This window comes from Staurois parvus, unplaced genomic scaffold, assembly GCF_062004578.1.
Source record: "Staurois parvus isolate SC_StPar_1 unplaced genomic scaffold, SC_StPar_1.0 ptg002158l, whole genome shotgun sequence".
In the NCBI taxonomy this organism is placed as follows: domain Eukaryota; kingdom Metazoa; phylum Chordata; class Amphibia; order Anura; family Ranidae; genus Staurois; species Staurois parvus.
In genome coordinates, this window is record NW_028319954.1 from 7642 (window position 1) to 75072 (window position 67431).

Consider the following 67431-nt stretch of genomic DNA (forward strand, 5'->3'; position numbering starts at 1 on the left):
CATTCTTTCACCAATGTTTGTAGAAGCCGTCTGCATGCCTAGGGGCTTGATTGTATACACCTGTGTCCATGGAGGGGATTGGGACACCTGAATCACATGATTGGGAGGGGATTGTAACACCTGAATCACATGATTGGGAGGGGATTGGAACACCTGAATCACATGATATGGGGGGATTGGGACACCTGAATCACATGATATGGAGGGGATTGGGACACCTGAATCACATGATATGGAGGGGATTGGAACACCTGAATCACATGATATGGAGGGGATTGGAACACCTGAATCACATGATTGGGAGGGGATTGTAACACCTGAATCACATGATAGGGAGGGGATTGGAGCACCTGAATCACATGATATGGAGGGGATTGGAACACCTGAATCACATGATTGGGAGGGGATTGGAACACCTGAATCACATGATATGGAGGGGATTGGAACACCTGAATCACATGATTGGAGGAGATTGGAGCCCATGAATCACATGATTGGAGGAGATTGGAGCCCATGAATCACATGATTGGAGGAGATTGGAACCCATGAATCACATGATATGGAGGGGGGGACAATATTTGGGGCAATGTCGTGTATACAGGATAAGAACAGATACCGAGAATGACACCAGGCATACAAAACAGAAGTGGGACTGTGCAGAGTGCGGGGGGTGGGGGGAGGTAAACATTGGGTGTAATAAGACAATCCCTGGTCCCTGACCTGTGATCTCGGTAAATATTGACCACTGTGAGATCTGATTGTCCCAGTGAAGAGGACCTGTCCTGTGTACTGATCTCCCTCTATATATGATCATCCATTGATCCGCCATCCTTCATACAAGTGAATTTGGTGATCAATACCTATTGATCATTATCAGATTGCTGCGTCTGGGACGATTATTGCGATGGGGAAAGAAGTCGCTGACATTTCTGTACAATCACTGAGCTGCGCGCTGCTGCGACTTCATGTAGTTTGGCACGCATGAAAATATGTGCATCTGCCAATGCATGGGGGGGCTATTAGAATGTATGGGGGGCTATTAGAATGTATAGGAGGCTGTTTGAATGCATAGGGGGGGCTATTAGAATGTATAAGGGATATTATTAGAATGTATGGGGGGCTATTAGAATGCATGGGGGATGGGGGTGTTATTAGAATATATGGGGGGCTATTAGAATGTATGGGGGGGGCTGTTTGAATGCATGGGGGGTATTATTAGAATGTATGGGGGGGGCTATTAGAATGCATGGGGGGTATTATTAGAATGTATGGGGGTGCTATTAGAATGTATGGGGGTGTTATTAGAATGTATGGGGGGCTATTAGAATGTATGGGGGGCTATTAGAATGCATGGGGGGCTATTAGAGTGAGGTTACATTGTATGGGGGGGGGCTGCATTTGGTGTCTCCTCCCTACGTTGTGTTGCGCGTTGCGTCCGGACAGATCGATCGGTTTGATGGGCGACTCCACAGTCACATGGTTGGTGTCCTATGGAGGGCCTCCGCCCACAGCGGCGATCAGACGTCAGCACATGCGCAGAGGGTAAAGTCCATCCCTGGGATAGCAGGAGTCCCATTATAACAGGGGCCACACGGGGTCTGTCTAGGGCCCCAGAGAGGCAGCGATGGGTTAATGTCTGTGTGCTCAGTGATGTCACAATGTGACCTTTACTCTGCAATAACAGACAGGAGGGAGCCGAGTCCAGCCAGACGCAGCGCAGACTCCAGAGCACAGCCAGGCGATGGGGCTCTTCTCCTACGTGGCCTCCTTCCTCCCCGGGGTGCCCTGGGACTTCTGGGGCGGCGTGGACTCTCTTCTACAAGGTGAGACGACTGACCAACTAACCCGCCCACAACTAGTCCTCACTACCCCACAACTAGTCCTCACTGACCCACAACTAGTCCTCACTGACCCACAACTAGTCCTCACTACCCCACAACTAGTCCTCACTGACCCACAACTAGTCCTCACTACCCCACAACTAGTCCTCACTACCCCACAACTAGTCCTCACTACCCCACAACTAGTCCTCACTACCCCGCCCACAACTAGTCCTCACTGACCCACAACTAGTCCTCACTGACCCACAACTTGTCCTCACTACCCCACAACTAGTCCTCACTACCCCACAACTAGTCCTCACTACCCCACAACTAGTCCTCACTGACCCACAACTAGTCCTCACTACCCCACAACTAGTCCTCACTACCCCACAACTAGTCCTCACTACCCCGCCCACAACTAGTCCTCACTACCCCACAACTAGTCCTCACTAACCCACAAATATTCCTCACTGACCCACAACTAGTCCTCACTACCCCACAACTAGTCCTCACTACCCCACAACTAGTCCTCACTAACCCACAAATATTCCTCACTGACCCACAACTAGTCCTCACTACCCCACAACTAGTCTTCACTGACCCACAACTTGTCCTCACCAGGGGCGGACTGACCATTTGGGAACTCAGGCATTGCCCGAGGGCCCGGGGTCAGTAGGGGGCCCCATGAGATGCCCCTGGTACCTTTCATAGGCTTTTTTGGTTGTGATTTGAGAGTGGATGAGGACACAGGGGCCCCATGATCCCCTATTGCCCGGGGGCCCCATGAGTTATCAGTCCACCCCTGGTCCTCACTAACCCACACCTAGTCCTCACTGATTCTGACCCTGTGACTGTAGTCCCGGTATACATGGCTCTGGGCCGGGGGTCTCCAAACAAAACAGTTTACTGTCCTTCAAACTTTAGGGGGCCGGACTGTGGTCAGTGGGGACAGGAAATGTCCCAGGATCAGTGGCAGTAAAGAATGCCCCATCATTGGTGTCAGTGGGAGGAATAGTGCCCCATCATTGGTGTCAGTGGGAGGAATAGTGCCCCATCATTGGTGTCAGTGGGAGGAATAGTGCCCCATCATTGGTATCAGTGGGAGGAATAGTGCCCCATCATTGGTGTCAGTGGGAGGAATAGTGCCCCATCATTGGTGTCAGTGGGAGGAATAGTGCCCCATCATTGGTGTCAGTGGGAGGAATAGTGCCCCACCATTGGTGTCAGTGGGAGGAATAGTGCCCCACCATTGGTGTCAGTGGGGGGAATAGTGCCCCATCATTGGTGTCAGTGGGAGGAATAGTGCCCCATCATTGGTGTCAGTGGGAGGAATAGTGCCCCATCATTGGTGTCAGTGGGAGGAATAGTGCCCCATCATTGGTGTCAGTGGGAGGAATAGTGCCCCATCATTGGTGTCAGTGGGAGGAATAGTGCCTCATCATTGGTGTCAGTGGGAGGAGTAGTGCCCCATCATTGGTGTCAGTGGGAGGAATAGTGCCCCATCATTGGTGTCAGTGGGAGGAATAGTGCCCCCATCATTGGTGTCAGTGGGAGGAATAGTGCCCCATCATTGGTGTCAGTGGGAGGAATAGTGCCCCCATCATTGGTGTCAGTGGGAGGAATAGTGCCCCATCATTGGTGTCAGTGGGGGGAATAGTGCCCCATCATTGGTGTCAGTGGGGGGAATAGTGCCCCATCATTGGTGTCAGTGGGAGGAATAGTGCCCCCATCATTGGTGTCAGTGGGAGGAATAGTGCCCCATCATTGGTGTCAGTGGGGGGAATAGTGCCCCCATCATTGGTGTCAGTGGGGGGAATAGTGCCCCATCATTGGTGTCAGTGGGGGGAATAGTGCCCCATCATTGGTATCAGTGGGAGGAATAGTGTCCCATCATTGGTGTCAGTGGGAGGAATAGTGCCCCCATCATTGGTGTCAGTGGGAGGAATAGTGCCCCATCATTGGTGTCAGTGGGAGGAATAGTACCCCATCATTAGTATCAGTGGAAGGAACAGTGCCCCATCATTGGTGTCAGTGGGAGGAATAGTGCCCCATCATTGGTGTCAGTGGGAGGAATAGTGCCCCCATCATTGGTGTCAGTGGGGGGAATAATAATTGGTGTCAAGGGCCGGATAAAATACAGGAAAGGGCCACATCTGGCCCCCGGACCGCAGTTTGGGGACCCCTGCTGTAGTCCTATGGCGAGGAGTAATGGGCGTGTCTTGTCTTCCAGGTGTGGTGGGGGCGTGTGCCGTCTCCGTCCTCTACAACCTCATGCGGGTTTATCTCTACATCAAATGTCTCAAGTAAGTCGCCATCAGCAACGGGAGACACCGGGAACCGGCACCCATCCCCCTCACTATCCCCCCCCCCCCGGGACCCCCTGGGACCCCCCAGGAGCGATTCATACACCCGGGGGACTTCTACCCAGCCTAGACATAGTGCTGTATCCGGGGTCCCTCTGATCCCCCCGCAGTCCCATCATCTACTTCTCTGTATTGGGGGAAGGATCGGTCCAATGGGTGGTCTGCGCCAGATAAAGGTCCCGATTATGGGGGGTTCTAGATGAGGAGGATTTCAATGGATATCTTCTAGAGGAGCCCAACTAATCATTCTACAACTCAGAACATCTGTGGGACCATCAGAGGGAGAATGTCCCTTACATTGGGGGGTCAGTGGGAAGAATGTCCCTTACATTGGGGGTCAGTGGGAAGAATGTCCCTTACATTGGTGGTCAGTGAGAAGAATGTCCCTTACATTGGGGGTCAGTGGGAAGAATGTCCCTTACATTGGTGGTCAGTGAGAAGAATGTCCCTTACATTGGGGGTCAGTGGGAAGAATGTCCCTTACATTGGGGGGTCAGTGAGAAGAATGTCCCTTACATTGGTGGTCAGTGAGAAGAATGTCCCTTACATTGGGGGTCAGTGGGAAGAATGTCCCTTACATTGGGGGTCAGTGGGAAGAATGTCCCTTACATTGGGGATCAGTGGGAAGAATGTCCCTTACATTGGGGGTCGGTGGGAAGAATGTCCCTTACATTGGTGGTCAGTGGGAAGAATGTCCCTTACATTGGTGGTCAGTGGGAAGAATGTCCCTTACATTGGGGGTCAGTGGGAAGAATGTCCCTTACATTGGGGGTCAGTGGGAAGAATGTCCCTTACATTGGTGGTCAGTGGGAAGAATGTCCCTTACATTGGGGGTCAGTGGGAAGAATGTCCCTTACATTGGGGATCAGTGGGAAGAATGTCCCTTACATTGGGGGTCAGTGGGAAGAATGCCCCTTACATTGGGGATCAGTGGGAAGAATGTCCCTTACATTGGGGGTCAGTGGGAAGAATGTCCCTTACATTGGGGGTCAGTGGGAAGAATGTCCCTTATATTGGTGATCAGTGGGCAGAATGTCCCTTACATTGGAGGTCGGTGGGAAGAATGTCCCTTACATTGGGGGTCAGTGGGAAGAATGTCCCTTACATTGGTGGTCAGTGGGAAGAATGCCCCTTACATTGGTGGTCAGTGAGAAGAATGTCCCTTACATTGGGGGTCAGTGGGAAGAATGTCCCTTACATTGGGGGTCAGTGGGAAGAATGTCCCTTACATTGGGGGTCAGTGGGAAGAATGTCCCTTACATTGGAGGTCGGTGGGAAGAATGTCCCTTACATTGGGGGGTCAGTGGGAAGAATGTCCCTTACATTGGTGGTCAGTGGGAAGAATGTCCCTTACATTGGAGGTCAGTGGGAAGAATGTCCCTTACATTGGGGGTCAGTGGGAAGAATGTCCCTTACATTGGGGGTCAGTGGGAAGAATGTCCCTTACATTGGTGATCGGTGGGAAGAATGTCCCTTACATTGGTGGTCAGTGGGAAGAATGTCCCTTACATTGGGGGTCAGTGGGAAGAATGTCCCTTACATTGGGGGTCAGTGGGAAGAATGTCCCTTACATTGGTGATCGGTGGGAAGAATGTCCCTTACATTGGTGGTCAGTGAGAAGAATGTCCCTTACATTGGGGGTCAGTGGGAAGAATGTCCCTTACATTGGTGGTCAGTGAGAAGAATGTCCCTTACATTGGGGGTCAGTGGGAAGAATGTCCCTTACATTGGGGGTCAGTGGGAAGAATGTCCCTTACATTGGGGATCAGTGGGAAGAATGTCCCTTACATTGGGGGTCGGTGGGAAGAATGTCCCTTACATTGGTGGTCAGTGGGAAGAATGTCCCTTACATTGGTGGTCAGTGGGAAGAATGTCCCTTACATTGGGGGTCAGTGGGAAGAATGTCCCTTACATTGGGGGTCAGTGGGAAGAATGTCCCTTACATTGGTGGTCAGTGGGAAGAATGTCCCTTACATTGGGGGTCAGTGGGAAGAATGTCCCTTACATTGGGGATCAGTGGGAAGAATGTCCCTTACATTGGGGGTCAGTGGGAAGAATGCCCCTTACATTGGGGATCAGTGGGAAGAATGTCCCTTACATTAGTGGTCAGTGGGAAGAATGTCCCTTACATTGGGGGTCAGTGGGAAGAATGTCCCTTACATTGGAGGTCGGTGGGAAGAATGTCCCTTACATTGGGGGGTCAGTGGGAAGAATGTCCCTTACATTGGTGGTCAGTGGGAAGAATGTCCCTTACATTGGAGGTCAGTGGGAAGAATGTCCCTTACATTGGGGGTCAGTGGGAAGAATGTCCCTTACATTGGGGGTCAGTGGGAAGAATGTCCCTTACATTGGTGATCGGTGGGAAGAATGTCCCTTACATTGGTGGTCAGTGGGAAGAATGTCCCTTACATTGGGGGTCAGTGGGAAGAATGTCCCTTACATTGGGGGTCAGTGGGAAGAATGTCCCTTACATTGGGGGTCAGTGGGAAGAATGTCCCTTACATTGGGGGTCAGTGGGAAGAATGTTTCTTACATTGGGGGTCAGTGGGAAGAATGTCCCTTACATTGGTGGTCAGTGGGAAGAATGTCCCTTACATTGGGGGTCAGTGGGAAGAATGTCCCTTACATTGGGGGTCAGTGGGAAGAATGTCCCTTACATTGGTGGTCAGTGGGAAGAATGTCCCTTATATTGGGGGGTCAGTCAGTGAGGCCCCCCCACACACACACAGAGGATGGTGCACCCCCCTCCCCTCCCCCATACGTAGAGGACGACCCCCATGGGAGCAGATATTTCATGTTGTGTATCATGTGTGAAAACAGGTGGAAACATGAGAACTGCAATCTGATTGGCTGCTGTGCTAAATAATGATTTCTCTCCCTCAGTGATCCGGACAGAGAGAAGAAAGCGCCACGCCTTGGATCTCAGTCCCGCCTCCGCGGTCTGCTCCATCTGGTGCTGCTCAGCACCATCTACGCCCTGCTGGGGCCCCGGGTGGGAGCTCTGGTGGTCCTGGAATTCTCTCTGCGTGCCGTCTCCATGATCCTGTCCATGCAGAAGGTCCATATCAGTATACAGGTCCATGTTTGTGGGTGAAGTATATACAGGAGATATATATCTACACTATATTGTCCCAAGTATTGGGCCCCGGCCTTCCCACACACATGACCTTTAATGGCCCCCCAGTCTTAGTCCGTAGGATCCAATATTGAGTTGGCCCCGCCCTTCCCACACACATGACCTTTAATGGCCCCCCAGTCTTAGTCCGTAGGATCCAATATTGAGTTGGCCCCGCCCTTCCCACGCACATGACCTTTAATTGCCCCCCAGTCTTAGTCCGTAGGGTTCAATATTGAGTTGGCCCCGCCCTTCCCACGCACATGACCTTTAATTGCCCCCCAGTCTTAGTCCGTAGGGTTCAATATTGAGTTGGCCCCGCCCTTCCCACGCACATGACCTTTAATGGCCCCCCAGTCTTAGTCCGTAGGGTTCAATATTGAGTTGGCCCCGCCCTTCCCACGCACATGACCTTTAATGGCCCCCCAGTCTTAGTCCGTAGGGTTCAATATTGAGTTGGCCCCGCCCTTCCCACGCACATGACCTTTAATGGCCCCCCAGTCTTAGTCCGTAGGGTTCAATATTGAGTTGGCCCCGCCCTTCCCACGCACATGACCTTTAATGGCCCCCCAGTCTTAGTCCGTAGGGTTCAATATTGAGTTGGTCCCGCCCTTTCCACACACATGACCTTTAATGACCCCCCAGTCTCAGCCTACAGGGTTCAATATTGAGTTGGCCCCGCCCTTTGCAGCTATAACAGCTTCAACTCTTCTGGGAAGGCCCCCCACAAGGTTTAGGAGGGTGTCTATGGGAAGGTTGGACCATTCTTCCAGAAGCACATTTGTCAGGTCAGGCACTGATGTCGGGGGAGGGGCACTGATGTCGGGGGAGGAGGCCTGGCTCGCAGTCTCCGCTCTAATTCATCCCAAAGGTGTTCTATGGGGTTGAGGTCAGGACTCTGTGCAGGACAGTCAAGTTCCTCCACCCCAAACTGGCTCCTCCATGTCTTTATGGACCTTGCTTTGTGTACTGGTGCGCAGTCATGTTGGAATAAGACGTCAGTGGTCCCGTGACTGACCCCCGCTCTCTATACTGGGTCCCGTGACTGACCCCCGCTCTCTAAACTGGGGATGGTCCTGCCTATGGGACAATGTTACAGTATCAGTCTGTAGTAAACACTTTCCCTGCTGGCCAGCACATTGGGGCCCAAATCCGGCACTGAAGCGCTCCAGATTCTCCCAACTCCGGTTTAGGTGTCCAAAGCAAACAATATTGTCCTCCTGTCATAGAGTGCAGCGGGGTTTGTCCAGCTCCTCCCGCCACCTCCTGGGGTGACCGCTGCTCTCTGTCCCTTCTTCATTGGTGGCTCGGTGTCAGGTGGCAGCACCGGCGCTGTCTGTACCAAGAAATGTCTGCTACTCCATCTATTGGTGTATGTGGGCGGGGCATACAGTATATATAGGGTGGTGACTATGTATGTGTGCGGGGCATACAGTATATATAGGGTGGTGACTATGTATGTGGGCGGGGCATACAGTATATATAGGGTGGGGACTATGTATGTGTGCGGGGCATACAGTATATATAGGGTGGTGACTATGTATGTGGGCGGGGCATACAGTATATATAGGGTGGGGACTATGTATGTGGGCAGGGCATACAGTATATATAGGGTGGTGACTATGTATGTGGGCGGGGCATACAGTATATATAGGGTGGTGACTATGTTTGTGTATGTGGGAGGGTGTACATGTGTTGGGGGGCATAAATGTGTATGGGGGTTATCCATGTGTGGGGGGGTATCCATTTGTGGGTGGTATACATGTGTGTCGGGGGTATACATGTGTGGGGGGGTATACATGTGTAGGGGGGCATCCATGTGTGGGGGGGTATACATGTGTAGGGGGGGTATACATGTGTTTGGGGTGTATCCGTGTATGTGGGGTATACATGTATAGGGGGTGAATATTTTTGTGTATGGGGGGGTATCCATGTGTGGGGGGAGTATACATGTGTATGGGGGGGGGTATCCATGTTTGGGGGTGTCCATGTTTGGGGGTGTCCATGTATGGGGGTATACCTGTATGGGGGGTATCCATGTATGGGGGTGTCCATGTATGGGGGGGTATCTATGTATGGGGGTATCCATGTTTGGGGGTGTCCATGTATTGGGGGGTATCTATGTATGGGGGTATCCATGTTTGGGGGGGTATCCATGTTTGGGGGTGTCCATGTATTGGGAGGTATCTATGTATGGGGGTATCCATGTTTGGGGGGTATCCATGTTTGGGGGTGTCCATGTATTGGGGGGTATCCATGTATGGGGGTATCCATGTGTATGGGGGTATCCATGTATGGGGGGTATCCATGTTTGGGGGGTGTCCATGTTTGGGGGGTGTCCATGTTTGGGGGTGTCCATGTTTGGGGGGTATCTATGTATGGGGGTGTCCATGTTTGGGGGTGTCCCTGTGACTGATCTGTCCCTCTTCCCTCCGCAGGGTTCGCAGAGCTCGCAGCTCTTCCTCCTGTGCCAGTTCTCGTTGGGTTGCGGCATGGCGTGTAGCCTGGACTACCTGCAGGAAGGGGCCCCTCACCGCACCTGGAACCTGCTGCTGGCGGCCGGGCTCTCCAGCCTGGTGGTGTGGCAGACGAGGCGGATGTTGCGTCACATTGGGGAGATGTACCGGCTGCACAGCAGCGAGCGTTACTGCGGGGTGTGCCTGACTCTCCTGGCATGCTGGCGGGACGTGCCGCCTTTCCTGTGCCGGGCCCTCAGGGTGGCCTTCCTGGTCTCTGATTTGGCTGCGGTCGCCGTGATCAACCGAGATTTCCTGACCACGTCGGAGGCCGTCCGCTTCTGGACCCCGCTGACCATCTGCTACACCCTGCTGGTCATCTACATGCAAGGTGAGGGCCACAGGGGCCCCCATGGGAGGGGTGCAATGCTCTGCAGACGGGGGGCAGCGGGTATACTGAACTACACCGAGAATTCCGAGGGCATGGGGGCCACACATTAGTGTGTGAGTATATACGTCTGCTCTGTGTGTGAGTATATACGTCTGCTCTGTGTGTGAGTATATACGTCTGCTCTGTGTGTGAGTATGTACATCTGCCCTGCACAGGGGTGGACTGACCATTTGGGAGCTCAAGCACTGCCTGAGGGCCCGGGGTCAGTAGGGGGCTCCATGAGATGTCCCCGGTACCTTTCATAGGCTTTTTTGGGTGTGATTTGAGTGTGGCCGAGGACACAGGGGCCCCATGAGTTGTCAGTCCGCCCCTGGTCCTGTGTGTGAGTATAGTCATCTGCTCTGTGTGTGAGTTCATACATCTGCCCTGCGTGTGATTATAGACATATGCCCTGCATGTGAGTATAGACATCTGCTCTGCGTGTGAGTATAGACATCTGCCCTGCGTGTGAGTATAGACATCTGCCCTGCGTGTGAGTATAGACATCTGCCCTGCGTGTGAGTATATACATCTGCCCTGCGTGTGAGTATAGACATCTGCCCTGCGTGTGATTATATACATCTGCCCTGCGTGTGAGTATAGACATCTGCCCTGCGTGTGAGTATAGACATCTGCCCTGCGTGTGAGTATAGACATCTGCCCTGCGTGTGATTATATACATCTGCCCTGCGTGTGAGTATAGACATCTGCCCTGCGTGTGAGTATAGACATCTGCCCTGCGTGTGAGTATAGACATCTGCCCTGCGTGTGATTATATACATCTGCCCTGCGTGTGAGTATATACATCTGCCCTGCGTGTGAGTATAGACATCTGCCCTGCGTGTGATTATAGACATCTGCCCTGCGTGTGAGTATAGACATCTGCCCTGCGTGTGAGTATAGACATCTGCCCTGCGTGTGATTATAGACATCTGCCCTGCGTGTGAGTATAGACATCTGCCCTGCGTGTGAGTATAGACATCTGCCCTGCGTGTGATTATATACATCTGCCCTGCGTGTGAGTATATACATCTGCCCTGCGTGTGAGTATAGACATCTGCCCTGCGTGTGAGTATATACATCTGCCCTGCGTGTGAGTATATACATCTGCCCTGCGTGTGAGTATATACATCTGCCCTGCGTGTGATTATAGACATCTGCCCTGCGTGTGAGTATATACATCTGCCCTGCGTGTGAGTATATACATCTGCTCTGCGTGTGAGTATATACATCTGCCCTGCGTGTGAGTATATACATCTGCCCTGCGTGTGATTATAGACATCTGCCCTGCGTGTGAGTATATACATCTGCCCTGCGTGTGAGTATATACATCTGCTCTGCGTGTGAGTATAGACATCTGCTCTGTGAGTATATACATCTGCTCTGTGAGTATAGACTGTGATTTTGTGTTTTGCAGAGGAGCAGCACCAGCACCCCACAGAACAGATGGCGTTCCAGACGGTGTTTGTGCGGATGGGGGGTCTCCTGATCCTGATGATGACGGTGGGGCGATGGGCGGACATTCTACACATCTTCTTGTCTCTGATTGGAGAGATCTGGTGCCTGATGTACGCGGGGATGATGCTGGAGATCTGCAGAGAGGAGGTGAGATGATCATGCGGTGCACCCCAATGATCACTGGTCTGCGTGTCTTGCGATCGCTGTAATGCACAGAATGGGGGGGTCAGGAGTAAGTAATGCACAGAATGGGGGGGTCAGGAGTAAGTAATGCAGAGAATGCGGGGGTCAGGAGTAAGTAATGCAGAGAATGCAGGGGGGTCAGGAGTAAGTAATGCAGAGAATGCAGGGGGGTCAGGAGTAAATACGCACAGAATGGGGGGGTCAGGAGTAAATACGCACAGAATGCGGGGGTCAGGAGTAAGTAATGCAGAGAATGCAGGGGGGTCAGGAGTAAGTAATGCAGAGAATGCGGGGGTCAGGAGTAAGTAATGCACAGAATGCGGGGGGTCAGGAGTAAGTTATGCACAGAATGCAGGGGGGTCAGGAGTAAGTAATGCACAGAATGGGGGGGTCAGGAGTAAGTAATGCAGAGAATGCGCGGGTCAGGAGTAAGTAATGCAGAGAATGCAGGGGGGTCAGGAGAAAGTAATGCAGAGAATGCGGGGGTCAGGAGAAAGTAATGCAGAGAATGCGGGGGTCAGGAGTAAGTAATGCAGAGAATGCGGGGGTCAGGAGTAAGTAATGCAGAGAATGCGGGGGTCAGGAGTAAGTAATGCAGAGAATGCGGGGGTCAGGAGTAAGTAATGCAGAGAATGCGGGGGTCAGGAGTAAGTAATGCAGAGAATGCGGGGGTCAGGAGTAAGTAATGCAGAGAATGCGCGGGTCAGGAGTAAGTAATGCAGAGAATGCGGGGGTCAGGAGTAAGTAATGCAGAGAATGGGGGGGGTCAGGAGTAAGTAATGCAGAGAATGCGGGGGTCAGGAGTAAGTAATGCAGAGAATGCGGGGGTCAGGAGTAAGTAATGCAGAGAATGCGGGGGTCAGGAGTAAGTAATGCAGAGAATGCGGGGGTCAGGAGTAAGTAATGCAGAGAATGCGGGGGTCAGGAGTAAGTAATGCAGAGAATGGGGGGGTCAGGAGTAAGTAATGCAGAGAATGCAGGGGGGTCAGGAGTAAGTAATGCAGAGAATGCGCGGGTCAGGAGTAAGTAATGCAGAGAATGCGGGGGTCAGGAGTAAGTAATGCACAGAATGCGGGGTCAGGAGTAAGTAATGCAGAGAATGCGGGGGTCAGGAGTAAGTAATGCACAGAATGGGGGGGTCAGGAGTAAGTAATGCAGAGAATGTGGGGGTCAGGAGTAAGTAATGCACAGAATGGGGGGGGGTCAGGAGTAAGTAATGCAGACAATGCGGGGGTCAGGAGTAAGTAATGCACAGAATGCGGGGGTCAGGAGTAAATAATGCAGAAAATGCGGGGGTCAGGAGTAAGTACGCACAGAATGCGGGGGTCAGGAGTAAGTAATGCAGAGAATGCGGGGGTCAGGAGTAAGTAATGCAGAGAATGGGGGGGTCAGGAGTAAGTAATGCACAGAATGGGGGGGTCAGGCGTAAGTAATGCAGAGAATGGGGGGTCAGGAGTAAGTAATGCAGAGAATGGGGGGGTCAGGAGTAAGTAATGCAGAGAATGCGGGGGTCAGGAGTAAGTAATGCACAGAATGCAGGGGGGTCAGGAGTAAATAATGCAGAGAATGCGGGGGTCAGGAGTAAATACGCACAGAATGTGGGGGTCAGGAGTAAGTAATGCACAGAATGCAGGGGGGTCAGGAGTAAGTAATGCACAGAATGGGGGGGTCAGGAGTAAGTAATGCAGAGAATGCGGGGGTCAGGAGTAAGTAATGCACAGAATGTGGGGGTCAGGAGTAAGTAATGCACAGAATGCGGGGGGGGGGGGGGTCAGGAGTAAGTAATGCACAGAATGCGGGGGGGGGGTCAGGAGTAAGTAATGCACAGAATGCGGGGGGGGGGGGTCAGGAGTAATGCACAGAATGCGGGGGTCAGGAGTAAGTAATGCACAGAATGCGGGGGTCAGGAGTAAGTAATGCACAGAATGCGGGGGTCAGGAGTAAGTAATGCACAGAATGCGGGGGTCAGGAGTAAGTAATGCACAGAATGCGGGGGGGTCAGGAGTAAGTAATGCAGAGAATGCGTGGTCAGGAGTAAGCCCGGCCTCCTTCATGGTCAGGCACCATCTGAGCTGACAGTCGGCTGTCATTTTAAAATCTGCCCCTAGCTTTCCTGGCAGCCATTTGTCAAGAGAATGAATGATTGACAACTGTGTAAATCTTCAGCCGAACCCCCAGAATTCATTACCCGTCACATATCAGGCCTGCTGCCCATGTGTTCTCATAGCTCCTCCTCCTTTTCTCTTCTCTTTCAGGATTATGGGATGAAGGCGACAAATCCTAGAAGGGCCCCGGGCCCCCGACGATCCCTGAGGACAGAAGCCCACCTGGAGGATAGAGACTGACCCTATGTACTAAGAGAGGACTGTTACATGGCCCACCTGGAGCCGGGATCGCCCCCACATACCATGGCGCAGTATGAGAGGAAGAGACTGAACCTGGAACTGGCAGAATCTTCGCAGAGCTCATCATGGAGGATCGCCCGCCCCTTCCACACCCACAGATCGCAGAAGGCGGGACTAACCCCCCACCCCCGCCTTATCCCCAATGTAATAATAAAAAGCCGACGCCTACCAATCAATGTGGAGATCTCGCTGCCTGGCATAGCGTGGATCTTCGCTCCTTTATCCAAATATCGATCGTTCTCCTTCTGCCTGCCGATCTCCAGACAAAGTGCAGAAAGGATCCCCAGCTATGAATGAGTCCAGTTTTGTATGGTGTGGGGGGGGGGGGTTGGAGCCCCTGTCAGGCTGCTAGCGGGGAGATCTATCCTGACACAAGGGGAATAGTGAACAGAAAATCACTACCTGAACCAACTGCTGCAGTTAGCTGTTTGGCCACTAGATGCCGCTCATCATCTGCTCTGAATCCAGATTAACTCCTTCAGGACCAGAGCGATCCTACTCTCCAGGAATCTGCCAACCGCGACACACATGGGGGCCCAACTGGTGATCTGCCAACCGCGACACACATGGGGGCCCAACTGGTGATCTGCCAACCGCGACACACATGGGGGCCCAACTGGTGATCTGCCAACCGCGACACACATGGGGGCCCAACTGGTGATCTGCCAACCGCGACACACATGGGGGCCCAACTGGTGATCTGCCAACCGTGACACACATGGGGGCCCAACTGGTGATCTGCCAACCGCGACACACATGGGGGCCCAACTGGGGATCTGCCAACCGCGACACACATGGGGGCCCAACTGGTGATCTGCCAACTGCGACACACATGGGGGCTCAACTGGTGATCTGCCAACCGCGACACACATGGGGGCCCAACTGGTGATCTGCCAACCGTGACACACATGGGGGCCCAACTGGTGATCTGCCAACCGCGACACACATGGGGGCCCAACTGGGGATCTGCCAACCGCGACACACATGGGGGCCCAACTGGGGATCTGCCAACCGCGACACACATGGGGGCCCAACTGGGGATCTGCCAACCGCGACACACATGGGGGCCCAACTGGGGATCTGCCAACCGTGACACACATGGGGGCCCAACTGGTGATCTGCCAACCGTGACACACATGGGGGCCCAACTGGTGATCTGCCAACCGCGACACACATGGGGGCCCAACTGGGGATCTGCCAACCGCGACACACATGGGGGCCCAACTGGGGATCTGCCAACCGCGACACACATGGGGGCCCAACTGGTGATCTGCCAACCGCGACACACATGGGGGCCCAACTGGGGATCTGCCAACCGCGACACACATGGGGGCCCAACTGGGGATCTGCCAACCGCGACACACATGGGGGCCCAACTGGTGATCTGCCAACCGCGACACACATGGGGGCCCAACTGGTGATCTGCCAACCGCGACACACATGGGGGCCCAACTGGGGATCTGCCAACCGCGACACACATGGGGGCCCAACTGGGGATCTGCCAACCGTGACACACATGGGGGCCCAACTGGTGATCTGCCAACCGTGACACACATGGGGGCCCAACTGGTGATCTGCCAACCGCGACACACATGGGGGCCCAACTGGTGATCTGCCAACCGCGACACACATGGGGGCCCAACTGGGGATCTGCCAACAGCGACACACATGGGGGCCCAACTGGTGATCTGTTTCCACGTCGCAGTGTCACAAAGGGCTAAATATTATTATTATACGGGATTTATATTAATATAATATAGTGATGGCGCAGAAATCGTTCTATAGCACGTCCACCTTGCAGCACTGGGATCCTGAGTACAAATCAGGCCAGGGCCCTACCTGCATGGAGTTTGCATGTTCTCCCTGTGCCTGTGTGGGTTTCCTCCGGGTACTCTGGTTTCCTCCCACACTCCAAAGACATGCTGGGAGGTAATTGGCTCCTGTCTAAATTGTCCCTAGTATGTGTATGTAAGAATGTGAGTTCGGGAGCTTAGATTGTACGCTCCTCGGGGGCGGGGCCTGATGTGAATGTACATTATCTAAAGTGCTCTGCAAAATATTGGCGCTATATACAGTTAGGTCCATACACACACACATATATATATTTATTTATTTCCGGTACTTATATATCGCCGTCAGTTTACTCTGCGCTTTACATATATAGTGTACATTCCCATCAGTCCCCGCCCCCGAGGAGCGTACAATCTAAGGTCCCTAACTCACATTCATACATACACATACTAGGGACAATTTAGACAGGAGCCAATTCAACTCCCAGCATGTCTTCGGAGTGTGGGAGGAAACCAGAGTTCCCAAAAGAAACCCACGCAGGCACAGGGAGAACATGCAAACTCCAGGCAGGAGGTGCCGTGGTTGGGGTATATATATACACACACGTACAGTTAGGTCCATATATATTTGGACACAGGCTCTGTATGCCACCAAAATGAATTCAAACAAAACATTCCGAACGAATGTGAAGTTCAGACTTTCAGCTTTGATTCCGGGGCTCCAACATAAATATTATTTATTACATATTTTAGGAACTGCAACCATCTGTATACTCCGCCCCCCATTGTCAGGGGATGAAATGTGATTGGACGAATGAATAGAATCAGAAATAAAATGTTGATTTGTAATATTTTGTTGAGAATCCTTTACTGGCAATGACTGCCTGAAGTCTGGAACCCATGGACGTGGCCACAGACTGGGTTTCCTCCTTTGTGAGGCTTTGCCTGAAGTCTGGAACCCATGGACGTGACCACAGACTGGGTTTCCTCCTTTGTGAAGCTTTGCCTGAAGTCTGGAACCCATGGACGTGACCACAGACTGGGTTTCCTCCTTTGTGAGGCTTTGCCTGAAGTCTGGAACCCATGGACATGACCAAAGACTGGGTTTCCTCCTTTGTGAGGCTTTGCCTGAAGTCTGGAACCCATGGACATGACCAAAGAGTGGGCTTCCTCCTTCCTGATGCTTTGCCTGAAGTCTGGAACCCATGGACATGATCAAAGACTTGGTTTCCTCCTTCCTGATGCTTTGCCTGAAGTCTGGAACCCGTGGACATGACCAAAGACTGGGTTTCCTCCTTCCTGATGCTTTGCCTGTAGTCTGGAACCCGTGGACATGACCAAAGACTGGGTTCCCTCCTTTCTGATGCTTTGCCTGAAGTCTGGAACCCGTGGACATGACCAAAGACTGGGTTTCCTCCTTCCTGATGCTTTGCCTGTAGTCTGGAACCCGTGGACATGACCAAAGACTGGGTTCCCTCCTTTCTGATGCTTTGCCTGAAGTCTGGAACCCATGGACATGACCAAGGACTGGGTTTCCTCCTTTGTGAGGCTTTGCCTGAAGTCTGGAACCCATGGACATGACCAAAGTAGGTGGGACTGACAACTCATGGGGCCCCCAGGCAATAGGGGATCATGGGGCCCCTGTTTCCTTGCCCAAACTCAAAAAAGCCTATGAAAAAGGTACCAGGGGCATCTCATGGGGCCCCCTACCGACCCCGGGCCCTCGGGCAGTGCCCGAGTTTCCAAATGGTCAGTCCGCCCCTGGACCAAAGACTGGGTTTCCTCCTTTCTGATGCTTTGCCTGTAGTCTGGAACCCATGGACATGACCACTGACTGGGTTTCCTCCTTTCTGATGCTTTGCCTGTAGTCTGGAACCCGTGGACATGACCAAAGACTGGGTTTCCTCCTGTATGATGCTTTGCCTGAAGTCTGGAACCCGTGGAAATTACCAAAGACTGGGTTTCCTCCTGTATGATGCTTTGCCTGAAGTCTGGAACCCATGGACATGACCAAAGACTGGGTTTCCTCCTGTATGATGCTTTGCCTGAAGTCTGGAACCCATGGACATGACCAAAGACTGGGTTTCCTCCTGTATGATGCTTTGCCTGAAGTCTGGAACCCATGGACATGACCACTGACTGGGTTTCCTCCTGTATGATGCTTTGCCTGAAGTCTGGAACCCATGGACATGACCAAAGACTGGGTTTCCTCCTGTATGATGCTTTGCCTGAAGTCTGGAACCCATGGACATGACCAAAGACTGGGTTTCCTCCTTCCTGATGCTTTGCCTGAAGTCTGGAACCCGTGGACATGACCAAAGACTGGGTTTCCTCCTGTATGATGCTTTGCCTGAAGTCTGGAACCCATGGACATGACCAAAGACTGGGTTTCCTCCTGTATGATGCTTTGCCTGAAGTCTGGAACCCATGGACATGACCAAAGACTGGGTTTCCTCCTGTATGATGCTTTGCCTGAAGTCTGGAACCCATGGACATGACCAAAGACTGGGTTTCCTCCTGTATGATGCTTTGCCTGAAGTCTGGAACCCATGGACATGACCAAAGACTGGGTTTCCTCCTTTCTGATGCTTTGCCTGAAGTCTGGAACCCATGGACATGACCAAAGACTGGGTTTCCTCCTGTATGATGCTTTGCCTGAAGTCTGGAACCCATGGACATGACCACTGACTGGGTTTCCTCCTGTATGATGCTTTGCCTGAAGTCTGGAACCCATGGACATGACCACTGACTGGGTTTCCTCCTGTCTGATGCTTGCCAGGCTCTAACTGCAGCTGTCTTCAGTTGTTCTTTGTGGGTCTTTCTGCCTTTAGTGTTGCCTTCAGCCAGTGAAATGCTCAGTGGGGTTGGGATCAGGTGATTGGCTCGGCCATTGCAGAATATTCCACTTCTTTTCCTTCACAAGCTCCTGGGGTTTTTCTTTTTCTTTTTTTTTTTTCAACACAATACAATATTTACATCCATTAAAAATGAATATTATAAATAATTTATTATTCAATATATATATATTTTCATGTTAAAATATTTAAATCCACTAAAAGTAAAATTAAAAAATATTATATATATATAAATTATTTTTTCAGGTCCCTAACTCCCCCTCATACACACATACTGGGGCCCATTCACCTACATATATAAATGATGAATAACACGCTGGAATTATAGAATGGATAATAAATGAATGTAAATATTTACTTTTAGTGGATTTAAATTATTTTCCACACAGTCAATGGGGCGGAGCTCTGCTTTATCTGACCCCCAAAATGTTTTCTTTTTGAACCTTTTAATGCTTCAGGTTCTGCATGTCTTCAATGATAGAAATAGATATATTAAATGATATAAATAGATACATTAAATGATAGAAATAGATATATTAAATGATAGAAATAGATATATTAAATGATAGAAACAGATATATTAAATGATATAAACAGATATATTAAATGATAGAAACAGATATATTAAATGATAGAAACAGATATATTAAATGATAGAAACAGATATATTAAATGATAGAAACAGATATATTAAATGATAGAAACAGATATATTAAATGATAGAAACAGATATATTAAATGATATAAATAGATATATTAAATGATAGAAATAGATATATTCAGTATATGTTGTTTGTGTATTTGAAGCATTTAAAGAGAACATTAAAAAGAAGACCCCAAAGTTGGAGGTCGGGTGACAAAGTGGAGCTCCAATGAATTGTGTAAAAAACATTTCAAACTACTAGAAATAAATATAAACAATCACCCAATATATCATTCCAATCTGTTATTATACTTAATTTTTAGTAATCAACTTTTTTACTAAGAAAAAAGCAAAAAAACAAAAAAAAAACTAAAACAGCTTTCGCTGCAATATTCACCTGCAGTCCAGAGCTGCCCTTGCAGTACTTCTTTTCCTCCACAAGATGTCCTCAGTCTTCCTGGTTGAAGGAATGGACAAATCATTGAACCCACATGCTGTCCCAGGCCCGCCCCTTGCCTGTGATTGGATAGTGAAAGGCAAAGCAGCACAGTGATGAGGTTGTCTCTCTGCTCTTTCCTCCAATCAGCGTGCTCCTTGCAGTGCAGCACTGCCTCCTTGTGCTGCTTCTCCCTCCCCCAGTCTAAGCTCTGCTGTACAGATCCCAGGAATGTATCGATGATGACAGAGGGACAATCATTGGTATGTCTCCTTCGCTGTGATTGGCTCGTCTAGCTGCGGTGCGATGGGTGAGTGCAGAGTGGACCGTGCGTACACACATGTGGTTCCCATCTCACATCCGCTCACCACGCGTCTACTAATCAGTGCGCAGGAAATCAGCATGGTGTCACATTAACCCCTCCGCCGCCTGACGCCTCTCCCCCACCCGGCCCCGCATTGGCCTGGCAGCTCCGGCTCTCCCCACAAGGGGTTAAGTCAGCGCCGGAGGAAACTGGATCTGTCTCTAGTGGATACAACACATGTCGGCACAGGAACCCGGGGTGACGTCACGGCTGGAGCGCAGCCAGGCTCTGCAGATGCTCACAGAAGTAATCATCAAACTGCTCTGGAACGTGACGCGCTGTATACACCGTGGAAACCGCGAGGGGCGGGGCACCGCGGCCATCTAGATCCACAAATAGAACCAAAAAGTATATATATATATATGGGCAGCACAGTGGCTGAGTGGTTAGCACCTCCCCCCAGCAGTACTCGGGTCGTTGGTTCAAATCCCAGCCACGGCACCACCTGCCTGGAGTTTGCATGTTCTCCCTGTGCCTGTGTGGGTTTCCTCCAGGTACTCCGGTTTCCTCCCACACTCCACAGACATGCTGGGAGGTGAATTGGCTCCTGTCTAAATTGGCCCTAGTATGTGTATGTATGAATGTGAGTTAGGGACCTTAGATTGTACACTCCTCGGGGGCGGGGCCTGATGGGAATGTACAATATATATGTAAAGTGCGGAGTACATTGAGGGCTATATAAGTACCTGAAATAAATATGCAAATGAGATGATCTAAGCCACGCCCAGAATAATTTGATGTCTGTGCATGATCAGTGGGAGGGGCGCTTTGTCTGTGCCCACCCTCATCACTGACAGGAGGTGTGGCCACACATGGCCCCTCCTCTTTCTTGTTCTTAGTGTTGGATGGATCTCCAGAAAAGTTTGTTCCGGGTTTACGCTCAGCGGAGGAAATAACCCCGAAATGTCACATATCGCCCCCTACTGGTCCTCAGGTGTGGCGGCTGCACTCCTTTTATTATTCCAGGCTTTATTTTCACCTGGTGATCCTGCCAATAACTCGCTTCCTGTCCCAGGGTGACAACGCTCACTCAATGCACTGTATCTATGGAGTAGCAGATTGTCACCCTAGGACTGGACTACAGAACACCTCCCACTTTCATCTTCTCTATAGCAAGGGGGAGGTGTTCTGTAGCCCCTTCCTTGGGTGACAAGGCTCACTCACTGCACTGTATCTATGGAGGAGCAGGCTGTCACCCTAGAACAAGACTACAGAACACCTCTCACTTTTTCCCCTCTATAGCATCAGGGGAGGTGTTCTGTAGTCCTGTCTTAGGGTAACAACAGCTGCTCCTCTATAGATACAGTGCAGCGAGGGTTGTCACCCTAGGACAGGACTACAAAACACATCCCACATTCCTTTTCTCTATTGCGCCAGGGAAGGTGTTCTGCAGTGCTGTCCCTGGGACGCGACAGTAAAGATACAGTACAGTGAGCGAGTGTTGTCACCCTAGGACAGGTCTACAGAACACCTCCTTCCCCATACTATAGAGACGAGGAAAGTGGAAGGTGTTCTGTAGCCCTGTCCTAGGGTGACAACACTCGCTCACTGTACTGTATCTTTACTGTTATCACCCTAGGACAGGACTACAGAACACCTCCCCTAATGCTATAGAGAAAAGGAAAGTGGAAGGTGTTCCGTGGTCCTGTCCTAAGGTGACAACACTCACTTGTACTGTATCTGTAGAAGGAGCAGCTGTTGTCACCATAGGGCAGAACTAAAGAACACCTCCCACTTTCCTCTTCTATATAGCATGGGGGCTACAAACCACCTCCCCCAATGGTACAGAGACAAAGAATGTGGGAGGTGTTCTGTATTCCCGTCCTAAGGTGACAAGGTTCACTTGCTGCACTGTAGCTATAGAGGGGCAGCTGTTGTCACCTTAGGACAGGACTATAGAACACCTCTCCCAAATGCTATAGAGAAAAGGAAAGTGGGAGGTGTTCTGTAGACCTGCCGAAGGGTGACAACGCTCACTTGCTGCACTGTATCTATAGAGGAGCAGCTGTTGTCACCCTAGGGCAGAACTACAGAACACCTCCCACTTTCCTATTTTCTATAGCATGGGGGAGGAGGTGTTCTGTAGTCCTCCGAGATAGCTGGGGAAAATGTGACTGATAAGAGTGCGGCAGACACAAAAGTGATCATCTCACTGGATTTCTGGCAGGATCAACGGATGTATTGTTCTTTATAGAACCCCCATGTCCATCTGGGTTATACCTGGGGCAGCAGGGAGCCAATCAGAGAAGAGCACTGCTGGGTGTACATGTATCATAGTACAGGACATACATGTATGTGGTCTGCGCTCCTACCACAAGGCCGGGGTTCTGTTCTGTGGGTCTTGTGATCAGGGCAGCCCTGCTGGACAGCGCAGGCAGGTCGGTGACCTCACTTTTCTCCTCTGTCCCTCCAGCCTGTCAGCTCATTGCTCTGCTCTCCTGTCAGCAAGTTCCCAGTGTTAGACTGCCAGGGACTGAGACGCTGCATTCCACCTACTGACCCCGTACAGCTACTACAATGTCACAGATTTGGGATTGCGGTCCATCGATACTCTTCATTACCCGCGGAACGTCATCCCTGTCCTCCGGATATCGTCATTACTCCGGGATCAGAGACCACCACTTCCTGCTGCTGCACTGCGATCCCAGAAATGTCACTGGGAAATGTCAGTTCCTGAAAGGAGAACTGTCTGTGTGACCTCACTGCGACCAATCCCACCGCAGCCTGCCAGGACAGATGGAGGATGAATGTGAGGAGGAGGATGGGGGTAATAGTGTGGGGGAGGGGCCGCAGGCTGTTGTCTGATCATAAATACAGATTAACGTGAGTCACATCCTGCCGACTCTCACCTGAGACTCCGACCAATCACAGCGAGTCCTTAGATCAGCCAACCCTGCGCACATCGCTCATGGACAGGAGTACTGGAGAGTAATACTGGAGAGTAATAATGAGGAGAGTAATAATGAGGAGAGTAATAATGGAGAGTAATAATGGAGAGTAATAATGAGAGTAATAAGGAGAGTAATACTGGAGAGTAATAATGGAGAGTAATAATGAGGAGAGTAATAATGAGGAGAGTAATAATGAGGAGAGTAATAATGAGAGTAATAATGGAGAGTAATAATGGAGAGTAATACTGGAGAGTAATAATGGAGAGTAATACTGGAGAGTAATAATGAGAGTAATAATGGAGAGTAATAATGGAGAGTAATAATGGAGAGTAATAATGGAGAGTAATAATGAGGAGAGTAATAATGAGGAGAGTAATAATGGAGAGTAATAATGAGAGTAATAATGAGAGTAATAATGAGGAGAGTAATAATGGAGAGTAATAATGAGAGTAATAATGAGAGTAATAATGGGAGTAATAATGAGGAGCGTAATAATGGAGAGTAATAATGGAGAGTAATAATGGGGAAGGGGTAGAGTAGTAGGAAGGTGAGGCAGGGACAGGGCAGGACTGGGCAGGGAAGGGGCAGGAGGGAGGGAAGGGGTAGAGTAGTAGGAAGGTGAGGCAGGGACGGGGCAGGAGGGAGGGAAGGGGTAGAGAAGTAGGAAGGTGAGGTAGGACGGGGCAGGGAAGGGGCAGGAGGCAGGGAAGGGGTAGAGTAGTAGGAAGGTGAGGCAGAATGGGGCAGGACTGGGCAGGGAAGGGGCAGGAGGGAGGGAAGGGGTAGAAAAAGTAGGAAGGTGAGGTAGGACGGGGCAGGGAAGGGGCAGGAGGCAGGGAAGGGGTAGAGTAGTAGGAAGGTGAGGCAGTACGGGGCAGGGATGGGGCAAGACTGGGAAGGGACGGGACGGGGCAGGAGGGAGGGAAGGGGTAGAGTAGTAGGAAGGTGAGGCAGGGACAGGGCAGGGAAGGGGCAGGGATGGGGCAGGAGGCAGGGAAGGGGTAGAGTAGTAGGAAGGTGAGGCAGGGACTGGGCAGGGACGGGTCAGGACGGGGCAGGGAAGGGGCAGGACGGGGCAGGAGGCAGGGAAGGGGTAGAGAAGTAGGAAGGTGAGGTAGGACGGGGCAGGGAAGGGGCAGGAGGCAGGGAAGGGGTAGAGTAGTAGGAAGGTGAGGCAGGGACGGGGCAGGAGGCAGGGAAGGGGTAGAGAAGTAGGAAGGTGAGGCAGAATGGGGCAGTACGGGGCAGGGAAGGGGCAGGAGGCAGGGAAGGGGTAGAGTAGTAGGAAGGTGAGGCAGGGACGGGGCAGGGACGGGCAGGGAAGGGGCAGGAGGGAGGGAAGGGGCAGAGAAGTAGGAAGGTGAGGTAGGACGGGGCAGGGAAGGGGCAGGAGGCAGGGAAGGGGTAGAGTAGTAGGAAGGTGAGGCAGGGACTGGGCAGGACTGGGCAGGACGGGGCAGGAGGCAGGGAAGGGGTAGAGAAGTAGGAAGGTGAGGCAGTACGGGGCAGGGATGGGGCAAGACTGGGAAGGGACGGGACGGGGCAGGAGGCAGGGAAGGGGTAGAGTAGTAGGAAGGTGAGGCAGGGACGGGGCAGGAGGCAGGGAAGGGGCAGGAGGCAGGGAAGGGGTAGAGTAGTAGGAAGGTGAGGCAGAATGGGGCAGGACGGGGCAGGGAAGGGGCAGGAGGCAGGGAAGGGGTAGAGTAGTAGGAAGGTGAGGCAGGGATGGGGCAGGAGGCAGGGAAGGGGCAGGAGGCAGGGAAGGGGTAGAGTAGTAGGAAGGTGAGGCAGAATGGGGCAGGACAGGGCAGGGAAGGGGCAGGAGGCAGAGAAGGGGTAGAGAAGTAGGAAGGTGAGGCGGGGATGGGGCAGTACGGGACGGGGCAGGGCAGGAGGCAGGGATGGGGCAGGAGGGAGAGAAGGGGTAGAGCAGTAGGAAGGTGAGGCGGGGATGGGGCAGTACGGGACGGGGCAGGGATGGGGCAGGACAGGACGGGGCAGGGCAGGAGGCAGGGAAGGGGTAGAGAAGTAGGAAGGTGAGGCAGTACGGGGCAGGACGGGGCAGGGATGGGGAAGGGCAGGAGGCAGGAGGCAGGGATGGGGCAGGGCAGGAGGCAGGAGGCAGGGATGGGGCAGGGCAGGAGGCAGGGAAGGGGTAGAGTAGTAGGAAGGTGAGGCAGGGACAGGGCAGGAGGCAGGGAAGGGGCAGGAGGCAGGGAAGGGGTAGAGTAGTAGGAAGGTGAGGCAGAATGGGGCAGGACGGGGCAGGGAAGGGGCAGGAGGCAGGGAAGGGGTAGAGTAGTAGGAAGGTGAGGCAGGGACGGGGCAGGAGGCAGGGAAGGGGCAGGAGGCAGGGAAGGGGTAGAGTAGTAGGAAGGTGAGGCAGAATGGGGCAGGACGGGGCAGGGAAGGGGCAGGAGGCAGGGAAGGGGTAGAGTAGTAGGAAGGTGAGGCAGGGACGGGGCAGGAGGCAGGGAAGGGGCAGGAGGCAGGGAAGGGGTAGAGTAGTAGGAAGGTGAGGCAGAATGGGGCAGGACGGGGCAGGGAAGGGGCAGGAGGCAGAGAAGGGGTAGAGAAGTAGGAAGGTGAGGCAGGGATGGGGCAGGAGGGAGAGAAGGGGTAGAGCAGTAGGAAGGTGAGGCGGGGATGGGGCAGTACGGGACGGGGCAGGGCAGGAGGCAGGGAAGGGGTAGAGAAGTAGGAAGGTGAGGCAGGGACGGGGCAGGACGGGGCAGGGATGGGGAAGGGCAGGAGGCAGGAGGCAGGGAAGGGGTAGAGTAGTAGGAAGGTGAGGCAGGGACGGGGCAGGGATGGGGCAGGACGGGACGGGGCAGGGAAGGGGCAGAACGGGGCAGGAGGCAGGGAAGGGGTAGAGTAGTAGGAAGGTGAGGCAGGGATGGGGCAGGACGGGACGGGACGGGGCAGGACGGGACGGGGCAGGGCAGGAGGCAGGGATGGGGCAGGGCAGGAGGCAGGAGGCAGGCAGGGCTGGGAGTGATGTCAGGATGGAAGCTCAGCCTCACTCTCTGACCCCTGCAGAATGCACAGCAGGACTGAATCAAAGAGTGAACGCAGAGACAGGCCGCCTATTGTTCTGAGAAGACAGAGAGAGGAGAGGGGGACAGACTGGAACTCCCCCCCAAAGTGTCCCGGACACACCGAGGATAACAGGAGCCATCGCACCAGGTACCTCACCGCTCATCTGGGGCTCTGGACTGTGACCTTGGGGCTGGAAATGGGATATGGAGTGTCAGCTCTTCAGGGCAGCTGTGCTGTCTGTATGGAGTGCCAGTGATCCCATTTCTAGATATTTAACATACCTGAGAATTTCACAAAACCTTCACTGCCCATCGCAGCCTATCAATACATGGGGGGTGGGGGGGTGACTGTCCCATACAACCAATACATGGGGGGTGACTGTCCCATACAACCAATACATGGGGGGTGACTGTCCCATACAACCAATACATGGGGGGTGACTGTCCCATACAACCAATACAAGGGGGGTGACTGTCCCATACAACCAATACATGGGGGGTGACTGTCCCATACAACCAATACATGGGGGGTGACTGTCCCATACAACCAATACATGGGGGGTGACTGTCCCATACAACCAATACAAGGGGGTTGACTGTCCCATACAACCAATACAGGGGGGGGGTGACTGTCCCATACAACCAATACAGGGGGGTGACTGTTCCATACAACCAATACAGGGGGGTGACTGTTCCATACAACCAATACAAGAGGGGTGACTGTCCCATACAACCAATACAAGGGGGGTGACTGTCCCATACAACCAATACATGGGGGGTGACTGTCCCATACAACCAATACAAGGGGGGTGACTGTTCCATACAACCAATACAAGGGGGGTGACTGTCCTATACAACCAATACAAGGGGGGTGACTGTCCCATACAACCAATACATGGGGGGTGACTGTCCCATAAAACCAATACAGGGGGGTGACTGTCCCATACAACCAATACAAGGGGGGTGACTGTCCCATAAAACCAATACAGGGGGGTGACTGTCCCATACAACCAATACATGGGGGGTGACTGTGCCATACAACCAATACAAGGGGGGTGACTGTCCCATACAACCAATACAGGGGGGTGACTGTGCCATACAACCAATACAGGGGGGTGACTATCCCATACAACCAATACAAGGGGGGTGACTGTCCCATACAACCAATACAAGAGGGGTGACTGTCCCATACAACCAATACAAGGGGGGTGACTGTCCCATACAACCAATACAAGGGGGGTGACTGTCCCATACAACCAATACAAGGGGGGTGACTGTCCCATATAACTAATACAAGGGGGGGTGACTGTCCCAAACAACACATGGGGGGGGTGACTGTGCCATACAACCAATACATGGGGGGTGACTGTCCCATACAACCAATACAAGGGGGGGTGTGACTGTGCCATACAACCAATACAGGGGGGTGACTGTCCCATACAACCAATACAAGGGGGGGTGACTGTACCATACAACCAATACAAGGGGGTGACTGTCCCATACAACCAATACAAGGGGGGTGACTGTCCCATACAACCAATACAGGGGGGTGACTGTCCCATACAACCAATACAGGGGGGTGACTGTGCCATACAACCAATACATGGGGGGGTGACTGTTCCATACAACCAATACAAGGGGGGTGACTGTCCCATACAACCAATACATGGGGGGGGGGTGACTGTCCCATACAACCAATACAAGGGGGGTGACTGTCCCATACAACCAATACATGGGGGGGGGGGGTGACTGTGCCATACAACCAATACATGGGGGGTGACTGTCCCATACAACCAATACATGGGGGGTGACTGTCCCATACAACCAATACATGGGGGGTGACTGTCCCATACAACCAATACATGGGGGGTGACTGTCCCATACAACCAATACATGGGGGGTGACTGTCCCATACAACCAATACAGGGGGGTGACTGTCCCATACAACCAATACAGGGGGGTGACTGTCCCATACAACCAATACCGGGGGGTGACTGTCCCATACAACCAATACATGGGGGGTGACTGTCCCATACAACCAATACATGGGGGGTGACTGTCCCATACAACCAATACATGGGGGGTGACTGTCCCATACAACCAATACATGGGAGGTTGGGGTCAGTGGAATGATCTGAACTTTATCAGGTGAGGAATACCACGTATATTCAGGCGTGACGGGCTCCAGTAATGTTTAACCTACAAACTGTGCAGCACACGGGTCCCAGTACAATCCCAGTACAATCCCAGCACAATCCCAGTACAATCCAGTACAATCCCAGTACAATCCAGCACAATCCCAGCACAATCCAGTACAATCCCAGAACAATCCAGCACAATCCCAGTACAATCCAGTACAATCCAGTACAATCCCAGTACAATCCAGCACAATCCCAGTACAATCCAGCACAATCCCAGAACAATCCAGCACAATCCCAGCACAATCCAGTACAATCCCAGTACAATCCAGTACAATCCCAGTACAATCCAGCACAATCCCAGCACAATCCAGTACAATCCCAGAACAATCCAGTACAATCCAGTACAATCCCAGTACAATCCAGTACAATCCAGCACAATCCCAGCACAATCCCAGCACAATCCAGTACAATCCAGTACAATCCCAGTACAATCCAGTACAATCCCAGTACAATCCAGTACAATCCAGCACAATCCCAGAACAATCCAGCACAATCCCAGTACAATCCAGTACAATCCCAGTACAATCCCGTACAATCCCAGTACAATCCCAGTACAATCCCAGTACAATCCCAGAACAATCCAGCACAATCCCAGCACAATCCCAGCACAATCCCAGCACAATCCCAGTACAATCCAGCACAATCCCAGTACAATCCAGTACAATCCAGTACAATCCCAGTACAACCCCAGTACAATCCAGTACAATCCAGTACAATCCCAGTACAATCCCAGCACAATCCCAGTACAATCCCAGTACAATCCAGCACAATCCCAGAACAATCCAGTACAATCCCAGCACAATCCAGTACAATCCCAGAACAATCCAGTACAATCCCAGTACAATCCAGCACAATCCCAGCACAATCCAGTACAATCCAGTACAATCCCAGTACAATCCCAGTACAATCCCAGTACAATCCAGTACAATCCAGTACAATCCCAGTACAATCCCAGTACAATCCAGCACAATCCCAGAACAATCCAGTACAATCCCAGAACAATCCCAGTACAATCCAGCACAATCCCAGTACAATCCCAGTACAATCCCAGTACAATCCAGCACAATCCCAGAACAATCCAGTACAATCCCAGCACAATCCAGTACAATCCCAGAACAATCCAGTACAATCCCAGTACAATCCAGCACAATCCCAGCACAATCCCGTACAATCCAGTGCAATCCCAGTACAATCCCAGTACAATCCCAGCACAATCCCAGTACAATCCCAGTACAATCCCAGAACAATCCCAGTACAATCCCAGTACAATCCAAGTACAATCCCAGCACAATCCAGTACAATCCCAGTACAATCCCAGAACAATCCCAGTACAATCCCAGTACAATCCCAGTACAATCCAGCACAATCCCGTACAATCCAGTGCAATCCCAGTACAATCCCAGTACAATCCCAGCACAATCCCAGAACAATCCCAGTACAATCCCAGCACAATCCAGTACAATCCAGTACAATCCCAGTACAATCCCAGTACAATCCCAGCACAATCCAGTACAATCCCAGCACAATCCAGTACAATCCAGTACAATCCCAGTACAATCCCAGCACAATCCAGTACAATCCCAGTACAATCCCAGCACAATCCCAGAACAATCCCAGTACAATCCCAGTACAATCCCAGTACAATCCCAGCACAATCCCAGCACAATCCAGTACAATCCCAGTACAATCCCAGCACAATCCCAGCACAATCCCAGTACAATCCCAGTACAATCCCAGTACAATCCAGTACAATCCCAGTACAATCCCAGCACAATCCCAGCACAATCCCAGAACAATCCCAGTACAATCCCAGTACAATCCAGCACAATCCAGTACAATCCCAGCACAATCCAGCACAATCCAGTACAATCCAGTACAATCCCAGTACAATCCCAGTACAATCCAGTACAATCCCAGTACAATCCCAGCACAATCCCAGAAAAATCCCAGTACAATCCCAGTACAATCCCAGCACAATCCAGCACAATCCAGTACAATCCCAGTACAATCCCAGCACAATCCCAGAACAATCCCAGTACAATCCCAGTACAATCCCAGTACAATCCCAGCACAATCCCAGCACAATCCCAGCACAATCCCAGCACAATCCCAGTACACATCCTTTATCCCAGAGCACACGTCTCCATGTACATGGCATGTTGGGTTCATGTGGACACGTCTGCTCCTAGCGTGCCCATGTCATGTGTCTCTCCTGGCAGATGTGACCATCCAACACCCCACCAGAACCACACTGAACTCCAGCAATCCTGACCATCCATGGCGATGGAGAGAAATGCCCGGAGTGGTCAGCTCACAGCTGCGTCAAATACAAACAGCATGGGCAGTCAGTTGGGGGAGGGTGTGAATGGGGCCCCGCTAGGAGGACAATCGTCCTCCATACACGAGGATCGCTCTTCATCGATCATTCCATCCATCCGAGGAACTCATCCGCCTGTTCCGGACCTTCGTGAGGACAGCGATGAACCTCCGAACGATACAAACGCAGATCATCAACCGATACATTTGGATTCTTTCCTGTCCTGGTGTTACATTGTTACATTTCATTCTGGGTGGAGCAGAGAAGGGATACAAACCATTTGGGAGATTTCCTTCACTTCCTGTCCCGTAAATACAACAGGAAGTGAAACAAAATCACTCCAAAGTGAAGGAAATCCCCCATCCCCCGGGAGAGGTGTCCCCCTCCCCCCATCCCTGTTCTGGTGACAACTGTAACATTTGGGATTTCCCATCAATTTCTGTCTTTGTGAAATAGGTGGAAAATTGAGAGAGCGAATCTCCCCAGCGGGGACACAGACAAATACCTGGCAGAGGGCCCAATCTTCCCCGCTCTACCCCCTTATATCATTTGTCCTCATCAGAGTGCCCCCTTATATCATTTGTCCCCATCAGAGTGCCCCCTTATATCATTTGCCTCATCAGAGTGCCCCCTTATATCATTTGTCCCCATCAGAGTGCCCCCTTATATCATTTGCCTCATCAGAGTGCCCCCTTATATCATTTGCCTCATCAGAGTGCCCCCTTATATCATTTGTCCCCATCAGAGTGCCCCCTTATATCATTTGTCCCCATCAGAGTGTCCCTTATATCATTGGTCCCATCAGAGTGCCCCCTTATATCATTTGTCCCCATCAGAGTGCCCCCTTATATCATTTGTCCCCATCAGAGTGTCCCCTTATATCATTTGTCCCATCAGAGTGCCCCCTTATATCATTTGTCCCCATCAGAGTGCCCCCTTATATCATTTGTCCCCATCAGAGTACCCCTTATATCAGCTGTCCCCATCAGAGTGCCCCCTTATATAATTTGTACCCCATCAGAGTGCCGCTTTGTATCATTTGTCCCCAACAGAGTGCCCCCTTATATCAGCTGTCCCCGTCAGAGTGCCCCCTTATATCATTTGTCTCCATCAGAGTGCCCCCTTATATCATTTGTCTCCATCAGAGTGCCCCCTTATATCATTTGTCCCCATCAGAGTACCCCTTTATATCACTTGTCCCCATCAGAGTGCCCCCTTATATCACTTGTCCTCATCAGAGTGCCCCCTTATATCATTTGTCCCCATCAGAGTGCCCATTTATATAATTTGTCCCCATCAGAGTGCCCATTTATATCATTTGTCCCCATCAGAGTACCCCCTTATATCATTTGTCCCCATCAGAGTGCCCCTTTATATCATTTGTCCCCATCAGAGTACCCCCTTATATCATTTGTCCCCATCAGAGTACCCCCTTAAATGAGAAGTCCCCAGAGTGCCCCCATACATCAGGTGTCACCATACATGAGGTTCCCCCATCAGAATGCAATCATATCAGGTGTCCCCATCAGGGTGCCCCCTTACATCAGCTGCCAAAATCACAGTTCCCCCATACATCAGAGTCTCACTATAGATCAGGAGAGTCCATTAGAGCCAGGCGGGGGTGGGATCTGGGAGAAAAAGTGTGACGCAGGGGGCGGGGCACACACGTGACACCATTGGGTGCTATGACACCGGCAATCCTAACAACCAATGACTGCAGCGTAGTGAGGATCCAGCCCAGCAGAGTGGTGGTCTGATGGTCCGGACTGGGCTGTCAGAAGGTCCGACTCCAGACCACGGTCCGCCATGTAGTGAAGGCTGGAGGACGCCCACCTTCCCTCCCCAGTCTGACTGTCCCTGGCCCCGCCCCTTTCCTTCATTGGAGTTCAGTAAGAAGGATCAAAGTCCAACGAGCTCCACCTCCAAGCTGTGACCCAATGGCTGAGCCACAACCTCCATCCTGCTGGGACTTGTAGTCCGCTGGTACCTGGATGGGGTCCTGGCGCTGTCCTCCCATTGTGATGGCAGTGATTGGTCTGTGGCTGGGAGGAAGCCGATCACTAACGAGTTTCCTTCCTGACCGATTGATGGCCGAAGCTCAGCATCGATCGTTACTGTCATGGCGCTCTGTGATTGGGGGGGGGGGGCGAGCTTCTGGTCCAGGAGGGGGGATGGAATTGTGGGGCCCTTAGTGGTCATGGCGCTCTGTGATTGGGGGGATGGAATTGTGGGGCCCGTAGTGGTCATGGTGCTCTGTGATTGGGGGGATGGAATTGTGGGGCCCTTAGTGGTCATGGCACTCTGTGATTGGGGGGATGGAATTGTGGGGCCCGTAGTGGTCATGGCGCTCTGTGATTGGTGGGATGGAATTGTGGGGCCCGTAGTGGTCATGGTGCTCTGTGATTGGGGGGATGGAATTGTGGGGCCCATACTGGTCATGGCGCTCTGTGATTGGGGGGGATGGAATTGTGGGGCCCGTAATGGTCATGGCGCTCTGTGATTGGGGGGATGGAATTGTGGGGCCCGTAGTGTTCATGGCGCTCTGTGATTGGGGGGATGGAATTGTGGGGCCCGTAGTGGTCATGGCGCTCTGTGATTGGGGGGATGGAATTGTGGGGCTAGTAGTGGTCATGGCGCTGTGTGATTGGAGGGGGGGGCGATGGCGAGTTTCTGGTCCAGGAGGGGGATGGAATTGTGGGGCCCGTAGTGGTCATGGCGCTCTGTGATTGGGGGGATGGAATTGTGGGGCCCATACTGGTCATGGCGCTCTGTGATTGGGGGGGATGGAATTGTGGGGCCCGTAATGGTCATGGCGCTCTGTGATTGGGGGGATGGAATTGTGGGGCCCATAATGGTCATGGCGCTCTGTGATTGGGGGGATGGAATTGTGGGGCCCGTAGTGTTCATGGCGCTCTGTGATTGGGGGGATGGAATTGTGGGGCCCGTAGTGGTCATGGCGCTCTGTGATTGGGGGGATGGAATTGTGGGGCCCGTAGTGGTCATGGCGCTCTGTGATTGGGGGGATGGAATTGTGGGGCTAGTAGTGGTCATGGTGCTCTGTGATTGGGGGGGATGGAATTGTGGGGCCCGTAGTGGTCATGGCGCTGTGTGATTGGAGGGGGGGGCGATGGCGAGTTTCTGGTCCAGGAGGGGGGTGGAATTGTGGGGCCCGTAGTGGTCATGGTGCTCTGTGATTGGGGGGATGGAATTGTGGGGCCCGTAGTGGTCATGGCGCTGTGTGATTGGAGGGGGGGGCGATGGCAAGTTTCTGGTCCAGGAGGGGGGTGGAATTGTGGGGCCCGTAGTGGTCATGGTGCTCTGTGATTGGGGGGATGGAATTGTGGGGCCCGTAGTGGTCATGGCGCTCTGTGATTGGGGGATGGAATTGTGGGGCCCGTAGTGGTCATGGTGCTCTGTGATTGGGGGATGGAATTGTGGGGCCCGTAGTGGTCATGGTGCTCTGTGATTGGGGGATGGAATTGTGGGGCCCGTAGTGGTCATGGTGCTCTGTGATTGGGGGATGGAATTGTGGGGCCCGTAGTGGTCATGGTGCTCTGTGATTGGGGGATGGAATTGTGGGGCCCGTAGTGGTCATGCGGTGACAGGTCCACTTTGTCGTCTCTCCTCCTCCCCTCTCCAAGGCGGATCTGATTCTCTTCTAGGAAAGAACGAACTTTTGAGATTTAATGAATTGCAAAGCGAACGGCCAGCAAACAGCTGAAGTCGCGGCACAAACACAAAGATCGCCGTTGTCGCAGCCATGAAAGGATCTGTATGTCTGTCCATCCGGTCCTGAGATTCACACAGCTCTACCACGCAGCACAGACCTGATATTTCTTTGCTGCAGTTCAGTAAACTTACAGGTCTTGTCTCCTCCCCCCCCCCACCCAGCCTGTGATTGGACAGTGAAAGGAGAAGCAGCTGCGGGAGTTCCTCTGTCACTCTGCTCTCCCCTCCTATCAGCATGCCCCCTTGTTGACACATGAGTACTGCAGCTGGCTTGGCGGGCTCCTTGTGCTACTTCTCCCTCTCTCAGTCTGAGCTCTACTGTCCAGGGAGGGTGACAATGGTTGTACTGATGGGGGAGGAGAAGGCTCCCCTGTCATTGGACGCTCCGGGGTGGAATCAGCCGGGACTCTGAGACACTTTGGACTCTGAACTTCCTCCGGTCTTATCACATCACATCCCTGATCCGGGGGGGGGGGGCACTTCCGCAGGAGGGGGCTCCTAGGAGGGGGGTAGGGGGGGCACTTTGACCTTTTTGCCTTGGCTGCTGATGAACCTTGTCCTGGCCCCGGGGCCCCTGTATTGTGTGTCCAGATGTCCCAGCCCTGGGGCCCCTGTAATGTGTGTCCAGATGTCCCGGCCCCGGGGCCCCTGTATTGTGTGTCCAGGCAAAGTACACGCATGTTGACAGGCAGAGAGCAGCACACACCTACAGCAAACACGCACACGCCCGGCACGCCCTGTGATAGCGGAGAAGGTGACAACTCCCCGCCATACAGATCAGGAGCGAGGTGATTGGCCTGTCATTGGAGCACAGACAGGGAGAGGTATGGGGGGGAGGGGGGTCTCACCACCAGGGCTGGGCTCAGGGGTTGGCAGGAGAGGCAGCTGCCTTGGGGCACATCAAGAAAGGGCAAGCTATGCTGTGGAGGCAGTTCACAGGTCAGGGGGGAGGGGGCGCTCTTTGGTCTTTTCATCTTGCACTGCTCCCCATCCCCCGATGGAGAGGTCACTCAGCAATGTATAATGCGCCCATACCAGGCCATTCCTGCCCATCCCCCCCTCGCCATGGGACAATCTCCCTCCAGCACTCCTGTGTGATGTCACTGAGGGTTTGTTCTGGTCCCCTCCCCCATTGTGTGTGATGTCACTGAGGGTTTGTTCTGGTCCCCTCCCCCATTGTGTGTGATGTCACTGAGGGTTTGTTCTGGTCCCCTCCCCCATTGTGTGTGATGTCACTGAGGGTTTGTTCTGGTCCCCTCCCCCATTGTGTGTGATGTCACTGAGGGTTTGTTCTGGTCCCCTCCCCCATTGTGTGTGATGTCACTGAGGGTTTGTTCTGGTCCCCTCCCCCATTGTGTGTGATGTCACTGAGGGTTTGTTCTTGTCCCCTCTTCCATTGTGTGTGATGTCACTGAGGGTTTGTTCTGGTCCCCTCCCCCATTGTGTGTGATGTCACTGAGGGTTTATTCTGGTCCCCTCCCCCATTGTGTGTGATGTCATTGAGGGATCATTGTGATGTCACCTCCCATGTGGATTTCCTGTGTGATGTCACTGAGGGTTTGTTCTTGTCCCCTCCCCCATTGTGTGTGATGTCACTGAGGGTTTATTCTTGTCTCCGCCCCCATTGTGTGTGATGTCACTGAGAGTTTGTTTTGGTCCCCTCCCCCATTGTGTGTGATGTCACTGAGGGTTTGTTCTGGTATCCCCTCCCCCATTGTGTGTGATGTCATTGAGGGATCATTGTGATGTCACCTCCCATGTGGATTTCCTGTGTGATGTCACTGAGGGTTTGTTCTTGTCCCCTCCCCCATTGGGTGTGATGTCACTGAGGGTTTATTCTTGTCTCCGCCCCCATTGTGTGTGATGTCACTGAGAGTTTGTTTTGGTCCCCTCCCCCATTGTGTGTGATGTCACTGAGGGTTTGTTCTGGTATCCCCTCCCCCATTGTGTGTGATGTCACTGAGGGTTTGTTCTGGTCCCCTCCCCCTTTGTGTGTGATGTCACTGAGGGTTTGTTCTGGTCCCCTCCCCCTTTGTGTGTGATGTCACTGAGGGTTTGTTCTGGTCCCCTCCCCCATTGTGTGTGATGTCACTGAGGGTTTGTTCTGGTCCCCTCCCCCATTGTGTGTGATGTCATTGAGGGATCATTGTGATGTCACCTCCCATGTGGATTTCCTGTGTGATGTCACTGAGGGTTTGTTCTTGTCCCCTCCCCCATTGTGTGTGATGTCACTGATGGTTTATTCTGGTCCCCTCCCCCATTGTGTGTGATGTCACTGAGGGTTTGTTCTGGTCCCCTCCCCCATTGTGTGTGATGTCACTGAGGGTTTGTTCTTGTCCCCTCCCCCATTGTGTGTGATGTCACTGAGGGTTTGTTCTGGTCCCCTCCCCCATTGTGTGTGATGTCACTGAGGGTTTGTTCTGGTCCCCTCCCCCATTGTGTGTGATGTCACTGAGGGTTTGTTCTGGTCCCCTCCCCCATTGTGTGTGATGTCATTGAGGGATCATTGTGATGTCACCTCCCATGTGGATTTCCTGTGTGATGTCACTGAGGGGTAATTCTGATGTTTTCCTCCAGCAGGAGATGTCGGGGAAGAGGATGGTGTCATCGGTAACGATCACTCTGGCTCCGCCCTGGAGAGCCGAAATTTCACAAAAGGATCCAACAATCAACCAACCGGCAAAGCCAGAACCAAGGCGGACAGACTCCCCCCCTGAGACCCCGCCCAACCTGAGACCACCCACCCCCGAGGAGTCCTGGTCAGACCAGGAAGAGCTCCAGAATGGAGGTAAGACAGTGTGAGGAAGCATGGGGAAGACTTGTAACGGGGCAGCAGTCTCTGGTAACGGGGCCGCAGTCTCTGGTAACGGGGCAGCAGTCTCTGGTAACGGGGCCGCAGTCTCTGGTAACGGGGCCGCAGTCTCTGGTAACGGGGCCGCAGTCTCTGGTAACGGGGCAGCAGTCTCTGGTAACGGGGCAGCAGTCTCTGGTAACGGGGCCGCAGTCTCTGGTAACGGGGCCGCAGTCTCTGGTAACGGGGCCGCAGTCTCTGGTAACGGGGCCGCAGTCTCTGGTAACATTGCAGCAGTCTCTGGTAATGGGGCCGCAGTCTCTGGTAACATTGCAGCAGTCTCTGGTAATGGGGCCGCAGTCTCTGGTAACGGGGCCGCAGTCTCTGGTAACGGGGCCGCAGTCTCTGGTAACGGGGCCGCAGTCTCTGGTAACGGGGCAGCAGTCTCTGGTAACGGGGCCGCAGTCTCTGGTAACGGGGCCGCAGTCTCTGGTAACATTGCAGCAGTCTCTGGTAATGGGGCCGCAGTCTCTGGTAACGGGGCCGCAGTCTCTGGTAACGGGGCAGCAGTCTCTGGTAACGGGGCCGCAGTCTCTGGTAACGGGGCAGCAGTCTCTGGTAACGGGGCAGCAGTCTCTGGTAACATTGCAGCAGTCTCTGGTAACGGGGCCGCAGTCTCTGGTAACGGGGCCGCAGTCTCTGGTAACGGGGCCGCAGTCTCTGGTAACATTGCAGCAGTCTCTGGTAATGGGGCCGCAGTCTCTGGTAACGGGGCCGCAGTCTCTGGTAACGGGGCCGCAGTCTCTGGTAACGGGGCCGCAGTCTCTGGTAACGGGGCCGCAGTCTCTGGTAACGGGGCAGCAGTCTCTGGTAACGGGGCCGCAGTCTCTGGTAACGGGGCCGCAGTCTCTGGTAACATTGCAGCAGTCTCTGGTAATGGGGCCGCAGTCTCTGGTAACGGGGCCGCAGTCTCTGGTAACGGGGCCGCAGTCTCTGGTAACGGGGCCGCAGTCTCTGGTAACATTGCAGCAGTCTCTGGTAATGGGGCCGCAGTCTCTGGTAACATTGCAGCAGTCTCTGGTAATGGGGCCGCAGTCTCTGGTAACGGGGCCGCAGTCTCTGGTAACGGGGCCGCAGTCTCTGGTAACGGGGCCGCAGTCTCTGGTAACGGGGCAGCAGTCTCTGGTAACGGGGCCGCAGTCTCTGGTAACGGGGCCGCAGTCTCTGGTAACATTGCAGCAGTCTCTGGTAATGGGGCCGCAGTCTCTGGTAACGGGGCCGCAGTCTCTGGTAACGGGGCAGCAGTCTCTGGTAACGGGGCCGCAGTCTCTGGTAACGGGGCAGCAGTCTCTGGTAACGGGGCAGCAGTCTCTGGTAACATTGCAGCAGTCTCTGGTAACGGGGCCGCAGTCTCTGGTAACGGGGCCGCAGTCTCTGGTAACATTGCAGCAGTCTCTGGTAATGGGGCCGCAGTCTCTGGTAACGGGGCCGCAGTCTCTGGTAACGGGGCCGCAGTCTCTGGTAACGGGGCCGCAGTCTCTGGTAACGGGGCCGCAGTCTCTGGTAACGGGGCCGCAGTCTCTGGTAACGGGGCAGCAGTCTCTGGTAACGGGGCCGCAGTCTCTGGTAACGGGGCCGCAGTCTCTGGTAACATTGCAGCAGTCTCTGGTAATGGGGCCGCAGTCTCTGGTAACGGGGCCGCAGTCTCTGGTAACGGGGCCGCAGTCTCTGGTAACGGGGCCGCAGTCTCTGGTAACATTGCAGCAGTCTCTGGTAATGGGGCCGCAGTCTCTGGTAACGGGGCCGCAGTCTCTGGTAACGGGGCAGCAGTCTCTGGTAACGGGGCCGCAGTCTCTGGTAACGGGGCAGCAGTCTCTGGTAACGGGGCAGCAGTCTCTGGTAACGGGGCAGCAGTCTCTGGTAACGGGGCAGCAGTCTCTGGTAACATTGCAGCAGTCTCTGGTAACATTGCAGCAGTCTCTGGTAACGGGGCCGCAGTCTCTGGTAACATGTTAGCTGGTAACTGACAGTCTCTGCTGGGTTGGCTGTGATGTCACAGCTGTCATGTGATCGGTGACTCTTGGAGAATATCTTATGATGGAATGTAGAATGGGAGGCGGGAACATTTTCCTCTATTGCCTCCTTTAATCCAGGGACCTGTATACAACCATGGACTCCCCTCCCCCCAGCATACCTGAACCCCCCCCCAGGTATTGCTGTGCCCTAGTCACACCTGAGTTGTGTCCAGGATCTCTCTATCAGTCACTGGTGATGTGATGGAGACATCGGAAGGATGATGGAGTGAAGGACCCCCCCCCATAGTGCTGAACTGCATTCCTGAGATTTCTATCTGTTCCTCATTGTAATTCCAGGAATTCCCCCCCCCCCCACACCACAACCCTGCCCCGCCCAATAATCACTCCATGTCATGGGAAGGGGGTGCCAGAGGTGAGACCCCGGGAGGCCCCCCACCGCCATCCCTCCATTGTCTCCCCTTCCTGGAATGTGTACAACTGTATATCACCCCTTCATAATGTATACAGATATATATATATCACCCCTATATAATGTATACTGATATATATATATCACCCCTATATAATGTATACAGATATATATATATATATATCACCCTATATAATGTATACAGATATATATATATCACCCTATATAATGTATACAGATATATATATATATATCACCCCTATATAATGTATACAGATATATATATATCACCCCTATATAATGTATACAGATATATATATATCACCCCTTCATAATGTATACAGATATATATATCACCCTATATAATGTATACAGATATATATATCACCCTATATAATGTATACAGATATATATATCACCCTATATAATGTATACAGATATATATATATCACCCCTATATAATGTATACAGATATATATATATCACCCCTATATAATGTATACAGATATCTGTTATCTCTATCCCTCAGTATCGCCCCCTCTGGGTTATATCGGTGATGTGGAATCTTCTCTCACATTCCTTTATTATCAGATGGTTCTGCCCCATCCTCAGGATTCCACATTCCACATAGGAAACAATTGGAGGCCTCAGCCTCTCCCCGGCCTCTCCCCGGCCTCTCCTCGTCCTCTCCCCGGCCTCTCCCCGTCCTCTCCCCGTCCTCTCCCCGTCCTCTCCTCGTCCTCTCCCCGTCCTCTCCCCGGCCTCTCCTCGTCCTCTCCCCGGCCTCTCCCCGTCCTCTCCCCGTCCTCTCCCCGTCCTCTCCTCGTCCTCTCCCCGTCCTCTCCCCGTCCTCTCCCCGTCCTCTCCTCGTCCTCTCCCCGTCCTCTCCCCGGCCTCTCCTCGTCCTCTCCCCGGCCTCTCCCCGTCCTCTCCCCGTCCTCTCCCCGTCCTCTCCTCGTCCTCTCCCCGTCCTCTCCTCGTCCTCTCCCCGGCCTCTCCCCGTCCTCTCCCCGTCCTCTCCCCGTCCTCTCCTCGGCCTCTCCCCGTCCTCTCCCCGGCCTCTCCCCGTCCTCTCCCCGTCCTCTCCCCGGCCTCTCCCCGTCCTCTCCCCGTCCTCTCCCCGGCCTCTCCCCGTCCTCTCCCCGGCCTCTCCCCGTCCTCTCCCCGTCCTCTCCCCGGCCTCTCCCCGTCCTCTCCCCGTCCTCTCCCCGGCCTCTCCCCGTCCTCTCCCCGGCCTCTCCCCGTCCTCTCCCCGGCCTCTCCCCGTCCTCTCCCCGTCCTCTCCCCGGCCTCTCCCCGTCCTCTCCCCGTCCTCTCCTCAGCCTCTCCCCGTCCTCTCCTCGGCCTCTCCCCGTCCTCTCCCCGGCCTCTCCCCGTCCTCTCCTCGGCCTCTCCCCGGCCTCTCCCCGTCCTCTCCCCGTCCTCTCCTCGGCCTCTCCCCGTCCTCTCCCCGTCCTCTCCCCGTCCTTTCCCCGTCCTCTCCTCGGCCTCTCCCCATCCTCTCCCCGTCCTCTCCCCGTCCTCTCCCCGGCCTCTCCCCGTCCTCTCCCCGGCCTCTCCCCGGCCTCTCCCCGTCCTCTCCCCAGGCTCAGATAAGAAAATACCTTCCTCCATTCTTCCATCTACCCCACACCCACTACCACCACTCCTTACCCCCCCCCCAAAACACCCCACTGTCACCCCTCCCCCCCGAAATACCCCACTATCACCCCTCCCCCCGAAACACCCCACTATCACCCCTCCCTCCTGAAACACCCCACTATCCCCCCCGAAACACCCCACTATCCCCCCCCAAAACACTTCATTATCCTCCCTCCCCCCCCGAAACCCCTCAATATCCCCCTGGTTCTGCCCCATCCTCAGGATTCCACATTCCACATAGGAAACAATTGGAGGCCTCAGCCTCTCCCCGGCCTCTCCCCGGCCTCTCCCCGTCCTCTCCTCGTCCTCTCCCCGGCCTCTCCCCGTCCTCTCCCCGTCCTCTCCCCGTCCTCTCCTCGTCCTCTCCCCGTCCTCTCCCCGGCCTCTCCCCGTCCTCTCCCCGTCCTCTCCCCGGCCTCTCCCCGTCCTCTCCCCGGCCTCTCCTCGGCCTCTCCCCGGCCCCTCCCCGTCCTCTCCCCGTCCTCTCCTCGTCCTCTCCCCGGCCTCTCCCCGTCCTCTCCCCGTCCTCTCCCCGTCCTCTCCCCGTCCTCTCCTCGGCCTCTCCCCGTCCTCTCCCCGTCCTCTCCCCGTCCTCTCCCCGTCCTCTCCCCGGCCTCTCCCCGTCCTCTCCCCGTCCTCTCCCCGTCCTCTCCCCGGCCTCTCCCCGGCCTCTCCCCGTCCTCTCCCCGTCCTCTCCCCGTCCTCTCCCCGGCCTCTCCCCGTCCTCTCCCCGGCCTCTCCCCGTCCTCTCCCCGTCCTCTCCCCGGCCTCTCCCCGGCCTCTCCCCGTCCTCTCCCCGTCCTCTCCTCAGCCTCTCCCCGTCCTCTCCTCGGCCTCTCCCCGTCCTCTCCCCGGCCTCTCCCCGTCCTCTCCTCGGCCTCTCCCCGTCCTCTCCCCGTCCTCTCCTCGGCCTCTCCCCGTCCTCTCCCCGTCCTCTCCCCGTCCTTTCCCCGTCCTCTCCTCGGCCTCTCCCCATCCTCTCCCCGTCCTCTCCCCGGCCTCTCCCCGGCCTCTCCCCGGCCTCTCCCCGTCCTCTCCCCGGCCTCTCCCCGGCCTCTCCCCGTCCTCTCCCCAGGCTCAGATAAGAAAATACCTTCCTCCATTCTTCCATCTACCCCACACCCACTACCACCACTCCTTACCCCCCCCCCAAAACACCCCACTGTCACCCCTCCCCCCCGAAATACCCCACTATCACCCCTCCCCCCGAAACACCCCACTATCACCCCTCCCTCCTGAAACACCCCACTATCCCCCCCCAAAACACTTCATTATCCTCCCTCCCCCCCCGAAACCCCTCAATATCCCCCCTCCCCCCCAAAACACTTCATTATCCTACCCTCCCCCCCGAAACCCCTCACTATCCCCCCTACCCCCTCAAAACACCCCACTATTCCCCCTTCCCCCCCAAAACACCCCACTATGCCCCCTTCCCCCAAAAAACACCCCACTATTCCCTCCTCCCCTCAACACCCCTCTATTCCCTCCTCTCACCCTCCTCCCCTCAACACCCCATTATTCCCTCCTCCTCCCCAGCACACCCCCCTATCCTCACTCCCTAACCCTTTTCCTGAGACATCCCCTCTACTTATCCCTCATCCCCCCCCCCATCCCTGACCCCCACTTTCCCCTCCCCCGGTTTGCACACCCTATGGATCTGATGGGGTTATATTTGGACAGACTCTCCTCCTCTAGAAATACGAGTTCTGCTTCAGATGTAAAACACGTTGATTGTGAAGATTTCACAAGAGGCTCTTCAGAGATCTGGAGAGGAATTTCAGATGTTGACACAAGATAGACGAGTGATCAGTCAGCAATTTCCTGGAAAACGTGAAGTGAAGGAAGAACGAGTGAGTGTGGCGCCCCCCAGAGGGGACATACTAAAAGGAATGGCAGAATGGGATGCCCATAGACTTTACCAGGGCGGTGGAATGCCCATAGACTTTACCAGGGCGGTGGAATGCCCATAGACCTTACCAGGGCGGTGGAATGCCCATAGACTTCACCAGGGCAGTGGAATGCCCATAGACAGTAATGGAACAGGAGGGACATCCCCTTCTCTTCCATGCTTGTCTATGGGCATTCCATTCTGTCATTCCTTTAGTATGCCCCCCCCCCAGAGACCTTCCCTGCGCTCATTACCATTGTCACCTCTGACCAATTAAATGCCTGCTTGCCGAGTGTGGGAGGGGCCATTACTAAAGCTGTACATTCGATGAGTGGACGAACGTAGAAAGTACATCAAAGTTGAATTTGCTTTTTACATTTGATTAAAGAATGTCATTTCCTCAACGATTCTCCATCCTGCGCCTTCCAATGTTCTCTCCAATGTGATAGGAAATGAAGGTCGATTCGCTCCCACTAACGCATAGAACATCAAACGAACGTTCCTAAAATGAACAATTTGGAACTAAACTCTACTAGTGTATGGCCATCTTCACCAGGAGAACAGATAAATATCTTCCATCTATACGGATACATTGTATTTCTTCTCTTCTATACGGATACATTGTATTTCTTCTCTTCTATACGGATACATTGTATTTCTTCTCTTCTATACGGATACATTGTATTTCTTCTCTTCTATACGGATACATTGTAATTCTTCTCTTCTATACGGATACATTGTATTTCTTCTCTTCTATACGGATACATTGTAATTCTTCTCTTCTATACGGATACATTGTATTTCTTCTCTTCTATACGGATACATTGTATTTCTTCTCTTCTAACGGATACATTGTAATTCTTCTCTTCTATACGGATACATTGTATTTCTTCTCTTCTATACGGATACATTGTATTTCTTCTCTTCTATACGGATACATTGTAATTCTTCTCTTCTATACGGATACATTGTATTTCTTCTCTTCTATACGGATACATTGTATTTCTTCTCTTCTATACGGATACATTGTATTTCTTCTCTTCTATACGGATACATTGTATTTCTTCTCTTCTATACGGATACATTGTATTTCTTCTCTTCTATACGGATACATTGTATTTCTTCTCTTCTATACGGATACATTGTATTTCTTCTCTTCTATACGGATACATTGTATTTCTTCTCTTCTATACGGATACATTGTATTTCTTCTCTTCTATACGGATACATTGTATTTCTTCTCTTCTACACGGATACATTGTATTTCTTCTCTTCTACACGGATACATTGTATTTCTTCTCTTCTACACGGATACATTGTATTTCTTTTCTTCTACACGGATACATTGTATTTCTCTTCTATACAGATACATTGTATTTCTTCTCTTCTATATGGATACAGTGTATTTCTTCTCTTCTATACGGATACATTGTATTTCTTCTCTTCTATACGGATACATTGTATTTCTTCTCTTCTATACGGATACATTGTATTTCTTCTCTTCTATACGGATACATTGTATTTCTTCTCTTCTAACGGATACATTGTATTTCTTCTCTTCTAACGGATACATTGCATTTCTTCTCCTTGTTCTCAGGTCTGCCGTCCTTCACTCCCACCTTCTTGGATGAAATCCCCCCTGAAGACGATTGTCTGAGCCCTGATCTCTCACCACCCCCACCCCCACCACCAGTTCAAGTGAAGACCCCAATACACATCCTGGACCCCTCCCCCCCTCCTCTTCCCCTGAACTCGCTAACCTTAGAGTTGGAGAAGCTGGAATTGGCCTTTCCTACGTCTCAGCAGGTGAACTCCTATTATTACCACCCCCCCATCATATAGTACATTGTATTTTGTGAAACCAGAATCCTCACTGACCCTCTTCCTCCATACAGAAAGTGGTGACACCCCCAGCGCCCGGTCCGGTGAAGTCCTTACCAACCACAACCCAGCTGAGGCGAGAAGAGCCGGTGCCAGGGAAGCAGAACGGGTACAGTGGAAGGCCGGAGAGCTCAGGTACGCCATGATGGCGCCAAGGACAAGGGCTGGGTGTGAACTGCGGTCAGATGTGGTCACTTTGCTCCAGACAGAACCTACAAAGAGAGAAACGTTCTCCTGGATCTTGTCCTCTAGAATAATCCATTTTATTCCAGTTTCTAGAAATAAGCCCCGCCCTTGTTCTATGTACATATTCTAGACTCAGGGATACAGCTGGAGGTAAGTTCTGGATGTTCTGTCACTTCCTGTCCTGTGCTTCTCCATCAGAGACCTGTGCGTTCTGCCACAAGGCCATCCTCCCCACCGCCGCCGCCATCGAGGCCATGAAGAAGCAATACCACGCCAGCTGCTTCACCTGCCGCAAGTGTCACCGCCTCCTCGCCGGGCAACTGTACTACCAGAAGGATGGGCAGCCCCTCTGTGAGCACTGCTACAAGGTAACGTGTCCAGGGCAGGGCTATGGGGGGACCCGAAACAGTTCTACACCACAGGAAGGGCCTGGAGCTCTGTTCTAGACTGGGGAGAGGACTGGTGTTCTGTTCTAGACTGTAGAGAGGGACTGGTGTTCTGTTCTAGACTAGGGAGAGGGACTATGGTTCTGTTTTAGACTGTAGAGAGGGACTGGAGCTCTGTTCTAGACTGGGGAGAGGGACTGGAGCTCTGTTCTAGACTGGGGAGAGGGACTGGAGCTCTGTCCTAGACTGGGGAGAGGGACTGGAGCTCTGTCCTAGACTGGGGAGAGGGACTATGGTTCTGTTTTAGACTGTAGAGAGGGACTGGAGCTCTGTCCTAGACTGGGGAGAGGGACTGGGGTTCTGTTTTAGACTGGGGAGAGGGACTGGTGTTCTGTCCTAGACTGGGGAGAGGGACTGGCGTTCTGTTCTAGACTGGGGAGAGGGACTGGAGCTATGTTCTAGACTGGGGAGAGGGACTGGTGTTCTGTTCTAGACTGGGGAGGAGGGACTGGTGTTCTGTTCTAGACTGTGGAGGAGGGACTGGTGTTCTGTTCTAGACTGGGGAGAGGGACTGGTGTTCTGTTCTTTTAGAGGGTGGAGAGTGATTGACGCTCCGATGTAGACTGTGCGGGACAACTGGCGCTCTGTTCTAGACTGCGGACTGTGGCTGACACCGAGGAACGATTTTCTAATTATCTGAAAAAAGAAGAATTTGGATATGAATCCCCCCTCCCCCCATCAGTCTTTGTCGGGGGGTTCTCCGCATCCCAGTGCTGCCTCAGTTTTTGGATGGGATGTTTGGTTGATGCGTGGGTGTGGGAGATGATGGAGTGACATCATAGTTCTCTGGCGGTGAGGTCACAGTGTGCTGACATGGCGGAATCCACGAGCGGAGCGTTTGTTCCGGGCGCTGACCTTGCTGCCTCATGCATTTTGCTGTACAAAGATTTCCCTTTCTTCTTCTCATATTTCATATCTCACCCTTCAGCACATTTTCCACATACCGCCCCCCCCCCCCCCTCCCCCGTATGAATCACTGAACTCGTCTGGATCCCACGCCCCGCGGGTCTCTGAGCCATTTCCAGGGCCGCCGCTGCTGAACCTCCGAGACGCGGAACATCCCCGACATTATTGTACTTGGCATCAGAACGGCAAACTCAGCGAATTCCACCCAACGCCACTCGAATCGCATCCGACGGCGAGGGGCGGAAACTCTACAATCAGAAACAAAATGAAAAATCGGCGTCATCGCTGCGCTTTCACCCGACCTGAGATGAACCCCTTCACACTGCGCCGGCGCGGCTTTTTACAAAGATCGCTACAAAACGCCATATATAAGCGCGAGCTCCGCCCCTCCGAGCTCCACAGACAGGCGACACAATCCGCATTCACTCGGATCTCCGTTCCATTTCATTGTCTTCATGAAAGAATTGATACATTTAAATAGAATGACTCCACCCACTACCAATGGAAAACCATGCGACCCGCGCACCTTGCGATCCCTGCCAGCACGCCAGATGCAGTTTGATTGGATGAGAGAAGGACGTTTCGGATCAGATGGATATGGAATATAATTTGATATTCGGGTCAGGGAATGAGATTTATTTTAAGAGTTCATTTATTAATTTAAATCATAAAATCCTTACGGTTTCCCTTTCTCTTCTCCTGTTCCATCTCAGTGCTGTGGATCTCCTGCAGCCTCTTTGCAGCCACTTCATGTCTCCATGATGACTGCGCTTCCATGGCTGCAAGGACAGGTCCCTGGTGGTGACAACACTGGGACATTCCTGCATAATGTGCACCGACATGGCCATTTGTAGTCGGTGTGACAACGCAGGAGCACGATCGGGGGACAAGTACAGAGCGCTGTCACCCTGTAACAGGAAGTGACTGAACAAGGACCTTAGTGGCGGGATCACCAGGGATTCTATGAACAGAAGCTGCCAACTGAAAAATAATGAAATTGACATTTGAAATGACGTTAACATGTTAAAGAATCGCTACACCTCAAAACAAAAATACATATATATTGCAGCTGACAGCCCTTAGATGTGGCTGCTGCATTCGTTTTCTTTTTTTTTCTCAAGCTAAGAACATTCTGAGAAGATATCTGTTGATCCTGCCAGAAATGCCATGTCCTTGTCATTTGCTGTGAGCTGTACATAGGTGCGCGCACAGGGTGTGTCAGATGTGCCTGGGCACACCCTACTCACCCCGTGTGCCAGATGTTGGTGGTGGAATGTGATGGTCGGTGGTGGTGGGTGATGGATGCTGGTAGTTGATGATTGCTGGTGATGGTCGGTGGTGGTGGGTGATGGTCTGTGATGGTTAGTGGTGGATGGTGGTAGTCAGTGAAGGTCGGTGGTGGTGGCTGATGGTTGATGATTGCCGGTGATGGTCAGTGGTGCTAGTGGCTGATGGTCAGTTGTGGTTGGTGATAGACAGTGGTGGTCAGTGGTGATTGGTGATGGTTGGTAGTAGTTGGTGATGGACGGTGATGGTCAGTGTGGTTGGTGGTGGACGGTGATGGTCAGTGTGGTGGGTGATGGTTGGTGACACTCGGTGGTGATTGGTGATGGTTGGTGGTGGTCGGTGAAGGTTGGTGGTGGAATGTGATGGTCGGTGGTGGTTGATGATTGCTGGTGATGGTCGGTGGTGGTGGGTGATGGTTGGTGGTGGAATGTGATGGTCGATGGTGGTTGATGATTGCTGGTGATGGTCGGTGGTGGTGGGTGATGGTTGGTGGTGGAATGTGATGGTCGGTGGTGGTTGATGATTGCTGGTGATTGATGATTGCTGGTGATGGTCGGTGGTGGTGGGTGATGGTCGGTTGTGGTGGGTGATAGACAGTGGTGGTGGGTAATGGACGGTGATGGTTGGTAGTGGTTGGTGGTGGACGGTGATGGTTGGTGGTGGTGGGTGATGGTCTGTGATGGTCAGTGAAGGTTGGTGGTGGTGGCTGATGGTTGATGATTGCTGGTGATGGTTGGTGGTGGTGGGTGATGGTCTGTGATGGTCAGTGAAGGTTGGTGGTGGTGGCTGATGGTCGGTGGTGTTCAGTTGTGGTGGGTGATAGACAGTGGTGGTCGGTGATGGTTGGTAGTGGCTGGTGGTGGACGGTGATGACCAGTGTGGTTGGTGGTGGACGGTGATGGTCAGTGTGGTTGGTGGTGGTCGGTGATGGTCAGTGTGGTTGGTGGTGGTCCGTGATGGTCAGTGTGGTTGGTGGTGGTCCGTGATGGTCAGTGTGGTTGGTGGTGGTCGGTGATGGTCAGTGTGGTTGGTGGTGGTCAGTGATGGTCAGTGTGGTCGGTGATGGTCAGTGTGGTTGGTGGTGGTCGGTGATGGTCAGTGTGGTTGGTGGTGGTCAGTGTGGTTGGTGGTGGTCGGTGATGGTCAGTGTGGTTGGTGATGGTCAGTGTGGTTCGTGATGGTCAGTGTGGTTCGTGATGGTCAGTGTGGTTGGTGGTGGTCGGTGATGGTCGGTGTGGTTGGTGGTGGTCGGTGATGGTCGGTGTGGTTGGTGGTGGTCGGTGATGGTCAGTGTGGTTGGTGATGGTCAGTGTGGTTGGTGATGGTCAGTGTGGTTGGTGGTGGTCAGTGATGGTCAGTGTGGTTGGTGGTGGTCGGTGATGGTCAGTGTGGTTGGTGGTGGACGGTGATGGTCAGTGTGGTTGGTGGTGGACGGTGATGGTCAGTGTGGTTGGTGGTGGACGGTGATGGTCAGTGTGGTTGGTGGTGGACGGTGATGGTCAGTGTGGTTGGTGATGGTCAGTGTGGTTGGTGGTGGTCGGTGATGGTCAGTGTGGTTGGTGGTGGTCAGTGTGGTTGGTGGTGGTCGGTGATGGTCAGTGTGGTTGGTGATGGTCAGTGTGGTTCGTGATGGTCAGTGTGGTTCGTGATGGTCAGTGTGGTTGGTGGTGGTCGGTGATGGTCGGTGTGGTTGGTGGTGGTCGGTGATGGTCAGTATGGTTGGTGGTGGTCGGTGATGGTCAGTGTGGTTGGTGATGGTCAGTGTGGTTGGTGGTGGTCAGTGATGGTCAGTGTGGTTGGTGGTGGTCGGTGATGGTCAGTGTGGTTGGTGGTGGACGGTGATGGTCAGTGTGGTTGGTGGTGGACGGTGATGGTCAGTGTGGTTGGTGGTGGACGGTGATGGTCAGTGTGGTTGGTGGTGGACGGTGATGGTCAGTGTGGTTGGTGGTGGACGGTGATGGTCAGTGTGGTTGGTGGTGGTCAGTGATGGTCAGTGTGGTTGGTGGTGGTCGGTGATGGTCAGTGTGGTTGGTGGTGGTCGGTGATGGTCAGTGTGGTTCGTGATGGTCAGTGTGGTTCGTGATGGTCAGTGTGGTTGGTGGTGGTCGGTGATGGTCGGTGTGGTTGGTGGTGGTCGGTGATGGTCAGTATGGTTGGTGGTGGTCGGTGATGGTCAGTGTGGTTGGTGATGGTCAGTGTGGTTGGTGGTGGTCGGTGATGGTCAGTATGGTTGGTGGTGGACGGTGATGGTCAGTGTGGTTGGTGGTGGACGGTGATGGTCAGTGTGGTTGGTGGTGGACGGTGTGGTTGGTGGTGGTCGGTGATGGTCAGTCCATGAAGGTGGGTGATAACTATCGGGCTCTCTCTTCCTCCCGCCAGGACACGCTGGAGAAATGTGCCAATTGCCAGACTCTGATCATGCAGCACATAGTGCGCGCCATGGGGAACAGCTACCACCCAGAGTGCTTCAGGTGTGTGGTGTGTCACCGGATGATCGCCGACGAGAGCTTCGCTGTGGACGAATATAACGACGTTCATTGTGCGGAGGATTATTACAGGTACGGGGGAGGGTAGATGACAGGGCAACGAATGAGGAACAGTTATTGGAAATAACTGAAGCCGTATGAAGCCGTCTTATCAGCTTCTTCCTGGGAACAGTTTCTGGGGACTGAAGCTCAAACTACACACACAGCTGAATGAATCAGAGGAGGGACACCCTCCCCTCCCCCTCTGCTAGAATGGAAACAGGGCGCTCACTGGGCAGGGCTTTTGTTTTAGAAAAGTTCTACAAAATCACCGTCATGGGTCCACCGTGTGTTAGAGGAGAACGTTCCAGAAGAATGGAGACATTGTATGAGATGTTCGTTTACATAAAGTATCATTTCTAAACGGAGGGAAGAGAGAACAATACAGCTGATCAATGCCGATATAGAAGCTGTAGACTTCCCTCCTGGGGTGGATGGTGCAAGAAGGGGGGCATGGAATGGGGGGGCACAGAATAGGTGGTGTGGGGGGGGGCCATAGAATGGGTGGCTGGGCATGTAATGGTTGGTGTGGGGTGGGGGTGGGGGTGGGGTGGCTGGGCATGTAATGGGTGGTGCAGGTGTGGGTTGAGGTGCAGAGAATGGGTGGTGCAGGGGTGGTGGTGCTGGGGTGGCTGGGCATGTAATGGGTGGTGCAGGTGTGGGTTGAGGTGCAGAGAATGGGTGGTGCAGGGGTGGTGGTGCTGGGGTGGCTGAGCATGTAATGGGTGGTGCAGGAGTGGGTTGAGGTGGGGTGCAGAAGATGAGTGGTGCTGGGGTGGCTGGACATGAAATGGGTGGTGCTGGGGTGGGGTGAGGGAGGGTGCAGAAAGTGGGCGGTGCTGGGGTGGGGTGAGGGGGTGCAGAAAGTGGGTGGTGCTGGGGTAGGGTGGGGGGGGGGTGCAGAAGATGGGTGGTGCAGGAGTGGGGTGGCTGGGGTGGTTGGGCATGGAATGGGTGGTGCTGGGGTGGGGTGAGGGGGGGTGCAGAAAGTGGGTGGTGCTGGGGTGGGGTGGCTGGGGTGGTTGGGCATGGAATGGGTGGTGCTGGGGTGGGGTGAGGGGGGGTGCAGAAAGTGGGTGGTGCTGGGGTGGGGTGAGGGGGGGTGCAGAGAGTGGGTGGTGCGGGGTCACTGGATGTGGCCCCCGGTGAGATGGGGAGTGCAGAGCCCACTGAACTGTATTTGTTGTGTGGTGTCCGGCAGGAAGTACGCCCCGATCTGCAGTGTGTGTGAGCAGCCGATCGTCCCCAGGAACGGGCAGGACTCCTATAAGATCGAATGTATTGGGCGGAGCTTCCACGAGAATTGTTATCGCTGCGAGGTAAGAGCGCAGATCGCAGGTTCTGTGTCTATGGGGGGGCGGAGACATTGGGGGTACAATGGACTTGAAGGGAGAGAACATTTGTTCTATGTTAATGAATGTCAATAGGCCACACCCTGCGCAGCTCGAATGTAAGCCATTGATGTAAAACTGAAAATACTGCATTTGGCCACTAGATGGCGCTACGTATTATAGGAAATTATTGTGATACCAGGTCTCGTCTCCGCCCCCTCCTTCTGTTTTCTGTAGTGGGTGGAGCCTGCTAGGCCCCTCCCACAGCTCTGCACAGGCTATGCACAGCATAGTGATGATGTCACTGCTACTTTTACAAAGTTATATCTGGGTTTGTATATAATTTTGGCTATTGAAGAATATAATTCAATGAACTATTTTTCTGCCTGGGGGGTTCAGCTTGAGATTGGCAGACAACCAGTTTGTGTTTCTATAGGTCCCCCCCCCATTTTACAGTACACGCCCCCCCGCCTGTCACCGCCTTCTTGTGTCTTTCAGAAATGTCGGGTGCTCCTGTCCCTGGAGCCCACGGAGAGCGGCTGCTACCCCCTGAGTGGCCACGTCCTCTGCAAGTCGTGTCACCTATCATGGAAGGACGAGCTGTCCTAGATATGGAACCCGTCCGGAACGTCTCTCCCCATCCAACAACCTGGTCGCTGAAATTCGACCGAAACTCCAAAGAGGACAAATCTTCAAATCGACTGACAATGGCGAGAAGTCTGGAAGTGACACCAAACCGTCACCGACCAATGCGGGGGAGGAGCCAGGAGGGAGGGCCGTCCCAAGAGGAACCAAACTCCCATCCTCCTGCACCTTATATAGCCAAGGGGCGGAACAAACTCTCTGCATGGACCTCCCCCTTCTGATCTGTCCAATGACACCATCCTGGGAAGTGGGCGGATCCTGCACTCCGTGTATTTCCTTCTGTTATCTGGGATTTCTATTATTATTATATTATTATTATTATTATTATTAAGTGTTTTGTGCTTCAATATTCCGCAAATCATTTCATGGAATCGGCCAATCAGAGACTCCTAACAATCCTAAGATTCCCCCCAGTGCTTTGTGTCTCTGCCCCTCCCACAATGGGGAGATTTCCTCCAGTAGTTGGTGTCTCTGCCCCTCCCACAATGGGGAGATTTCCTCCAGTAGTTGGTGTCTCTGCCCCTCCCACAATGGGGAGATTTCCCTGCAGTAGTTTGTGTGTCTGCCCCTCCCACAATGGGGAGATTTCCTCCAGTAGTTGGTGTCTCTGCCCCTCCCACAATGGGGAGATTTCCCTGCAGTAGTTTGTGTGTCTGCCCCTCCCACAATGGGGAGATTTCCCTGCAGTAGTTTGTGTGTCTGCCCCTCCCACAATGGGGAGATTTCCCTGCAGTAGTTTGTGTGTCTGCCCCTCCCACAATGGGGAGATTTCCCTGCAGTAGTTTGTGTCTCTGCCCCTCCCACAATGGGGAGATTTCCCTGCAGTAGTTTGTGTCTCTGCCCCTCCCACAATGGGGAGATTTCCCTCCAGTAGTTTGTGTCTCTGCCCCTCCCACAATGGGGAGATTTCCTCCAGTAGTTGGTGTCTCTGCCCCTCCCACAATGGGGAGATTTCCTCCAGTAGTTGGTGTCTCTGCCCCTCCCACAATGGGGAGATTTCCTCCAGTAGTTGGTGTCTTTGCCCCTCCCACAATGGGGAGATTTCCCGCAGTAGTTTGTGTCTCTGCCCCTCCCACAATGGGGAGATTTCCCTGCAGTAGTTTGTGTCTCTGCCCCTCCCACAATGGGGAGATTTCCCTGCAGTAGTTTGTGTCTCTGCCCCTCCCACAATGGGGAGATTTCCCTGCAGTAGTTTGTGTCTCTGCCCCTCCCACAATGGGGAGATTTCCCTGCAGTAGTTTGTGTCTCTGCCCCTCCCACAATGGGGAGATTTCCTCCAGTAGTTGTTGTCTCTGCCCCTCCCACAATGGGGAGATTTCCCGCAGTAGTTTGTGTCTCTGCCCCTCCCACAATGGGGAGATTTCCTCCAGTAGTTGGTGTCTCCTCTCCATTTATTATGAGGGAGGTTTCTCCTTTGTCAGGACAGGAAGTGACGGGAAATCTCTCCATCAGGAACACATTCTAGTGGGAGGAGTTAGACTCTCTGACAATGTTTATTGGTGTCACTTTTAGTGTCATTTCCTGTATGAGGTCACAGGGACAGGAAGTGACGGGAAAACTCCTTCTTGGGGTCACAGACAGAAATACAAACTTGACATTAAAAATGTTGTCTTCTCCCCGCAATCTGTCAGCAAGGATGAATGGAGCGGAGTTGTCCTTTAAGACAGACAAGGCTGAGCATGTGCGTGCCGAATTGCCAGGCTGTGTGTACAGCGTCAGCGCCCCCTATGTGTGTCTGGTTGTTGTGTGTATTGTGCTGAGAATACAATCCGATCTCACAGATCTCCAGGGGACTCCTCTGTCTGACCTCATGGAAAACAGAATCACAAGAGCGCCCTCTGCAGGAATGTCTGATAATGATGGAGACCGAATATCAACCGAAATCCAGAAACAACTCGATACAAATGTTATCAATGGAGTCGCAGTTCAGGGAGTACAAGAAGTGTTTGATCCCCGAGCAAAACCGTCCTACACTCCGCCATGTCCTGTGCTGCGTCCCGTACGCTGCCGTGTCCTGTACTCCGCCATGTCCTGTGCCCCGCCGCATCCCGTACCCTGCCGCGTCCCGAGCCCCGGCCCGTCCCGTACCCCGCCGCAGTGTCCCGTGCTCCGCCCCGTCCCCCACCGCGTCCCGTACTCCGCCATGTCCTGTGCCCCGCCGCATCCCGTACCCCGCCGCGTCCCGTACCCCGCCCTGTCCCGTACCCCGCCGCATCCTGTACCCCGCCTCGTCCCGCACCGTCCTGCACCCCGCCGTCTCCTGTACTCCGCCCCGTCCTGTACCCTGCCGCGTTGCTTACCCCGCCCCGTACCCCGCCGCGTCTTCATCAGCTTCACATTTGGTGCATTCGATGCGACGCGATGTAGAAACGGCGCATTGCAGAACGACCTGAATTCGGTGCACGAGTCGTTGTCGGTCCCAAACGTGTTGCAGACACTTCAGGAATTTGGAGCAACGCCAGAAAAGGGGCGCAGCAGGTTTATGAATCCCCCCTCCCCCGATTGTGTGGGTCACCTGCTCATCGCAGAGCATCGAAGGGGGTGAACACCACGGCATTCTCCCATACACCGGGCTCTGCTCTGCACTATGGACAGTCCTGAGGCACCCTCTAAAATCATGGACAGTCCCGAGGAACCCTCTAAAATTATGGACAGTCCCGATCCACCCTCTAAAATCATGGACAGTCCCGAGGCACCCTCTAAAATCGTGGACAGTCCCGGGGCACCCTCTAAAATCATGGACAGTCTAGAACTACCCTCTAAAATTGTGGACAGTCCCGAGGCACCCTCTAAAATCATGGACAGTCCCGAGGCACCCTCTAAAATCGTGGACAGTCCCGAGGCACCCTCTAAAATCGTGGACAGTCCCGGGGCACCCTCTAAAATCATGGACAGTCCCGGGGCACCCTCTAAAATCGTGGACAGGCCCGGGGCACCCTCTAAAATCATGGACAGTCCCGAGGCACCCTGTAAATGTGAAAAACTCTTCTAAAATAGTTTTCTATAACGCAGCAACACCCACACATGGAGGACACCCAACATTAGAGGGGATTTATTCTTCCAAATAAACTTTTGCACACTGGTACTGACTAGTATGCCAAGGTTTCTCTTCTCCCTCAGTTTTTCTCCATCACTGAGGTGATGGGACCCCAGCACTGACAGAGAGAGGCGGGGGAGGGTCAAATTAGGATGCTGTGCAGGGAACCGACATCCTCCTGATCAGCTGATGATGTCATTGGTTGTCAGGACGCCGGCGGCTAGAAAGTCATAATGGCGCCCAATGAAAATCTATGGCTTTGTGTAACTAAGTGGCAGGCTTGTCCCACCCGCTGGCTTGTGTACCAGTTTTGGGCAATTTTTAGACATTTTGCCAAGGCACCCCTGACGAAACCTCAAGGCACCCCTGACGAAACCCCAAGGCACCCCTGACGAAACCCCAAGACACCCCTGATGAAGCTTCAAGACACCCCTGACGAAACCTCAAGGCACCCCTGACGAAACCTCAAAGCACCCCTGACGAAACCCCAAGGCACCCCTGACGAAACCCCAAGGCACCCCTGACGAAACCTCAATGCACCTCTGACAAAGCTTCAAGACACCCTTGATGAAATCTCAAGGCACCCCTGACAAAGCCTCAAGGCACCCCTGGCGAAACCTCAAGGCACCCCTCATGAAACCTCAAAGCACCCCTGACAAAATCTCAAAGCACCCCTGACAAAACCTCAAAGCACCCCTGACAAAGCCTCAAGGCACCCCTGGCGAAACCTCAAGGCACCCCTCATGAAACCTCAAAGCACCCCTGACAAAATCTCAAGGCACCCCTAATGAAATCTCAAGGCACCCCTCATCCTGGTAGAAAACGTCTGCTCTGTAGGAAATCACAGGTGCTATACTCTATATTAGCCACAAGATGGCGATGGAGAATAGGGCAGCGCTATGGAAGGGGAGCCATCACTGTTGTGTGGCGCTACACTTGGTGGCCAGCAGATGGCGGTGATGCACCGAGCCCGTGTCCTGCCCTATCGCCTACTTTCTAGAATGTGAGTCACGTGACCACCATTATATAACTTGGTTGTGACCTATATCCATCAGTGTGTCAGTACATGGGGAGGGGGGGGGGGCAATCTCAGCTTTATTAAGTCCTCACGCACACGGGACGTTCTTACAGCGACTGGTTTTGGCTTTTGACGTTTTTTTCCTACATCCAGTAACACATCCCCCCCCCGCATGTTCTCCTCGGCGCCCATACACACACAGACTGGAATCAACGATTTTTGGCTGGAAACAAACCCAGAACTGGCGGGCTTCTAGAGGAGATTTTTAGCTGTAAAATCGCTCTAATGCTGAAAAATGCAGTAAACCGCCGTTTTTGTTTTTACATTTTATTTTCGTTATTAAAAAACCATTAAAAAATGCGAATGCGGAAAAATGTGGTAAAATGCCCCTAAAGACGGCAAAACGCTAAAAAAAAGCTGAAAAACTTTTACAAAGCTAACGTTACCGGCGGCATCAAAACGCGCCCCCCCCCCCCCCCCCCCCCAGTGTGCATGGAGCCTAAGGCGACGTTCACACCAGTGTTGTGTGCAGGCGGCAGAGAGGCGTTTTGGGGAAGCGTTTTTACCGCTTCCCAAACGCATCGGACAATTCTGCACATTGCAGCACATGGTGCTGTTCTAACGGGAGCGTTAATGGCGCGGCGCGGCAAAACGGACGCCTCTGGTCGAGTCAGGAGACGTTGAAGCCTCCTATTCTAGGCTACGGTGCCGCTCCGCAAACGCCCGGCCGGCTCCCTCCACCGTAGCCGCGTCTGTGCAGCGTGTGAACATGAAAGCCCGCCCCCTTCCTGCCGCCGTGGATACGTGTCACATGGCTGGCAGGAGGGTAAGGGTAGGTGCCCCCCGGGGTGTGCCCGAGATGGTCGATAGGATGAGTTAGGTCAGGGAGCGAGCTGTGACTTGGAGCCCAAACAGAGGTAGGGACCCTCCCTGCCCCCCCATTTATGATGTGAACTGAAACGGGTTGCGTACGGCTAACAGATCCGCTATTCCAGCGCAAACACGTGGCTGCAGAAAATTCTCTTTGTTCCGGATTCATTCATTCATTTCAGGTACTTATATAGCCGTTTACTCTGCGCTTTACATCTATATTACATTCACATCAGGCCCCGCCCCCGAGGAGCGTACAATCTAAGGTCCCTAACTCACATTCATACATACACAGACTAGGGACAGTTTAGACAGGAGCCAATTCACCGCCCAGCATGTCTTTGGAGTGTGGGAGGAAACCGGAGTACCCGGAGGAAACCCACACAGGCACAGGGAGAACATGCAAACTCCAGGCAGGCGGTGCCGTGGTTGTGATTTGAACCGACGACCCGAGTACTGCGAGGAGGAAGTGCTGACCATTCATCCACTGTGTTGCCATGATGTCACTCATTTTGTGTCATGATATTCGTTATGTTGGGATTCTTTGTTTCGGATATTTGCCGACTCGTATCTTGGGAAGTTATTTCTGAAGATTCGGATTCTTTCATTAGGTCATTTCAGCAACTTGCTTGTGACTTCAGAGGGACTTGGCAGTGCGGGTTCAGGAGCATTTCCCTCGCAGAGCAGAGCAGGACTGGCCAGGAGGGATTACTGTGATGTAAAAAAAAAGCAACATTTTGAAAAAAAAACATGTTTTCTTTATTTTTATTATAACGTTTTGCAAACAGGTAATTTTTCTCCTTCACTGTTGTGCACTGATGAGGAGGCACTGATAGGCAGCACTGGTAGGCAGCACTGATGGGCATTGATGAGGAGGCACTGATAGGCAGCACTGGTGGGCACTGATGAGGAGGCACTGATAGGCAGCACTGATGGGCAGCACTGATGGGCATTGATGAGGAGGCACTGATAGGCAGCACTGATGGGCAGCACTGGTGGGCATTGATGAGGAGGCACTGATAGGCAGCACTGATGGGCAGCACTGGTGGGCATTGATGAGGAGGCACTGATAGGCAGCACTGGTGGGCACTGATGAGGAGGCACTGATAGGCAGCACTGGTGGGCACTGATGAGGAGGCACTGATAGGCAGCACTGATGGGCAGCACTGGTGGGCATTGATGAGGAGGCACTGATAGGCAGCACTGGTGGGCACTGATGAGGAGGCACTGATAGGCAGCACTGATGGGCATTGATGAGGAGGCACTGATAGGCAGCACTGATGGGCATTGATGAGGAGGCACTGATAGGCAGCACTGGTGGGCATTGATGAGGAGGCACTGATAGGCAGCACTGGTGGGCACTGATGAGGAGGCACTGATAGGCAGCACTGGTGGGCACTGATGAGGAGGCACTGATAGGCAGCACTGATGGGCAGCACTGGTGGGCATTGATGAGGAGGCACTGATAGGCAGCACTGGTGGGCACTGATGAGGAGGCACTGATAGGCAGCACTGATGGGCAGCACTGATGGGCATTGATGAGGAGGCACTGATAGGCAGCACTGATGGGCACTGATGAGGAGGCACTGATAGGCAGCACTGATGGGCATTGATGAGGAGGCACTGATAGGCAGCACTGATGGGCATTGATGAGGAGGCACTGATAGGCAGCACTGGTGGGCACTGATGAGGAGGCACTGATAGGCAGCACTGATAGGCAGCACTGATGGGCATTGATGAGGAGGCAATGATAGGCAGCACTGATAGGCAGCACTGATGGGCATTGATGAGGAGGCAATGATAGGCAGCACGGATGGGCATTGATAGGCAGCACTGATAGGCAGCACTGATGGCCATTGATGAGGAGGCACTGATAGGCAGCACTGATGGGCATTGATGAGGAGGCAATGATAGGCAGCACGGATGGGCATTGATAGGCAGCACTGGTGGGCATTGATGAGGAGGCACTAATAGGCAGTACTGATGGGCACTGATAGGCAGCACTGATGGGCATTGATGAATAGGCACTGATAGGCAGTACTAATGGGCACTGATGGGCATTGATGAGGAGGCACTGATGGACAGCACTGATAGGCTGCACTGATGAGGTAGCACTGGTGGGCATTGATGAAAAGGCACTGATAGGCTGCACTGATGAGGTAGCACTGGTGGGCATTGATGAAGAGGCACTGATGGGCACTGATAGGCTGCACTGATGAGGCAGCACTGGTGGGCATGAGGAGGCACTGATATGCAGCAATGATGGGCATTGATGAAGAGGCACTGATAGACTGCACTAATAAGGCAGCACTGATGGATGGCACTGACGATCAGCTCAGATCTCCTCTGTCACAGTTGCCGGTCAGTGCGTTCCTCATGCAGTGACAGTGCGAGGAAAGTGCAGCTGATAACCGGCAACTATATTTGCTTTGTGAGCTGCTGTCATTGGACACGGCTGATCATGTGGTATAAGTCAGCTGCGATTGGCCTTTTACCTCGTCATGTGACCATGATGGGACCGCTGAGGGCGCATTCTTGGAGGACATCCTATGGCGCCCTCACAGAACAGGACATCCGCGCCGTAGCCGTCATTCGCCAATAACGCGGTCATAAAGTGCTACACGTATTGCAATGTGTGGGATCTACAAATCCCGAATTGTTTATTGCAGTTTGCTGGAGAGGGGCATTAGTGAGCAGAGGGTCCGCCAGAACGTTCAGAGCGACTTTTCCATGTGACTCGCTAGCGACTTTGATGTTTTGCGTGACTTTGGCCAATCAGAACAATACAAAGTGACCAGAATATTGAACCCTCTGAAGTCACAAATGACAAACCGATTCCTGGGAACGGATTCATTGTTTCCATTACAATTCATTTCAGATTCGTTGAAATTGGTTACTATTGTGACTTCGAGATTTCGATACATCTGAATCTCCCAATAATGAAACTTCGATTCGCAAACAAAACGAAATCGCACGCAGCGGAGGAACGAACACATCGAATTTCCGTCATCTAATAAAGATGCAACAATGTAACTCCCGCCAATCACCTGATCACAAGATGGATACAAATAGAAAGTCGATATTCTATGTTGCAAGACCTCCTGCTCTCTAGCTCCCTTGTCTCCTCCTCCCATGCTCGTCTCCAGGACTTCTCCAGAGCTTCCCCCATCCTCTGGAACTCTCTACCCCAATTTATCAGATTATCGCCTACTCTGCTCACTTTTAGGTGATCTCTAAACACTGATCTCTTCAGGGAAGTCTATCCTGCCCTCAGCTAATACTGGAATCTTCTACTCCTCCTACCAGCCCCTCCCCCACAGTTACTACCTTTGTACCTCTAGCCCCTCCCTCTTAGATTGTAAACTCCCAGGATCAGCCCCTCCCTCTTAGATTGTAAACTCCCAGGATCAGCCCCGCCCTCTTAGATTGTAAACTCCCAGGATCAGCCCCGCCCTCTTAGATTGTAAGCTCCCAGGATCAGCCCCGCCCTCTTAGATTGTAAGCTCCCAGGATCAGCCCGTCCCTCTTAGATTGTAAGCTCCCAGGATCAGCCCGTCCCTCTTAGATTGTAAACTCCCAGGATCAGCCCCTCCCTCTTAGATTGTAAAATTCTCAGGATCAGACCCCTCCCTCTTAGATTGTAAGCTCCCAGGATCAGCCCCTCCCTCTTAGATTGTAAACTCCCAGGATCAGCCCCTCCCTCTTAGATTGTAAGCTCCTAGGATCAGGCCCCTCCCTCTTAGATTGTAAGCTCCCAGGATCAGGCCCCTCCCTCTTAGATTGTAAGCTCCCAGGATCAGGCCCCTCCCTCTTAGATTGTAAGCTCCCAGGATCAGGCCCCTCCCTCTTAGATTGTAAAATTCCCAGGATCAGCCCCTCCCTCTTAGATTGTAAACTCCCAGGATCAGCCCCTCCCTCTTAGATTGTAGACTCCCGGGATCAGGCCCCTCCCTCTTAGATTGTAAGCTCCCGGGATCAGCCCCTCCCTCCTAGATTGTAAGCTCCCAGGATCAGCCCCTCCCTCTTAGATTGTAAACTCCTAGGATCAGCCCCTCCCTCTTAGATTGTAAACTCCCAGGATCAGGCCCCTCCCTCTTAGATTGTAAAATTCCCAGGATCAGACCCCTCCCTCTTAGATTGTAAACTCCCGGGATCAGCCCCTCCCCTCTTAGATTGTAAACTCCCGGGATCAGCCCCTCCCTCTTAGATTGTAAACTCCCAGGATCAGCCCCTCCCTCTTAGATTGTAAACTCCCGGGATCAGCCCCTCCCTCCTAGATTGTAAACTCCCGGGATCAGCCCCTCCCTCTTAGATTGTAAACTCCCGGGATCAGCCCCTCCCTCTTAGATTGTAAACTCCCGGGATCAGCCCCTCCCTCTTAGATTGTAAACTCCCGGGATCAGCCCCTCCCTCTTAGATTGTAAACTCCTGGGATCAGCCCCTCCCTCCTAGATTGTAAACTCCCGGGATCAGCCCCTCCCTCTTAGATTGTAAACTCCCGGGATCAGCCCCTCCCTCTTAGATTGTAAACTCCCGGGATCAGCCCCTCCCTCTTAGATTGTAAGCTCCCGGGATCAGCCCCTCCCTCTTAGATTGTAAACTCCCGGGATCAGCCCCTCCATCTTAGATTGTAAGCTCCCAGGATCAGGGCCTCCCTCTTAGATTGTAAACTCCCGGGATCAGACCCTCCCTCCTAGATTGTAAACTCCGGGATCAGCCCCTCCCTCCTAGATTGTAAACTCCCGGGATCAGCCCCTCCCTCTTAGATTGTAAGCTCCCGGGATCAGCCCCTCCCTCTTAGATTGTAAACTCCCGGGATCAGCCCCTCCCTCTTAGATTGTAAGCTCCCGGGATCAGCCCCTCCCTCTTAGATTGTAAGCTCCCGGGATCAGCCCCTCCCTCTTAGATTGTAAGCTCCCGGGATCAGCCCCTCCCTCTTAGATTGTAAACTCCCAGGATCAGGGCCTCCCTCTTAGATTGTAAACTCCCGGGATCAGCCCCTCCCTCTTAGATAGTAAGCTCCCGGGATCAGCCCCTCCCTCTTAGACTGTAAGCTCCCAGGATCAGCCCCTCCCTCTTAGATTGTAAGCTCCCAGGATCAGCCCCTCCCTCTTAGATTGTAAGCTCCCGGGATCAGCCCCTCCCTCTTAGATTGTAAGCTCCCAGGATCAGGGCCTCCCTCTTAGATTGTAAGCTCCCAGGATCAGCCCCTCCCTCTTAGATTGTAAGCTCCCAGGATCAGGGCCTCCCTCTTAGATTGTAAGCTCCCGGGATCAGGCCCTCCCTCTTAGATTGTAAACTCCCGGGATCAGGCCCTCCCTCTTAGATTGTAAGCTCCCGGGATCAGCCCCTCCCTCTTAGATTGTAAGCTCCCAGGATCAGCCCCTCCCTCTTAGATTGTAAGCTCCCAGGATCAGCCCCTCCCTCTTAGATTGTAAGCTCCCAGGATCAGCCCCTCCTATCCCTCTTAGATTGTAAGCTCCCGGGATCAGCCCCTCCCTCTTAGATTGTAAGCTCCCAGGATCAGGCCCTCCCTCTTAGATTGTAAACTCCCGGGATCAGGCCCTCCCTCTTAGATTGTAAGCTCCCAGGATCAGCCCCTCCCTCTTAGATTGTAAACTCCCAGGATCAGCCCCTCCCTCTTAGATTGTAAGCTCCCAGGATCAGGCCCTCCCTCTTAGATTGTAAGCTCCCGGGATCAGCCCCTCCCTCTTAGATTGTAAGCTCCCGGGATCAGGCCCTCCCTCTTAGATTGTAAGCTCCCAGGATCAGCCCCTCCCTCTTAGATTGTAAACTCCCAGGATCAGCCCCTCCCTCTTAGATTGTAAACTCCCAGGATCAGGCCCCTCCCTCTTAGATTGTAAAATTCCCAGGATCAGACCCCTCCCTCTTAGATTGTAAACTCCCAGGATCAGGCCCCTCCCTCTTAGATTGTAAACTCCCGGGATCAGCCCCTCCCCTCTTAGATTGTAAACTCCCGGGATCAGCCCCTCCCCTCTTAGATTGTAAACTCCCGGGATCAGCCCCTCCCTCTTAGATTGTAAACTCCCAGGATCAGCCCCTCCCTCTTAGATTGTAAGCTCCCAGCATCAGGCCCTCCCTCTTAGATTGTAAGCTCCCAGGATCAGCCCCTCCCTGTTAGATTGTAAGCTCCCAGGATCAGCCCCTCCCTCTTAGAGTGTAAGCTCCCAGGATCAGGGCCTCCCTCTTAGATTGTAAGCTCCCAGGATCAGCCCCTCCCTCCTAGATTGTAAGCTCCCAGGATCAGCCCCTCCCTCCTAGATTGTAAGCTCCCAGGATCAGGCCCTCCTATCCCTCTTGTATTGATCTGTATTGTCTCCCGTTATATTGTACAGCGCTGAGCACACTGTTGGCGCCATAAATCCTGAATAATAATAATATGTAAATGAAATGTTTCCTCTTCCAGAAGGGGAATCCTTCCGGCCCGGCGTGTGAATATCTCCCGTCTTCTTTTCCTGGCGCTTCCCTTTGGCCGCGTTTTTAGACGCGTCGCCCAAAGATCCCGAGACAAGTAAATATTTGTGAGCCCAGAAAGCAGGCTGTGTCTGCGGAGGTGCGATTGGGTGCCAGCAGGATGTGGGTCAGGGTGTCACCGAGTTCCCAGCCTATTATGACACCTTCCGTGTTCAGGAAATCACACGGGAGCCACCGCTGATCCCGCTCCGTGTAGGAAGCCGTGTATTGTTACACGCCATGAAGGGGTTAAACCCGGAAAACATGGCGGCTCCTTGGCGTGGCGTCTTCTGGCTGTAATTACATTCTCTGGTTTCGGAGGGTAATTTCTCATCTGTTTCCATCCCTGGAGCTGCCTTGTCCTCTGTGAATACATTAGAATTTGCTGGAAGCTCGGCAGAGAAAAAGCCAGCGGCGGTGTAATGAGGGCCAATGTTTTCACAAAGGCGTGTGCGCGGGGAGCGGTGCACCATGGGAAATGCAGCATAATGAATCCACAGAAATTCACACAGCCCCCCCCCAGGGCAGCGGGGCTAAACACTGTGATGTATCATTTGATCAGTAACAAAAAATCCCCTGTGTGTAATTAGCGGGGCTGTGAAAGGCGCGCTTCAGGAAGGGGGGGGGGGGGGGGGGCGACGCGCGGATCTGCGCTCATCTGCTCGCTGCTTATTCACCGTCTTCAGAATTCTCCCACAATTCCGACACCATGAGAAATACAACAACCCGGAGCGAATGAACGAGGGAAACGGAGACTCGCGATTCTCAGCGATTCTTCTAACGTGACACTGAAAACGATCGATCAAAATTATCGACAAACAGAAAAGCCTCAAAAATAATAATTAGAAAAACAGGAAAATAATCATGAAAGTCTGAATACTAAATGCTGCGGGGGAGGGGGGGGGGGGCTACCATTCTGTGCATCAAGGTAAAGAGATGCCCCGGGACCTACCCCTCCCCCCATCCATACATGCGGGCCCTAGTCACTGCCAGCTCCGGAACAATCTGCACCACTTCCCTGATCTTCCGGGTTGTAGACGAGGACACTGGGGGGATTTCCTGCCATTGGTTACCGGAGGAGACATCCAGAACGAGACTGAGTGGAGGAGAAGAACCAACGCTGGAGAACCATCGCAGGAGCACCATCGTAGGGGAACCATCACAGGAGAACCATCGCAGGAGCACCATCGCAGGAGCACCATCGTAGGGGAACCATCACAGGAGAACCATCGCAGGAGCACCATCATAGGGGAACCATCGCAGGAGAACCATCAGAGGAGCACCATCATAGGGGAACCATCGCAGGAGAACCATCACAGGAGAACCATCGCAGGAGAACCATCGCAGGAGAACCATCACAGGAGCACCATCATAGGGGAACCATCGCAGGAGAACCATCGCAGGAGAACCATCACAGGAGAACCATCACAGGAGAACCATCACAGGAGCACCATCATAGGGGAACCATCACAGGAGAACCATCACAGGAGCACCATCATAGGGGAACCATCGCAAGAGAACCATCGCAGGAGAACCATCGCAGGAGAATCATCGCAGGAGAACCATCACAGGAGCACCATCATAGGGGAACCATCGCAGGAGCACCATCACAGGGGAACCATCGCAGGAGAACCATCACAGGAGCACCATCACAGGGGAACCATCGCAGGAGAACCATCACAGGAGCACCATCACAGGGGAACCATCGCAGGAGAACCATCAGAGGAGAACCATCGCAGGAGCACCATCATAGGGGAACCATCGCAGGAGAACCTTCACAGGAGAACCATCGCAGGAGAACCATCATAGGGGAACCATCGCAGGAGAACTATCAGAGGAGAACCATCACAGGAGCACCATCATAGGGGAACCATCGCAGGAGAACTATCAGAGGAGAACCATCACAGGAGAACCATCACAGGAGAACCATCACAGGAGAACCATCACAGGAGAACCATCACAGGAGAACCATCACAGGAGAACCATCATAAGAGAACCATCGCAGGAGCACCATCATAGGAGAACCATCGCAGGAGCACCATCATAGGAGAACCATCGCAGGAGAACCATCACAGGAGAACCATCACAGGAGAACCATCATAGGAGAACCATCGCAGGAGAACCATCATAGGAGAACCATCGCAGGAGCACCATCGTAGGGGAACCATCGCAGGAGAACCTTCACAGGAGAACCATCGCAGGAGAACCTTCACAGGAGAACCATCACAGGAGAACCATCACAGGAGAACCATCATAGGAGAACCATCATAAGAGAACCATCGCAGGAGCACCATCATAGGAGAACCATCGCAGGAGCACCATCATAGGAGAACCATCGCAGGAGAACCATCACAGGAGAACCATCACAGGAGAACCATCATAGGAGAACCATCGCAGGAGAACCATCATAGGAGAACCATCGCAGGAGCACCATCGTAGGGGAACCATCGCAGGAGAACCTTCACAGGAGAACCATCGCAGGAGAACCATCACAGGAGAACCATCACAGGAGAACCATCACAGGAGAACCATCGCAGGAGAACCATCGCAGGAGAACCATCGCAGGAGCACCATCGTAGGGGAACCATCGCAGGAGAACCATCGCAGGAGAACCATCATAGGAGCACCACTGCAGGAGCACCATCATAGGAGAACCATCATAGGGGAACCATCGCAGGAGCACCATCGTAGGGGAACCATCGCAGGAGAAACTTCACAGGAGAACCATCGCAGGAGAACCATCATAGGAGCACCACTGCAGGAGCACCATCATAGGAGAACCATTGCAGGAGCACCATCGTAGGGGAAACCATCGCAGGAGCACCATCGTAGGAGAACCATCATAGGAGCACCACTGCAGGAGCACCATCACAGGAGGAACATCGTAGGGGAACCATCAAAAGAGAACCATCGCAGGAACACCATCCTAGAGGAACCATCGCAGGAGAACCATCGCAGGAGAACCATCGCAGGAGAACCATCGCAGGAACACATCTTTATTCTGGAAGCTCATTCCTCTGATCTGCAGATGAATGAAACAGAATAGATACAAATGTAACAAAACCTCATTTATATCTCCCTATATCTTGTATGAATAATATTTATAAACAATGTTACTTTGTATCTCTCCATCTCCCGTCTGATCGATGTTTATAAACAATGTTACTTTGTATCTCTCCATCCCCCATCTGATCGATGTTTATAAACAATGTTACTTTGTATCTCTCCATCTCCCGTCTGATCGATGTTTATAAACAATGTTACTTTGTATCTCTCCGTCTCCCGTCTGATCGATGTTTATAAACAATGTTACTTTGTATCTCTCCATCTCCCGTCTGATCGATGTTTATAAACAATGTTACTTTGTATCTCTCCATCTCCCGTCTGATCGATGTTTATAAACAATGTTACTTTGTATCTCTCTATCCCCCGTCTGATCGATGTTTATAAACAATGTTACTTTGTATCTATCTATCCCCCGTCTGATCGATGTTTATAAACAATGTTACTTTGTATCTCTCTGTCTCCCGTCTGATCGATGTTTATAAACAATGTTACTTTGT

The 67431-nt window shown here is 52.9% G+C and overlaps 2 protein-coding genes across 3 annotated transcripts; both read left to right on the top strand.

Annotated features, from left to right (window-relative positions):
• The first annotated feature begins 1411 nt into the window (after positions 1-1411).
• TMEM82 (transmembrane protein 82) lies at positions 1412-14409 on the top strand. Its single transcript, XM_089665244.1, has 6 exons — positions 1412-1823; positions 4054-4126; positions 7070-7244; positions 9740-10148; positions 11605-11792; positions 14084-14409. The coding sequence occupies exons 1-6, from the start codon at positions 1742-1744 to the stop codon at positions 14171-14173; spliced, it is 1017 nt and encodes a 338-aa protein (XP_089521370.1). The 5' UTR covers positions 1412-1741; the 3' UTR covers positions 14174-14409.
• An 11792-nt stretch (positions 14410-26201) lies between these two features.
• FBLIM1 (filamin binding LIM protein 1) lies at positions 26202-52796 on the top strand. Of its 2 annotated transcripts, none has more exons than XM_089665243.1 (8): positions 26202-26398; positions 37078-37285; positions 44860-45068; positions 45158-45278; positions 45528-45697; positions 50348-50526; positions 51695-51812; positions 52323-52796. In XM_089665243.1, the coding sequence occupies exons 2-8, from the start codon at positions 37081-37083 to the stop codon at positions 52431-52433; spliced, it is 1113 nt and encodes a 370-aa protein (XP_089521369.1). In that variant the 5' UTR covers positions 26202-26398; positions 37078-37080; the 3' UTR covers positions 52434-52796. The 2 variants fall into 2 exon arrangements, with proteins under 2 accessions (XP_089521369.1, XP_089521368.1); XM_089665242.1 differs by having other exon boundaries at positions 26203-26398; positions 37075-37285.
• Positions 52797-67431: the final 14635 nt, after the last annotated feature.

Coding starts and splice junctions, on each gene's coding strand:
- TMEM82 (XM_089665244.1), top strand. CDS start 1,742: ATGGGGCTCTTCTCCTACGTGGCCTCCTTCCTCCCCGGGGTGCCCTGG. Junction 7,245..9,739: donor TGATCCTGTCCATGCAGAAG/GTCCATATCAGT, acceptor TTCCCTCCGCAG/GGTTCGCAGAGCTCGCAGCT. Junction 11,793..14,083: donor TGGAGATCTGCAGAGAGGAG/GTGAGATGATCA, acceptor CTTCTCTTTCAG/GATTATGGGATGAAGGCGAC.
- FBLIM1 (XM_089665243.1), top strand. CDS start 37,081: ATGTCGGGGAAGAGGATGGTGTCATCGGTAACGATCACTCTGGCTCCG. Junction 45,069..45,157: donor CCTTTCCTACGTCTCAGCAG/GTGAACTCCTAT, acceptor TCCTCCATACAG/AAAGTGGTGACACCCCCAGC. Junction 50,527..51,694: donor TGTGCGGAGGATTATTACAG/GTACGGGGGAGG, acceptor GGTGTCCGGCAG/GAAGTACGCCCCGATCTGCA.